At 46.6% G+C, this 72089-nt stretch overlaps 2 protein-coding genes across 3 annotated transcripts; one reads left to right on the forward strand and one right to left on the reverse strand.

Moving 5' to 3' along the window:
• The first annotated feature begins 6122 nt into the window (after positions 1 to 6122).
• LOC142257521 (galectin-related protein-like) lies at positions 6123 to 16576 on the forward strand. Its single transcript, XM_075329665.1, has 4 exons — positions 6123 to 6261; positions 14335 to 14423; positions 14612 to 14786; positions 14863 to 16576. The coding sequence occupies exons 1-4, from the start codon at positions 6247 to 6249 to the stop codon at positions 15004 to 15006; spliced, it is 423 nt and encodes a 140-aa protein (XP_075185780.1). The 5' UTR covers positions 6123 to 6246; the 3' UTR covers positions 15007 to 16576.
• Positions 16577 to 18285: 1709 nt separating this feature from the next.
• Positions 18286 to 58937, reverse strand: MAX (MYC associated factor X). 2 transcript variants are annotated; one of them, XM_075330880.1, is made up of 5 exons: positions 58678 to 58937; positions 54744 to 54770; positions 26739 to 26846; positions 26114 to 26237; positions 18286 to 23389 (listed from the first exon to the last, which is right to left on the reverse strand). In XM_075330880.1, the coding sequence occupies exons 1-5, from the start codon at positions 58711 to 58713 to the stop codon at positions 23202 to 23204; spliced, it is 483 nt and encodes a 160-aa protein (XP_075186995.1). In that variant the 5' UTR covers positions 58714 to 58937; the 3' UTR covers positions 18286 to 23201. The 2 variants fall into 2 exon arrangements, with proteins under 2 accessions (XP_075186995.1, XP_075186996.1); XM_075330881.1 differs by lacking the exon at positions 54744 to 54770 and having other exon boundaries at positions 58678 to 58934.
• Between the last annotated feature and the right edge of the window lie 13152 nt (positions 58938 to 72089).

The raw sequence follows: 72089 nt of genomic DNA on the forward strand, positions 1-72089 counted from the left end.
GTCGAGGGCTTACCTCAGCGTCTACACACGCTCTACCCAGGAGAGAAAGTCCGGTTCATACCTGAAGTGGGGTGCCGCGGCCTCTTTGCGGTCAGCGTCTCCCGTATGCCCACCTCACAAGAAGCAGTTCAGATTCAGAGCCTTGAATCTACAAAGGCCACGACTACAAGGCCGGAGGCCCCCCTGGCACCTCATTACACCGCCACCGCGACAGCCGACGGGCTGCTCGGATCAGGATCCGCAGTGGCTCGAGGGGTTTCCGGACCTGAGGCGGGGTCGCGCAGCCGCTCAAAATGAAAAAGAGGGTAGAAAGGTATTTACAAAAGGGGGGATGATGGATGGATTGGATAGTGTTCGTGACGCCACCCACGGGTCGTGGTAAAAGTGGGATACCACCGCTGCCGCGTTTGGGAGAGAGCGGGCGCCTGGGAGAGATGGGATGGCAGCTGGTGATGTTAACCCCTCCGTGGGCAGGGGAAGTTGGGAGTAAAGGGGCACAACGTACTCACACAGTCCAGAGATGCTGACACTGACACTGGGTAAACCAAAGTCTTGAACGCCCTGCAGCTTTAGTTCGAACACGCTGGGTCCGTGCCCTTTTGGTGTTGCTGGGTGGTCTGAAGCCTTGTCCTTGGCACTTTGTGTAACTTGGTGGATCCCTTTCGCCTAAGACTACTAGGGTCCCGCTGACCTCCGTGGCTAGCAGGGTGAGCTTGCTCTCAGGGTTCACTCTTGGGATTTTCAGGATGATTTTGGGAAGTCCTATCCTTCCGTTGCACTAGTTTCCCTATTTTGTAGCGGGTGGAGAGCGGTTCATGAAGATTCCGTCCTCGTCGGGTGAATTACTGGGCTGCATAAAGCTACTTCACAGCCTAGGGTCCGCGTACCCCGTTGTGCCCTGGCCCCTGCCCGGTTGTAGCACAAGGCCACCGGTGTGCCCTCTGTGGCAGTACTGTGCCCCCTTGCCACTACCCCCTGCGACTGGCGTTCCAGCTCCTTCCAGGCCAGGCCAACATCTGGTACCTGGGAGGGGTACAGGAGCCCAGCTCTGCAGCGTGACCTTTTCCTGTCACGGCTCACTGACACTCTCTGACTACAACTGACACTTGGGGCCCTCCTTCTACCATCCATCCATCTGGGCGGCCCTATTTCCCTCAGGATGCCCAACGGGTGTTTGGTGGGTGTGGTGCAGAGTGTTCCTCAGGATTTGTGTATACCTGTTCGTAGCAACACCAAAGGGACAGGACCCGTAACCAAGGAGGAGCGAGTACCATGCAGAAGGGCAGAATTTTTATTTATTTTTTCTATGTTTTTTATTTTTTAACTATTTTTCTTTTAAGATTTTATTTCTATTATTTTTTATTTTTATTTAATCTATTTTTAATTACAACTACTTATTTCTATTTTTTCCTCTTTATTATTTATTTGTATTTATGTATTGTTATTATTTATTTTGTATTATTTATTTTAACTATTTTTGTCTATTTAGTTTTTATCATTATTTTATTTATTTTTTACTATTTTTTTTACCTTCTAGTTTTACTATTCTTTTTTTATATATTTATTTTATTAATTTTTATTAGTGTATTTTTGTTATTTAATTTTACTTTTTTTCAGGGATTTTTACTATTTTGTTTATTAGTATTAGATATTATTTATGTATTTTTACTGTTTATTTTGCAAGTATTATTTATTTATCTATTTGAATTATTAATTCATTATATATTTGTATAATTTATTTTTACAATTTTTTAAGTTATTTTTAATATTTATTTGTTTATTATTTATTTATGAATTTTTATTATTTATTTTTCCATTTATGTATTTTTTCTTTGTATTATTTATATTTATTTTTCCTATTGAATGTTTTTGTTATTATTAATATTTATTTGTTATTGATGATTTTTATCATTTATTTTTACATTTATGTATGTCATTTTTTTATTTGTTTTATTTATATTTATTGTTATTATTTATTTATTTTTAATTTACACTTTATTTCTAAGTTCCTGTAAAGGTTTTGAACCTGTCGTGGTTTGATTGATTCTATTTGCTGCAGTAGTTCAAAATCACAGTACAGCGTATAGAAAAATCTCATACGAAATGGCCCTTGGATGCAAAAGAGGACCAAGATGGCAGCAACGAAGGCTTTCAAAAGGTCTCCAGGTCACGGAGCATCCAATTGGTCCCCTGTGATTGCAGAAGGGGTCCCCCACCCCTGATGGGTGCCTGAACAGACACATTATGAGTATCGTACCACTTAAAGGGAACAAGCGACGTCCATCAGACCAGACGACACAATATGAGAGGATTAAGGTACTTTTTGTGATTTGCAGAGGGGGTTAGGGGCTTATATACAGGTTGCTAGTGTGGCGCCCTGGACTAGCCAGGTCGTCACAGATAACACACAAACACCCCCATCCCCATTAGACAGTGACACCAGCCAAACACAAAACCCTTGTTGCCTCCCTCCAGTGTCTGATGTCCACACCAGGTGTGGCGGAGCTAAGCGGTTGGCCCCACCCACCGAGGAGTTCACAGGTCTGGAGGCGGGAAAAGTGTCAGAGTAGTTGAGGAGTTTGAAGTGAGAGGAGCAAGCACTTGGGTGTCTGGGTTTGTGGCCCAGGCACTGACAGCAAGGTTGGCAGACGGTGGCGGCCGTCTGCAGGAGTGGTGAAGCAACGCGGAACCGTAGGACCGGGGTCGGGCGTTGGCCCGCCGGTACCGACCGGGGAGCAAAGTGAAGCCAGCACACACAGGCAGGGCCATCGGACCCCGACCAGGCTTGGAGCCGCCGACAATAGTCAAATCTGAGTGTGACCGGAACCCCAGGGGTTTCCTAACAGCCAAAGACCCGATAGAAGGCAACCGCCCACACCGTGAGGGTATACAGCTACCGCCTAAGGCTAGAGACCCAAGGGCCAGCGCCTGCGGGCAAACGGGCTCCTCCGGCATCCATACACCGGGGAGCGGACTACCGTTGGGGATCCATAGTAGTCAAACAAGTACATCAAGGTGCAGTTGTCGCGGGCGGGAGGTGCGCTGCTCGACCGCGCTTGCGGCTCGGGTCCGGCTGCTGCTGCTCGGTGGCTCGAGCGGTGGGCCGGATCCGGGGACTCGAGCGGCGCTCCTCGCCCGTGAGTGAAAGGGGTGGTATGTTGGGGTTTGGGATGTCGGTTTGTGACGCCACCCACGGTGTGTGGTGAGGTTGGGGCACCACCGCTGCTCTGTACGGAGATCCCGGGAGCGATGACAGGGAGCAGCTGGGATGTTTCTCTCCCCTCCGCGGGTAGGGGGATTTTGGTAGTCCCGGGGCCCGGAGTTGTTGACTGTAAGGTGGATTGCGGGGCTTGGCCGGGTGCAGGGTCGCGGGGGCAGCGCAGTGCCAGACGGCACGGTGGTACTTACTCAGCCAGTAACGTACACGGAGTCTCTGGTAAAACAAACGGCTGGATGGACGAGTCCCACAGACGGCTGTGGCGGTCACTCTCGGTAGGTTGGCGGTAACTGTCTCTCCCTGCACTGGTGTTGTGTTCTGGCCCCGATGGCTTCCCACCGGTAACCCGCTCCCCAGCAGTATATTTGCCGGAGGAGCCCCTCTTGCCCGCAAGCACTGGCCCTGGGAACTCTAGCTGTGGCGGTAGCTGTATTTCCCTTCACGGTTGAGCGGTTGCCTTAAGTCGGGTCTTTACTGCTGGGAAACCCCGGAGGTTCCCGTCACTGACGGATTTGACCGGTTTAACGGCGACTCCAAGCTTGGTCGGGGTCCGCAGGCCCTGCCGAATGGTGCTGGCCTCTCTTCGCTCCCTGGTCCGGTACCGGCGGGCCACCGCCTGTCCCCGGTCCTTACGGTTGTGCGTCAATCGGCTTCACCTGCAGACGGTCACCACTGTCTGCCAACCTTGCTGTTTCTGTGCCCGGGCCATGTACCCGGACACGGCCAGTCAGCTCCTCCACTACTAATTCCTCCACTCTCCAAACTCTAAACTGAACTCCTCTCTTTTCCCGCCTCCAGGACTGTGAACTCCTCAGTGGGTGGAGCCAACCGCCTGGCTCCACCCCACCTGGTGTGGACATCAGCCCCTGGAGTGAGGCAACAAGGATTTTGTGTGTGCGGCTGATGTGCCTAACCGGGGTGTGGGGTGTGTTGTTGCAGTACCTGTGACATCATGGCTTGTCCAGGGTGCCACATTCCCCCTTGGTTAAACACAGACCGTCCGCGGGCTGCTCGTCCATCACCGGTTTTATTTTCACAGCTGAAAAAAAGGAGAAAACATGTAAAACACAAGCATCACTTCATAAAACTTCCCATAACGGGAGGCACTGTCTTAAACGTTACGAACATTTTTATTAATGATAACGGCTTCCGCTCTCCCCCGCCCAAACGACCTGGCCCTGATGCTGCCCCTAAGAAAATGGGCAGCACCCCTTGCCCCAGTCCAGAACCAAATTGCCCGAGCGGGTACGGTCTCTTTCAGGGGACCCGCGTCCATGGGGACCCCTGAACCCCCTGGAGGATTGCCACCGGTTACGGTAGTGGCGGGCCTGGGCCATCCATTTCCTCCAGGCCCATCCTCCCAAATCAGCCTCTCCGGAGGCGGTCACGGTAACAAGCCAACATTTTTATTTACATGCCACAAGTTTGTGGTTGCCCTGCAAGTTCTCGGGCTTGTCCGTAAGTAGTTCCTTACGCAACGGTTGCAGAAGGTCCCTACGGGGACTAGTTGCCGGCAACGGCCGATTCAATCACGGTGCTAATCTGGTCACAGTTTGGTTGATTACTTTCTCTTATATTTCGGCTACATTCAACAATATCACAACGTTGCTGGTGGTCCCAACGGGGACAACTTGCAGCGGGGAACCGCTGCCATTACTCCAGGTCCACTCCACCTGGTGGGGGAGGGGGCTGGGTTGGTGTTTGAGGCTCCTGGCCTCCTCTCAGCCTAGCATCCAGGGCAAACCAGCCCCTCTCCCTGCAGTGCCGGGTATAGGTGACAAGGTCGCCGGGGAGTAAGTTGCGGCTTGGGTGATCCTCCGGCAGGTGGTCATTTACGTTCCTCCGGGCTATAAAAACTTCGGCCTCCAGGCCCGGTTCGAAAATGAAGCCGTATCCCCTACGGACGTCGAACCTCCTCACTTGCCCCTCGTACCTCGGGCCGACTCCGACTCATTTCCCCTAAAAAAAGACCTACCCAAAAAATAAGCTCAGAGTAAAAAATTCTATAAGACCCTGGGAAACTCTGTGTACAGTCCCTATGGCACGTTATGTCAAGTGCCCTGTGGGGGCTAGAAAAATACAGTCAAAATAACAAAAAAAAAGTTTAAAAATTCTAAAAATATATATAAAAATTCAAATCACTCCCTTTATCCCCCCCATTAAAAATAAAAAAATATAAAAATATAACAAATGTTAAAAATATACATATTTACTATCACTGAATCCGTAAAGGTCTGATTGATCAAAATATAATATGAATTTACCCGATCGCTAAACAGAAAAAAATGGCAGTACTAAATTTCTTGCTGCCAAAGCAACCCCACAAAAAAATGCAATAAGGGTCTATGAAAATCTAATATCTACCCAAAAAAAGGCAATTTAAAAAAAAAAAACTCAGCTAAAGGCACAAAAAAACAAACCCTATGACCGAAAAATGAGAACATGAAAATAACCACACGTGGAAAAATATTTTTATTTATTTATTTATTTATTTTTCAAAAATTTCTGAATTTGTTAGCTCCCACCTAAATAAAAAAAAAATTGTACATGTTTGGTGTCACTGAAATCACACTGCCCTGGAGGATCACATAACCAGGTCATTTTTACCATATAATAAACGATGAAAAAATAAAACTATAAAACAATGGTGTCATTGAGGCTATTTTCTCACCATTTCACCCCATTTTTTTTTTAGTACATTTTATGGTGACATGTATAGTGACATTGAAAGCTAGAACTCGCCCTGCAAAAAACAAGCCCTCATATGGGTCTGTGGGCGGCAGAATAAAAAAAGTATGGAGGAAAAAACAAAAATGGAAAACTGCCAGTGTCCATTGTGATGGCTTGTGTCTCCATGGTTACGGCTTAGGCCTTGCCTCGTGGCTGCAGTTTGTGGTGGTGACTGTATGGGGCAGATAAGACGCCCGCACACCTCGCATACACATTGTAGTGTTTATTTTTAAAAGTCGAGCCAAAACTTCCCGTCTGACATCAGTAGTGGTCGGCATCGCCATCGCCAGTCACACACCATGACCTGCACCAACGTGAGTATATTGCACCACCATTATGTATATTATTATCGCCGATGGCTTTTTAGATATTGTTTGAGTCAATTTTCAAGATCTCTGCTTGCTGTCAGATTCTTATTTGCACATAGTGGCTCAAAATACTGTATTTCTCGCATCTGATCATCTGCTACAATAGCATCATATGACTACAGTGCGCAACGTACATGCTGTCAGGATTTTTTTTCCTTTTTTTGCGTTTTTGTTTTTTCTTTCCCTTCTTCCAAGAGCCATAATTTTATTATTTTTTTTCGTGATTTTTTTTTGGTGGGACAAGTCGTAATTTTGAAAGATACCATTAATTCAACCACATAATGTATTGGAAAATAGGACAAAAATTCCAACTCTATAATTGTTTTTTGGGGTTTTACTTACCATGGTCATTTTTTGGGAAAACTGACTTGGCATCATCACTCCCCAGGTCATGACAAGTTCATAGACATCAAACATGTATAGTTTTTTTATTTCATTGATGACATTTTTTTTTGAAATTTGTAAAAAAAAAACAACCCCCCCCCGAAATGTCACTTTTGTCGCCATTTTCCGACGGCGGTAACATTCTCACGTTCTAGGATCTGGGGCTCGGTGATGGCTTGTTTTTTTGTGTCCTGATCTGATGTTTTTATTGATATCATTTTTAGGCAGATGTGAGCTTTTGATCGCCTCTTATTGCATTTTATTGCTATGTTGTGACAGCAAAAAAAAACATAATTCAGGCATTTTATTATTTTTTTTCATATCCAATTGGATTAATTTATTTTATATTTTAATAGATTGAGCCTTTCTGAATGCAGCTAACCAAATATATATACAATATATTATATATATATATATATATATATATATATATATATATATATATATAAAATTTCATTTTTTTTTTTATTCATTTTTTTTTAATTGTTTCATTTTCAATGGGGTAAAAGAGAGGCGATTTGAACTTTTGTGGTTGATTTATTTTTTTCATATTTTTAAAAACTTTTTTTTCCACTTTTTATTGTATAGACTAGTCTCCTTAGGTGACTCAGCCGGCACAAAGTTTGTAATGACAGACACAGGGTTTATCTGCTAACCCCCAGCTTGTATGACAACGTATTGGCATCCTGTGATCATGTCAAAGGGCCGCCAATGGAAGTGAGGAATGACGCGCTCCATGCCGGCGCGTGTTAAATCCCGCCATCAGAGATTGACAGTGGGATTTAACTTGTCTGGATCTTAGACCCCCCCACTCATGTTAGAGGCACGTGTCAGCTGATTAGATCAGCCGACGTGCAGGGAAAGACGCAGGCTCAAAGTGTGAGCAAGGTACACGACATATGATGTAACTATATGTTATATGTCTTTGTCGCAGACGGGTGCCGCCTCCGCTGCGGTAACCGGGGCTGATCGAGTGGCGCTCAAATCCGGGATCGTGTCCTGGGTTCGAGTGGTGACCGGACCCGGGGCTCGTGCAACCGCTTGTCCTCGCACAGAGTGAAAAAGGGGTGTATTTACAGGGGAGATTGTCTGTGATGCCACCCGTGGGTTGCGGTGATGGGATGGTGGCACCGCCGCTGCCTCTCGGGGCCGATGACGTGGGGGCAGCAAGGTGGTATCCCCTCCACGGGTAGGGGGAAGGTGTAGTCCCGTGGCCCAGGTGTAGGTAAGGAGCAGGGCTGGGGCGCTGTCGGCAGGTTGGACCGGATGACACAGGCATACTCACAATTAGGAAGAATTCACACCAAGTCTGTATTGTAAACCAAGGCCGGATGCCGGTTGCCTCTGGAGGGGTGTGCTGGTCCCGCACACGGGTTGGCAATGTAGGGGCCCTTCCTCCTGCGCTTGTGTCTTGTGGTGTATGGATTAACCCCGCTTGGAACGGGAGAAATCCTCTCCCCTGCAGATTTGGACGCAGAGGGAGCCGTCGCTCGAGACACTGACCAGTGGGACTTTAATGGGTTCTTGGCGGACACCCTGCCCCCTGCGTTGGGTTGCCGATCTGCTTTATCTGGGCTTCTCTCTTCGGGAACAAGGCCTGGTACCTTGTCCCGCTGGTCAGTTAACAAGGGGCTTGAAGCTTGCCTCGTCCTAGGGTCCAGGTACCCCGCCTGTGCACGGCCTCCGGACCGGATTCTCGTTGTCGGTACCGGCGGGCTACAACCCTGCCCCAGTCCACTCCAGGTCTCCCGTGACCAGATCTCCGTCGCCTGTGGCCCTACAAAGCCGTCTGCCACCTAGTTGGTCCTCCCGTGGTCCAAGGGCTCCAACCCTGACCACACTGCACTTCAGCTCCTGTCACCGACTCCACTCAACTCCAACCTCCAACTCCACTGAAACTCTCACACACTCTCTGACTGTTTCCCACTCACCTCAAGACCCCTAGGTGGGCGTTCCCATCCGCCTGGTCCCACCCACTGGTGTGTCCTGGCTGTCATGGGGTGGTAACTAGGATTTGTGGCTGATGTTCCTACGTGTGGGATGTGTGTTGGTAATTCCCAAGGAAAGGGTGATTCCTGTACCCTTGGCGGGGGGGGGGGGGGGGTACAGTCATCTGTGACTACCTGTTTTTGCCAGGGGGTCACATCTTGAAGCAGTTAGGATTTGCATACAACCGGCCACATTCCAACTAGACGTGTCCGGCCTTGTATTGAGCAAGGCCATGCACTACTAGCATGCACATACTTGTGGTCATGCACTTACTTGCTCCTGGCACCATCACCAGAGAATCCTGAAAGCGTGAACATTGCGCTTTATGAGCATTGATAAACCTGAAGAGCCCATTTAAACCCCCTAAGGACCCATATTGTTTTCATTTATGTGTTTTTTTTACTTTTCCATTGACATAGCCATATCAGGGCTCATATCTTTGAGAGATGAGTTGCATTGTTTTGAATGACACCATTTATTTCACTTTACAATGTATGTGGGGTAAGTTATCCACACCTTTTTTCCTGGTAGGAAAATATAAAGAAAATGTTGTGTCCTTACTGTGCACTGTGTGCTAGAATAAGGATTTTTAAAGTAAATGTGACGCCCTGGACTAGCCAGGGGTCACAGATAGTCCCACGCACAACACCCCCCCCCCCTAAAAAGGGTCACAGCAGCCACCCTTAAAACCTTGAGTCACCCCCCTCAAGTTCTGAGGTTCACACCAGGTGGGGCGGAGCCAGGTGGTTGGCCCCGCCCACCGAGGAGTTCTGATGGCCTGAGGCGGGAAAAACACAACAGACAGTCTGTGGAGAGAGTGGAAGGGAGAGGAAGGAGAGGAGTAGGGAGAGTGAGGAGTGACAGAACTGACAAGGGGTTCGGGTTGGAGCCCGGACACCCCTTTGGCCAGGAGGCAGACGGTGGTGGCCGCCTGCAGGAGACCGGGAAGACGACCGGTGGAACCGTAAGGGACCGGGACAGGGTAGTGGCCCGCCGGAACCGAACCGGGGAACCAACCGGATACCGGAGCACCAGGAAGGGTACTCAGACCCCGACAAGGCTAGTAGCCACTTTTTAGTTTAATTAACTGATTGCGGCTTGGACCTCAGGGGTTCACTCCCACACAAGGCCTGATTGAAGACAACAGCCCCACGATTCGGGATAGAGAGGTACCGCCACAGCTAGAGATCCAAAGGCCCAGCGTCTGCAGGCAAACGGGCTCCCCAGCACACACACCGCTGGGGAGCGAACTACCGTCGCTGAAGCGTAGGCAGTTACATACACAACACAGGTGCAGGAGAAAGGCGGAAACCACCAACCCGGAGTAAGGGGGAACAACGCAGCCGGCCGCGGGCACCGTCTACCATCTTGTTTGGTTTACCAGAGACTCCCGTGCATTTGTCAGAGTGAATACACCAGTGCCCTCGGGCCGCGCGCCGCACCGCACCTGCACTGCCCTGCCCTGCGCCAGCACCATCGCCAAAACCAGCGACTCCCCTCGGGCCCCGGGACCCACACACGCCCCTACCCACAGAGGGGTTAACATCAAAGCTGCGCAACACCGTCCCCGGGAGCCTAGTCAACGGCAGCGGTGGTGTCCATCTAATTCACCACAGCCCCGTGGGTGGCGTCATGAAGTTTAACCCTAAAAGCAAAACACCCACCCAAACCCCCCTATTTTCTCTGGGAGGCGACGGGATTCCCCCTGCCCCCTGGGTCCGTGAGAGGCTTGAGCCACCGCAAAGAGAACCCGACGAGCACAGATCCGAGCGGCTCGGCGGTCGCCGCCGAGCCCCCGAGCCGGCGCAGAGAGAAAAATTCCCGGGCCTCACAACAACACACCAGCCCCATCAGGTCTAATAGATCTAAGCAATGACACAGTTTTGTTGTGTGAAATCTGGCGACAGGAATTCTGGAGGATCGGTGTACTCATAGATATGTCTTTTTACTTGTTGGAGGGATAGGGAGGGCAGGCGGGAGATTTGAGTGCTAGTAGTCCTTATCTGTGACCGGCACGGGGCTGGCACTTTTTTGAGCCCTATGTTTTTTTATGAACTACACTCTTCTAGATTTAGGTTAGGAATTACAAAGTTGAGTTTGCAGCTTCTTAAAAGACTCATGGTTTTTCAAGAACGTGCATTTTCAAAGCTTTTTGGTAATGGACAGACAATTTTCATGGGGAAAGCGCCTGAAAAACTATAAAAAAAAATGTTCAAAAAGTTTGCTGTCCATATAGTCAGGCTTATAAGTCTTTTAACCACTTGAGGTTTCTAAAAACACCAAGTGCTGAAAAGATGTGTCCTAACTATTCTTCTGGTGTTTTTTGCTCGGAAGACACTCCGTTTTTTATAATACGAGCCAATGGGAAAGTGAAAAAGATGACCGAATTTTTTTTTGTAGTATTTTTGCCACTGTTTTTGCTAATCAATGGAGTGAAAACAAAAACAATTGGAAAACGAGCGTAAGATATATGTCACAAAATCCATGGAAAAACCATCCAAAAAGCCGCCATTGGCCAAAACTATGGGAAAAACACTCAGAAAATGACTGAAAACAAAAGACACTTTAGGTAAAAGAAATAAAATAATCCAGTTTCCTGAAGCATGTTCTGCTTAAAAAACATTGCATGCACAAGTTTTTTCAGTCTATTTTTTGGGGAAGAGTGAAGTTCCACTGCAAAATCCATGCCGAAAAATGCAACAAAACACAGGGTATGTGCGCACGCTGCAGTTTTGTTTCTTCAGCAAAAAATTCACCCTCTGGCTGAAAAACGCATCAAAAAACGCATGCCGCATTTTGGTTCATTACAGCTGCGCGCCGCACACTACTGCAGGTGTCGCGGCAGTGAGGTCACGGGTTCACCCGAGTTCATTCTCAGACCTTGTGGCTGCGACTAACCTGAGTGACATCCCGCTGATCACGAGGCTCATTTCAGTCACTCTGGTGATTTGCTGTCACAGCTGGTGTCCTCCACCTGTGACCACAAATGAGGCCACGACTAAAGTGAGCCACAGGTGGAGGACTCACCTGAGTCACCTCACAGCAGGCAGTTATGCTCTATGGCACTCGCTGTGGTCGTCAGTGCTGGAAGCATCGTGGGACCTCATGTGCATTACGTCAGACCTACAGGGGTGTTATTGGGGTTAATAAAATGGTGAGAGGGGGCTTTTTTGTCTTTTATTTCAAATAAAGGATTTTTGGGGTGTTTGTGTTTATTTACTTTCACTTACAGATTAGTGATGAGGGGGTGTCTCATAGACGCCTGCCATCATTAATCTAATACTTGAAACGCGTAGTCCAAGCAGGCTACCACTCCTAATCTTTTTCCTTCACCGCCCAGAAGTGTGGCTCCAATTTTATGGAATTTTTTCAAAATAAAGATTTGCAAATGCAAAAAATTTTTTAATATATATCTGCATCCTCAAATTTTTCCACTGGAGTTATAAAGTTTTTTCATTTGGATTTCCTGCGGCTGGCTCCTGCTCTGGTTTTCTGTGCGGACTATCTTCTGGATTGATACTGGAATCCACACACAGGAGTGTACGGGTAAGCTGGCTTTGAAAACTATTTATTTTTTTGTATAAGCTAATACTTAGCAGCAGCTATGGGCTGCTAGTAACTCCATATTACACTGATTGCCACCGCACCAAAGCAATCAAGAAGAACCTGGTAAAGTCCTGGGACTGTTGCATCTAATGGATGTAGCAATTCCAGGCGGCTGCTAGCTGATATTTTTAGGCTGGGGAGAGCCTAATAACCATAGGTCTACCTAATCTGAGAATACCAGCCCCCAGCCATGGTATCAAAATTGAAAGGAACCGCACGCCATTTTTTAAATTATCGATTTATTTTACTGTATGATATAAACCAGAGTCTGTGATTGGTTGCAGTCAGACAGCTTTCATTCAGCATGGGGGTGCGTCTGACTGCAACCAATCACAGCCACTGATGAGTGGGAGAAGTGTGGCGCCCCTGACCTGGTCAGGCACCACTGAGTACTGCACCCATGCTGGGGACAGTACAATACAGGTAATCCAGAAGGCTGACCGAGGTGTGACTACACAGGCGCATAGTGATCAGGTCTCACACATGTACCTTTGAGAGGACCCCTGGGGATCCCAGGAGGAGGCGAAGCCTCCACCTCCACCCGAGGGGTGGAGGGGGCGAAGCCTCCATCTCCACTCAAGGGGTGTGGTAGAGAGCCTGGTTGCTAGGTGGCGTAGGCAGGCACAAAAGGGAAAAGAGGAAGGAGGAGGAGAAGAGCAGTCTGAAGCAGGGTGTGGAGGAGTGAGGAGCATGGAAGTGGAGCTCAGACAGGAGTAGCAGTGCAGGTTCCACGAGTGAGCCGGTTTAGTGTGCAGCTCAGGGAAAGCAGACGTGAGGAGCAGACCCTGGAGCTGTGGCAGTCTAACAGCGTCCGCGCAGTGACTACCGACGGGGGAGAACGGTCACCTAGTAGTGCTACCCGAAATCCATCTTCAGCTAAAGAGAGAGCAACGGAGTGGGAAGTAAGGAGACTGCTAGGGAGTTACCAGGCCCAAACTGGTAGCAGGTCCCAGTGCAGGGATAGATCCACCTTTCCTTGCCAAACCTGCATGAGGGGGCACTTCATACCCCCAAGACCACACTACAGAGTCCGCAGCCACGTCGCCACAGTTAGGGCCCATAGTTCACAGGAGGCAAGCAGCCGGAGTGTCCTGGTCCAGGCTACAAGCAAACGGGCCAAAACGAAGGGGAGAGAGGCTTCAGCAACTTCCCTGGGTGACCCCCATAGGGACTAAAAGTCGGGGTTACCCCAAAACGTAAAGGGCTAAGGAAGGCGAGTCGGTAGTCACCCTCATCAGTCAGCCTGAAGGACACCTGGTTCCAGCCTGGTTCATCCCAGCTACGCCCGGGTTACTCACTCTGCCACCTTCTGTGAGTAAAACCCCTGAAAGACCTTCTGCTTGTGTGGAGTTATTCTGCGCCTTGTGGTTCTACACATCTACACAGGGCCCTGGGGCTTGCCTTACTCTCAGGAGGCTATTAAAACCGACTGCACCCACCATCAGCCCCAGGCGTCCCTCAATCTGCAGTGGCGGTCCCCACTGACCGCAATTCTGAGAGTGGCGTCACGACAATCCCAGATAGAAGATTTCCTACCTGTGACAGGATCCAACTGCGTGGAGTCCCTGAAGGTAATGCACCGACACAACAGTGGTGGGGCTTCACAGAAGCAGTGAATATGTATGAGCCCAATGAGCGGTCGGGAGGAAGAACGAGAGGCGGTGGAAGCAGTGTGACAGTCGCCCCAGTGATCGGTGAGTATGAAGCGCTTGTTCCTACCCCTTTGTGCCAGATTCTGGTCCCCATGACTTTATATAGGACCAGGATCTGGCCATCGACCCCGAGTCAGCAGGGGATTGATCTGCCAGTCCTCTGAAATTCAGAGACAAAACGCAGAAAAGAAGTGACAAGCAACAATCTGCACCCAAAAAACACAACAAAAAGCGCAGCGTGTGCACAGGGCCTAAAACATATATTTTGCTTCTGTTTATATACAAAGAATTTTTCTTACACTTTTTCTAACTCAAGGAAACAAAGAAATTGTTAAAATTACAACCACTTCATACGAACAAAGCTAATTCCGCTGTAATCAACTTTAAGGGAGAAAAATATGTCGGTGATATCAAAGGAGGGATGAAGCCGGCCATGAAAATCACCATTATGGGGATGGTAGACGTCAGACCTAAGAGGTAAAATAAAAAGTGTTTTTTGGGGGTTTTTTTACGCTAAATCCTGTTTTGGGACAGTAAAATTGGGCACCAGGTGACAAGTAAAGGGGATCCTGTTTGGTAGAATAGAAGTCAATGGGGAATTTGCGCATTTTTCCTGAAGATCTTCCAGATTTTTGGGACATTGATTAACGCGGCCTTGTGTTTAGTTTCACAGTCAGTCTGCTGTGCGGTCCGAACAATTCTGAGGAGGACGTCGCTTTTCTGCTGACTGTGAACTTCCAGGACCGATCCATAGTCCGGAATGCCAAACTTGGAGGAATTTGGGGCCCAGAAGAGAGGAAAATTCCATATTTCCCGTTCACTCCTGGAGACAACTTTAAGGTAAAGGTCCAAATATTGGGATGTGGTGACTATACCCGGCTGCTGAGACGTCACCAGCCTGTTCTTCTCATTGCAGATGGAGATCGTCTGTCAGCACCAACAGATGCAGGTTCTCTTAGACGGACAACGTCTCTGCGACTTCACACATCGTGTGCCACAGCTCAAAGCCGTGACTGGACTAAGGGTGACCGGAGACATTAAACTTACCAAGGTGGCATAACAGAGAGGACATCAGCACAGGCCATGGCTTCAGTCCATTATCTGTCTGGTACTATGGCACTACTTGCTTGCTTCCTGACCACTACTACCCTAGTACAATCCTTCTCCTTGCTTGGTACTAGACCATTATCCACCTAGCATCGTCTTATTAATTCATTGTAAATAGTCCATTACCTGCCTAGTATCAGTCCTCTGTCTGCCTGCTACCATTGTACTACTTGCTTGGTATCAGTCCTCTATCTGCCTGGTACTATTCCAGTCCTTGCTTGGTATCAGTCCTCTATCTACCTTGTAGCATTGTACTACTTGCTTGTTACCAGCCATCTGTCTGCCTGATACAATTCTACTTCTTGCTTGGCATCAATCCTCAATCTGCCTGGTACCATTCTACTACTTACTTGTTACCAGTCCTCTATGTGCCTGATACAATTTCTACTCCTTGCTTGGTATCAGTCCTCTTTCTGCCTGGTACCATCCTACTCCTTGCTTGTTAGCAGTCCTCTATCTGCCTGGTACCATCCTACTCCTTGCTTGTTAGCAGTCCTCTATCTGCCTGTACCATCCTACTCCTTGCTTGTAGAAGTCTTTAATTTGCCTGTACCATCCTACTCCTTGCTTGTAGAAGTCTTTAATTTGCCTGGTACCATTATACTACTTGCTTGGTACCAGTCCTCTATCTGCCTTGTACCATTGTACTACTTGCTTGTTACCATCCTCTATCTGCCTGGTATCATCCTACTCCTTGCTTACCAGTGCTCTATCTGCCTGGTAGCATTCTAGTCATTGTTTGGTATCAGTCCTTTATCGCTTGGTACCATTATACTACTTGCTTGTTACCAGTTCCTTATCTGCCATGGTTGTCCTCTTTGCTTGATATCATCCTACTACTTTCTTGGTACTAGATCACTATCCGCCTTGCACTATTATACTATTTGCTTATAACTAGTCCATTGCCTGCCTGGTACCATTCCACTGCCAGATTGTACTCCTTTCTTGGTGGCAGTTCTTTATCGTCCTGGTACCATTGCACTACTTGCTTGGTATCGCCATAACCAGTCTACCATTTCCTCGCATGTCTCTAACGCCTCATTCAGAAGTTCATTTTTTCTTTTACTATCATCCCCCCAAAAAGTTGGAGACCTTTCCGATATTGATCTGTGACATTGTTGAAAATCACACACTTCAGTGGGTGGATCTGGGAAATCCTCGGCAGCACACCGCTGGCATCCTAGTTTTGCACATCCTTTTTGATCGGAGAAGCTTTTCATAGTTTTGTTTTTTTATTTTTTTGCAAATAAGAGAAACTGTTGAAATATTGATGGTAAAAGCTGACGCTGCGATCAAACCCTGATCCGGCACATTGATAAAAAAAAGTCATTTTTTTCACATCCAAAAAAAAAAAATAATATTGACGTCTTAAATAGTCCTGAATCCAAATTAGTAGAACTGAATGCAATTAACAGATTTGTTGTAGATAAAAGATTATCTGATTCTGTAATCTGCTTTTGTCACCGGTCACAGAGCGCCGTCTTGTACATTAGCTCTCAATATTGTGAAAGCTTTTGATTATTAAGAAGTAAAATGAATAAAAATTTATTTTCCTTTTGACTCAAAACAGAGGAATTCTGAAATGTTTCAAAAGTAAAATTTCAAAAGGAACAGAAAGTCCCCACACATGTAGTGCTGGCAGAATGCTGATGAAGAGGACTGCTGCCTTAAAAAGAGACCGGGTCCATGAAGGAAATGAACTCTGATAACTTACAAAGTTTAATCACATCTACCCTCGGACCTACTCCTGTGACGTCTGCTTCTGTCGCCATATTCCTTCACTGGATGAGACGTTATAACCAGTAGGGCTGGGTGGAGAGACATGGCTTTGGAGGATACCTATAGTGCCACCCAACCTGGCAGTATGGATGAGTGTGCTATTCAATAGGAGTAATTAGCTCCTTACCGTGACCAAAAAACAGCACCACACATTATTATAACTCCCACTGCTGTGAAGTGCCAGTTATAGTTTATACCTGTTCTGGTTCAGCTTTGGTTTTCTCCCCATTGAATTCCAGTTGCCTATCTTTCAGCCTGACGATTCTGTTCCTGATTACCTGACATTGAATCAGTTTTATTGGCAAGAACTCCGTGGACCCAACCCAGGGGTTGATGGGGTTAGAGGGTAAAGGCCGGGGGCACTCCTGACATCTGGTAAACAGTGGCTAGTGTTAAAGGGGTGGCCTAAGACCTGCCTGGTCTACCCGGCGCAAGCTCAGAGCCGTCACTGACCGCTCCGGCAGCTTCATGTCTACAGAGCAGGAACTCCATGGACCCAACCCACGGGTTGATGGGGCTAGAGGGTAAAAGTCGGGGGCAACTTGTGGCATCTGGTAAACAGTGGCTAGTGTTAAAGGGGTGGCTTAAGTCCTGCCTGGTGCCAGCTTAGAGTCATCACTGACCATTCCGGCAGCTTCTTGTCTGCAGAGCAGGCACTCCGTGGACCTAACCCACAGATCGATGGGGTTAGAGGGTAAAGGTCGGAGGAAACTGCTGGCATCTGGTAGACAGTGGCTAGTGTTAAAGGGGTGGATTAAGACCTGCCTGGTCTACCCGGCACCAGCTCAGAGCCATCACTGACCGCTCCGGCAGCTTCATGTCTACAGAGCAGGAACTCAGTGGACCAAACCCAGGGGTTGATGGGGTTAGAGGGTAAAAGTCAGTGGCAACTTGTGGCATCTGGTAAACAGTGGCTAGTGTTAAAGGGGTGGCTTAAGTCCTGCCTGGTCTACCTGGTGCCAGCTTAGAGTCATCACTGACCATTCCGGCAGCTTCATGTCTGCAGAGCAGGCACTCCGTGGACCTAACCCACAGGTTGATAGGGTTAGAGGGTAAAGGTCAGAGGCAACTCCTGGCATCTGGTAGACAGTGGCTAGTGTTAAAGGAGTGGATTAAGACCTACCTGGTCTACCCGGTGGCAGCTGAGTGCCATCACTGACAGCTCCGGCAGCTTCATGTCTACAGAGCAGGAACTCCATGGACCCAACCCACGGTTGATGGGGCTAGAGGGTAAAAGTCGGGGGCAACTTGTGGCATCTGGTAAACACTGGCTAGTGTTAAAGGGGTGTTCTAAGACCTGCCTGGTCTACCCGGCACCAGCTCAGAGCCATCAATGACCACTCCGGCAGCTTCATGTCTGCAGAGCAGCTCTTCGGCGCTGACGGTCCACCGGCAGAGACGACACTGACCACGTAAGAAAGAAAAAAAAAAAAGAAGAACAAGCGAAACCATCTAAGGATAAAATAAGATTTTATTTATAGTTTTATTGTAAAGGTGAACATTAATTTGAGATGGCCAATTGGACTTATATACAATATACCTAGTATTTCAAAGAGGATGGGGTGGGGGAGGGGAACGGGAACAAAACATGAAAAATATCTCATTTTACTGGGCACACTGATTTGTTTTTATAAATGCAAAGAAATAAAAAATAAGAAGAACTGATAATTTACTATTCACCAACATTGAACCATAACAAGGTAAGCTATGTGACAGGCTTGGCCATCCCTGAACCTCTCCGGCAGATATGGTGTCAGTCGCAGAGATTAAGAAAAAAAAAAGTAAAAACTTAAAAAAAAATTAAAAAAAAAATAAAAAACCCCTGCAACGACCGAATGATTGACAACTAGACATATACATAACCTAACGCTGCCCTATAGTGAAGGATAACTAATATATCTCCTGCATGCACACGCAAGGACACACAAACCCAAGACGTCTTCTCAGACGCTCAATGGAAAATAGCTGCCACCAATTTTATATAAATGTGCTATATAATAGCGGAATTAAAGGGGCTGTCCATCAGCAAGCAAAAAAAACTTTATGGAGGGCGGGGAGAGGTAAAATATTAAAAGAAGCCTTATATGGTTTGAAGCGATGACATCACAATGACATCAGCCAGGTAAATAAAGACCGTCGGAGAACACTAGCGAGGCAATGCTGGGTTTAGCAGGCAAATAATGTTTATTTTCTTCTATTGTAAACCCACCCGCAACCTTCAGGTCTGTTTTTTCTTGATCATGGACAACCCCTTTAAATAGTGAAAATGCTTTGAAAGCCAGTAGAAGATCGTTGATTGAGGGCGACAATCGCAGTGCACCTGATTCCACAAGATATTAGATTTATCTATACATAAAAGTCATATTAAATAGTTTTTTTTTTCCCAAAATTGAGATTATATGGGGTATTACTACAGAAACGTAAGGGAACAATTAAAGCCAAGGCCTATCAGCGGTCTCTGGTCACTAAAAATCCATAGGGAACATCAGCTTGTTAAATGGCCACTAGGGTTCCGGATAACCCATCTAAGGCCTAGAAAGAGAAGTCATTACAAACTAGCCCTCCCCACCCCTGACAAATAATCTGGACGATGCAAGGATTACATTGGGTATGATACCCGGAGTGTTATACTATGTAGGTGATCCAGGACTACAGACTACATTGTGGCAATTTAATTTTTTTTCCAGGCCAGGAAGGGAAGGGTTTACTCCTCCATTAAATGGCGGAACTCAAAGAAGTCACAAAGAAAAACACTACAAAAATATAATAAAAAACAAATAAAAAAAGGTAAAAGCTGGGGAAAAAAAATAGAAGGGTAAACTACTAATAGAACAATCCCTTAATGTAAGATTGAAAAATAGGAATACTTCTAACCCAAGAATAAAGGAACGGTGGGCTTGATCGAGGAGACTAGGCTGCCCCCGTCGCGGAGATCAAGCTGACCCCCGTCGCGGAGATCAAGCTGACCCCCGTCGCGGAGATCAAGCTGACCCCCGTCGCGGAGATCAAGCTGACCCCCGTCGCGGTGATCAAGCTGACCCCCGTCGCGGTGATCAAGCTGACCCCCGTCGCGGTGATCAAGCTGACCCCCGTCGCGGAGATCAAGCTGACCCCCGTCGCGGAGATCAAGCTGACCCCCGTCGCAGAGATCAAGCTGACCCCCGTCGCAGAGATCAAGCTGACCCCCGTCGCAGAGATCAAGCTGACCCCCGTCGCAGAGAACAAGCTGACCCTCGTCGCAGAGATCAAGCTGACCCCCGTCGCAGAGATCAAGCTGACCCCCGTCGCAGAGATCAAGCTGACCCCCGTCGCAGAGATCAAGCTGACCCCCGTCGCAGTGATCAAGCTGACCCCCGTCGCAGTGATGGGGCTCCCCCAGACCGTGGAGATGGGGTTGCTCCCGACTGTGGAAATGGGGCTGCCCCCATTGCCGTGATCGAGTTGACCCCATTGCAGAGGAGGCTGCCCCCCTCCCGTCGCTGTGATCGAGCTGACCCGACCACGCAGATGGGTATGTCCCCATCGCCATGATCGAGTTGACCCCATTGCGGAGATGAGGCTGCCCCCATCGCCATGATGGAGTTGACTCCATTGCCGAGATGAGCTGACCCCCTGTCACCGCCATCAAGCTGACCCTGTCGCGACTAGAACATAATAAGCAATCCTGGATACAATGATTGAAGCCATATTCTCAAAGTTGAGCCAATCTTCAACAACATCAGGTGGGAGACGGACTTCTACCCGCACCGCATGGAAACATTAAACAAGACGATGACCTGTCACATAGGACACTTTTCTTTTTGGCAAATACATACATAAACACGCACGCACAATTTGGAAGTTGGTAAAAAATAAAATAAAAATGCAATTAGTGGTAAGATACTGTTAGGTTGATCTTGGAAGGACACATCTGCAGATGTGAGAATGGGTCCTCAGCATCACCATGGATGGTGCCCTCCTGTGGATGTAGCAGTCTTGGTCTTCTTGGTTAGGATTCACATTACGGATCAGAGTGGTCAGAAGAAGTAATGCAACTCCTCATCTCACAAGATGTTGTCACCTTAGTCTCTGTTTAGGGTTCTAATTTCTTATTACTTTCTCTGCTGACTCTGATCCCATCAAGAGACTACGAGAGGACAACAATTGGTAGCCTGAGATTCACACTACTTCCTCTGCCACTCTGATCTGTAATCCAAATGAAAAATTGCAACCCAGAGAAAGCAATCTTGGTTTTCTTGGCAGATAAATATTCGATGAAGAGTTGTCAGAAGAACTAATTGAAACTAAGAATCCCAACCAGAGACAATGAGAAGATAGGAGTCTTGGTCGTCTTGGCAGATCAGGAATCATCTTACTTCCTCTGCCCACTCTGTTCAGTTTTGTGATTCCAAATCAGTCAATACGAAGATTGTTGTCATCCCAGTCTTCAGTTGGGATTCCTTTTTCAACCACATCATTTGACCACTCTGTAATGTGGAGCTTCATAGGCCAAGAAGACGAAGATTGTCGTCATCTCATAGAAACTAAGAACCCAAATTGGAGACTAAGTTTCTAGCACATCTGTTAACCACTCTGTAAAGTGGAGCTTCATCTTCCAAGACAACGAAGAATATTGTCCTCGCAATCATTGGTTGGGATTCTTTTTTTGACCACATCATTTGACCTCTCTGTAATCTGGAGCTTCATCTGTCAAGAAGACCAAGATTGTTGTCATCTCAGTCTCCAGTTGGGGTTCTTCGTTTGTACCACATCTTTTGACCACACTGTAATATGGAGCTTCATCTTCCAAGACGACGAAGATTGTTGTCCTTGCAGTCTTCGGTTGGTATTCTTTTTCAACCACATCATTTGACCACTCTAATCTAGAGCTTCATCTGTCAAGAAGACAGAGATTGTTGTCCTCTCAGTCTCTGGTTGGGATTCTTTGCCTTTATTACTGCCTCTGCCAACTCTGACCTGTCGTTGATTCGAAAATTTACAATCCCGAGTTTGAGAGGACAATAAGCCTGGTCTTCTTCTTAGATGAAGATTCAATGAAACTAAATATCCCAACCGAAGACCATGAAAGAACAACAATCTTGGACTTCTTGGTAGATGAAGATCCACATTACAAACTGGTCAGAGGGTATGGCTGAAATAAAAAATCCCAACTGGAGACTATGAGAGGACAACAAACTAGTTCTTGGTAGATGAAGATCCACATTACAAAGTGGTCAGAGGATGTGATTGAAACTAAAAATGTCAACTGGTGACTGAGAGGACAACAATTTTGGTCTTTTTGATAGATGAAGATCCACATTACAGAGTAGTCAGAGGATGTAATTGAAACTAGAAATCCCAACCAGTGACTATGAGAGGACAACAACCTTGGTCTTCTTTGTAAATGAAGAACCACATTACAGAGTGGTCAGAGCATCAGATTGAAACTAAAAAACTCAGCCGGAGACTATGAGAGGACAACAAACCTGGTCTTCTTGGTAGATGAAGAACTACATTACCAAGTGGCTAGAAGGTATGGCTGAAATAAAAAATCCCAACGGAAGACTATGAGAGGTCAACAAACTTGGCCTTCTTGATAGATGAAGATCCACATTACAAAGTGGTCAGAGGATGAGATTGAAACTAAAAATGCCAACCGGAGACTATGAGAGGACAACAATCTTGGTCTCCTTGGTTGATCAGGATTTACAGAACAGATCAGAGTTGGCAGAGTAAGAACATCGGAAAGAAGAAGCCCAACCGGAGACTATGAGAGGACACCACAAATGCGTTCTCAGTTTGATTAGAGCCATAACTGAAGTAGTTTGACGGGCGTGAAAACTAGTGCAAAAATAAAAGTATACATATATATATATTTTACAGTCTACAATTTATGCAACATTAAAAATTAGCAATTGCTAATTGGTTTTTGAAAGTAGAGAATTTGTGCTAATATTTTTTGCTCGGGAGGTCAATCACAGCACCAAATGCTTGGACTTTTGTTTATGTGGCACAATAACTGCTCAAAAAAAAAATAATGTAAAAATAAAAGATGTTTGGGTGTTTTTCTAATCTGCCATGTTCACCTTGTGATGCCTGTCGTACAAGAGAACCGCGCCGAGTGCAGAATTCTTTAATTGTAAGCGTGGATGGGTTAACGAGGTTTAAATAACATATAGGGTAAACAAAAAAGGGTGCATAGGTGAAAAGAGATGCAGTCCGATTGCTCAATGGTAATGGGAAAAAACAAAAAAGTATGGGGGAGGGGGGACAAATAATAAGATTAGGCAGAAGTCCTTACAGGAGCTGAACAGGGCCTATCTATGGGCTATGGAGGGTCTGAAGTGGAGAAGCTTGGGACAGGTTGCTGGTTTTATTGCTTGGGTTTGCTTAACTCGCTTCCATCCGAATCTTCTTTCTGCTTTGGGGTTCCTCGGGTTCGGACTCGGAGCTCGAGTCGGATCCTCCGTCGAAGGCGGATATGGTGCTGCCATTGGGATTGGTGTAAAGGCTGCTGTCGGAGGAAGAGTAGTTCGACTGAAGCCGAGAATTAGATCTGGTTTTCTCCAGCGCACGGACTGCGGACACAAAGTAGACGCTAAGTTAGGAAATTTCACCGTGAATGTGTAAAGCAAATACTTAAAGACTGTGGCTGTCAAGCAAAAAAAAAAAAAAAAAGAAGAGGTGGTTTAGCAGTAATACATCGGGGCCACATGTATGGAGTGGGCTCAGGAACAGAGCCGGAAACAGCCCCAGCTGTGTTACACAGTCACCACCCGCATGTAACAGTATGGAGTGGGCTCAGGAGCTGAGCCGGAAACAACCCCAGCTGTGTTACACAGTCACCACCTTCTTGTAACAGTATGGAGCGAGCTCAGGAGCTGAGCCGGAAACAAACCCAGCTGTGTTACACAGTCACCATCTGCCTGTAACAGTATGGAGTGAGCTCAGGAGCTGAGCCGGAAACAACCCCAGCTGTGTTACACAGTCACCACCCGCCTGTAACAGTATGGAGTGGGCTCAGGAACTGAGCCGGAAACAACCCCAGCTGTGTTACACAGTCACCACCTTCCTGTAACAGGAGCTGAGCCGGAAACAACCCCAGCTGTGTTACAGTCACCACCCATCTGTAACAGAATGGAGCGAGCTTAGGAGCGGAGCCTGCAACAAACCCAGCTGTGTTACACAGTCACCACCTTCTTGTAACAGTATGGAGTGGGCTCAGGAGCTGAGCCGGAAACAAACCCAGCTGTGTTACACAGTCACCACCCGCCTGTAACAGTATGGAGCGAGCTCAGGAGTGGATCCTGCAACAAACTCATCTGTGTTACACATCTTCCTGTAACAGTATGGAGCGAGCTCAGGAGCAGAGCCGGAAACAAATCCAGCTGTGTTACACCACAAGTGGTTAGTGCAAAAGCATACCATATTTTTCGGACTATAAGACGCACTTTTTTTCCCCCAAATGTTGGGGGAAAGTGGGCTGAATGTGGCTGCTGGGAATGAGAGTGCTGCGGTGAAGCGGGTCATCGGTGGAGCGGGTCATCGGTGGCATGAGCAGGCTGTAGCAGCGCCTGCCGGGACCACGTGTACCCGCTCATTTGATATGCACGCCCATCCTCCCGCCCATCATCTCTCAGCCCTGAAGCCGGCGCTGACAGGTGGGTGGGATGATGGACAGGGGGTGCGCTCACAATTAACAGCCGGCCTGCGTGATCACCCCTGGCAACTACAGCCTTGAGTGATCATGTGCGGCTGTATTCACTGCCCCCGTGTATCATCATCAGCGCGGGGTGCAGTGAATCAGTATAACTCACCGGCCACGATCCCTGCAGCACTGCAATCTCCTCCTGTCTGCCGGCGGCAGCTGTGTAGAGAACGGTGCGCACAGCGATGACGTCATCCCTGTGTTCACCGCTAGTCTCCACGCAAGTCATCTGACAGGCAGACAGGAGGACGAGTGATGCTGCAGGGATCGGTAACCGGCTCCACACAGGTCAGCGGCGCTGCTGCTGGCACAGACGGAGGAGGAGTGATGCTGCAGGGAGTGAGGAAAGGAGAGTATAAACGTTTTTTTTTTGTGTGTCACAGGATACAGGCCATTTAGCAAGATGAGGGTATATAGCAGGACGGATGGGGGTATATAGCAGGACGGATGGGGGTATATAGCAGGACGGATGGGGGTATATAGCAGGATGGATGGGGGTATATAGCAGGACGGATGGGGGTATATAGCAGGACGGATGGGGGTATATAGCAGGACGGATGGGGGTATATAGCAGGACGGATGGGGGTATATAGCAGGACGGATGGGGGTATATAGCAGGACGGATGGGGGTATATAGCAGGACAGATGGGGGTATATAGCAGGACGGATGGGGGTATATAGCAGGACGGATGGGGGTATATAGCAGGACGGATGGGGGTATATAGCAGGACGGATGGGGGTATATAGCAGGACGGATGGGGGTATATAGCAGGACGGATGGGGTATATAGCAGGACGGATGGGGTATATAGCAGGACAGATGGGGGTATATAGCAGGACAGATGGGGGTATATAGCAGGACGGATGGGGGTATATAGCAGGACGGATGGGGGTATATAGCAGGACGGATGGGGGTATATAGCAGGACGGATGGGGGTATATAGCAGGACAGATGGGGGTATATAGCAGGATGGATGGGGAATATAGCAGGATGGATGGGGGTATATAGCAGGATGGATGGGGGTATATAGCAGGATGGATGGGGGTATATAGCAGGATAGCAGTATATAGCAGGATGGCAGTATATAGCAGGATAAGGGCATATACCAGGATGGCGCTATATAGCAGGATGGGGGCTATACCACGATGGCGGTATATTGCAGGATGGGAATATATACCATGATGGCGGTATATAGCAGGATGGGAATATATACCAGGATGGGAATATATACCAGGATGGGGTACATATATACAAGGATAGGGATCATATACAAGGCAGGAGGATCATTATCAGGATGGGGTACCTTGGTAGAAAATTTGGGGACATTACCCCCATAATAGTGTCAGCAGCAGATCCTCGCCCCATAAGTGTGGCATGACCACATTTTTTGCTTAAAATTTTATTTTCCTCCTCTAAAACCAGGGTGCGTCTTATAGTCCGAAAAACACGGTATATAATGAAAAAAAAATGAACACAAATGAGTAGCAAGGTAATGTTACAAAATAAGAAAAAAAAAAAAAAGTAAAATAAAAATATTATAAGATTGCTGAGCCTTGCATGCAGGTGATCACAAGGCTCTGTTATACATTCATACCTTGTTGTTCTAATAGAGCATTTTGTCTCTTTAGGTCGTCGATGTCTTGCTGGTGTGTGTGATTTTTCCTTCTCATATACTGTATATATTCTGTTGCTTTGTCCAGTATTTGAGCCCGTGAAGCCTTAAAGAGAGAAAAAGTAAAATGATTATTCATCATTCATCTTAATACAATGGAAAGTTTGATAACAGAAATTAAGCCCCAGCACCTATAGTGCTGACAGAGCACAAATAAGACATTAACCACCCACTAAAAGTCAGTGGATGGTACATTACAGAACATTTCCCACACATGCGCAAACATCAAATTTCAACTTGTTATGAAGGGTGGAGGCAAGATTATGTGTGTATTACCCCTGATCACAATTTTTATTAATCAGCCATCTTAATTTAATGGAAGGTTTGACACATTGACACAGATAACCCCTTTATGTAAATGAATGCTTGGTGTATGGAGGTCCCAACACCTATAGTGCTGGTAGAATGCTTATTAAGCAAGATAACATGAAGAAAAGTCATATTCCACCTTGCAAGGAATTGTAAAAAGTAATCTATAGAACATGTTCTCTCAACTTTTCTTTCTGAAATAAGATTTGCACAAACTTTGGCCTCATGTCCCACTCACCTTTTCGCCTTGGAGTGAAGGTACGGAGTCTCTTAGGCTGTGAAAGCTGTCCTTGATGTGGTCCCTGCGCTTGCGCTCCAGTGCATTGTGATGAGCTCTTTTGTCTGCCTGTGAACATGATAAAATATAAAAGCATGATTCAGATATTCTGTGCTTCACCAGTCACCTACTGGTATTGGTCATCCCTGTTGCTTTGTATTAAAAACAAAAAAACAAAAAACAAAATCCCAAAAACAAACTATTGTAAAAAAAACAAACAAAAAATGTTTTTAAAGACAAAAAAAATGAAAAATATAAAAGGATTTCTCATTTTTAGAAAATCAATCTACCCCCAGACTGTGCTTAATCACCCTTCCCCGGGAACAGAAAAACACAAATAGGGAGAATGTTTGAGTACAGATTCTTGATAGAGCTTGTAAAAGAGCGTGAACTAGGCAGCTAAAATAGCCCTCTCTCTAGTTTATAAAAGAGCGTGAACTAGGCAGCTAAAATAGCCTTTTCTCTAGTTTATAAAAGAGCGTGAACTAGGCAGCTAAAACAGCCCTTTTTCTAGTTTATAAAAGAGCGTGAACTAGGCAGCAAAATAGCCCTTTCTCTAGTTTATAAAAGAGCGTGAACTAGGCAGCTAAAATAGCCCTTACTCTAGTTTACAAAAGAGCGTGAACTAGGCAGCTAAAATAGCCCTTACTCTAGTTTACAAAAGAGCGTGAACTAGGCAGCTAAAATAGCCCTTACTGTAGTTTATAAAAGAGCGTGAACTAGGCAGCTAAAATAGCCCTTACTCTAGTTTATAAGAGCGTGAACTAGGCAGCTAAAATAGCCCATACTCCAATTTATAAAAAAGCGTGAACTAGGCAGCTAAAATAGCCCTTTCCCTAGTTTATAAAAGAGCGTGAACTAGACAGCTAAAATAGCCCTTACTCTAGTTTATAAAAGAGGGTGAACTAGGCAGCTAAAATAGCCCTTTCAGTAGTTTGTAAAAAAAAGTGAACTAGGCAGCTAAAATAGCCCTTACTCTAGTTTATAAGAACGTGAACTAGGCAGCTAAAATAGCCCTTTCAGTAGTTTGTAAATAAGTGTGAACTAGGCAGCTAAAATAGCCCTTTCTCTAGTTTATAAAAGAGCGTGAACTAGGCAGCTAAAATAGCCCTTTCTCTAGTTTATAAAAAAGCGTGAACTAGGCAGCTAAAATAGCCCTTTCTCTAGTTTATAAAAGAGCGTGAACTAGGCAGCTAAAATAGCCCTTACTCTAGTTTATAAGAACGTGAACTAGGCAGCTAAAATAGCCCTTTCAGTAGTTTGTAAATAAGTGTGAACTAGGCAGCTAAAATAGCCCTTTCTCTAGTTTATAAAAGAGCGTGATCTAGGCAGCTAAAATAGCCCTTTCTCTAGTTTATAAAAAAGCGTGAACTAGGCAGCTAAAATAGCCCTTTCTCTAGTTTATAAAAGAGCGTGAACTAGGCAGCTAAAATAGCCCTTACTCTAGTTTATAAAGGAGGGTGAACTAGGCAGCTAAAATAGCCCTTTCAGTAGTTTGTAAAAAAAGAGTGAACTAGGCAGCTAAAATAGCCCTTTCTCTAGTTTATAAGAACGTGAACTAGGCAGCTAAAATAGCCCTTTCAGTAGTTTGTAAATAAGCGTGAACTAGGCAGCTAAAATAGCCCTTTCTCTAGTTTATAAAAGAGCGTAAACTAGGCAGCTAAAATAGCCCTTTCAGTAGTTTGTAAATAAGCGTGGACTAGGCAGCTAAAATAGCTCTTTCATTGGTTTGTAAAAGAGCGTGAACTAGGCAGCTAAAATAGCCCTTACTCTAGTTTATAAAAGAGCGTGAACTAGGCAGCTAAAATAGCCCTTTCTCTAGTTTATAAAAGAGCGTGAACTAGGCAGCTAAAATAGCCCTTACTCTAGTTTATAAAAGAGCGTAAACTAGGCAGCTAAAATAGCCCTTTCAGTAGTTTGTAAATAAGCGTGGACTAGGCAGCTAAAATAGCTCTTTCATTGGTTTGTAAAAGAGCGTGAACTAGGCAGCTAAAATAGCCCTTTCTCTAGTTTATAAAAGAGCGTGAACTAGGCAGCTAAAATAGCCCTCTCTCTAGTTTATAAAAGAGCGTGAACTAGGCAGCTAAAATAGCCCTTTTTCTAGTTTATAAAAGAGCGTGAACTAGGCAGCAAAAATAACCCTTACTCTAGTTTATAAAAGAGCGTGAACTAGGCAGCTAAAATAGCCCTTTCTCTAGTTTATAAAAGAGCGTGAACTAGGCAGCTAAAATAGCCCTTACGCTAGCTTATAAAAGAGCGTGAACTAGGCAGCTAAAACAGCCCTTTCTCTAGTTTATAAAAGAGCGTGAACTAGGCAGCTAAAATAGCCCTCTCTCTAGTTTATAAAAGAGCGTGAACTAGGCAGCTAAAATAGCCCTTTCTCTAGTTTATAAAAGAGCGTGAACTAGGCAGCTAAAATAGCCCTTACTCTAGTTTATAAAGGAGGGTGAACTAGGCAGCTAAAATAGCCCTTTCAGTAGTTTGTAAAAAAAGAGTGAACTAGGCAGCTAAAATAGCCCTTTCTCTAGTTTATAAGAACGTGAACTAGGCAGCTAAAATAGCCCTTTCAGTAGTTTGTAAATAAGCGTGAACTAGGCAGCTAAAATAGCCCTTTCTCTAGTTTATAAAAGAGCGTAAACTAGGCAGCTAAAATAGCCCTTTCAGTAGTTTGTAAATAAGCGTGGACTAGGCAGCTAAAATAGCTCTTTCATTGGTTTGTAAAAGAGCGTGAACTAGGCAGCTAAAATAGCCCTTACTCTAGTTTATAAAAGAGCGTGAACTAGGCAGCTAAAATAGCCCTTTCTCTAGTTTATAAAAGAGCGTGAACTAGGCAGCTAAAATAGCCCTTACTCTAGTTTATAAAAGAGCGTAAACTAGGCAGCTAAAATAGCCCTTTCAGTAGTTTGTAAATAAGCGTGGACTAGGCAGCTAAAATAGCTCTTTCATTGGTTTGTAAAAGAGCGTGAACTAGGCAGCTAAAATAGCCCTTTCTCTAGTTTATAAAAGAGCGTGAACTAGGCAGCTAAAATAGCCCTCTCTCTAGTTTATAAAAGAGCGTGAACTAGGCAGCTAAAATAGCCCTTTTTCTAGTTTATAAAAGAGCGTGAACTAGGCAGCAAAAATAACCCTTACTCTAGTTTATAAAAGAGCGTGAACTAGGCAGCTAAAATAGCCCTTTCTCTAGTTTATAAAAGAGCGTGAACTAGGCAGCTAAAATAGCCCTTACGCTAGCTTATAAAAGAGCGTGAACTAGGCAGCTAAAACAGCCCTTTCTCTAGTTTATAAAAGAGCGTGAACTAGGCAGCTAAAATAGCCCTCTCTCTAGTTTATAAAAGAGCGTGAACTAGGCAGCTAAAATAGCCCTTTCTCTAGTTTATAAAAGAGCGTGAACTAGGCAGCTAAAATAGCCCTCTCTCTAGTTTATAAAAGAGCGTGAACTAGGCAGCTAAAATAGCCCTTTTTCTAGTTTATAAAAGAGCGTGAACTAGGCAGCAAAAATAACCCTTACTCTAGTTGATAAAAGAGCGTGAACTAGGCAGCTAAAATAGCCCTTTTTCTAGTTTATAAAAGAGCGTGAACTAGGTAGCTAAAATAGCCCTTATGCTAGTTTATAAAAGAGCGTGAACTAGGCAGCTAAAATAGCCCTTAAAATAGCCCTTTCTCTAGTTTATAAAAGGGCGTGAACTAGGCAGCTAAAATAGCCCTCTCTCTAGTTTATAAAAGAGCGTGAACTAGGCAGCTAAAATAGCCCTTACTCTAGTTTAGAAGAGCGTGAACTAGGCAGCTAAAATAGTCCTTTCAGTCATTTATAAAAGAGCGTGAACTAGGCAGCTAAAATAGCCCTTTTAGCAGTTTGTAAAAAAAGTGTGAACTAGGCAGCTAAAGCAGCACATTCAGTGGTTCATTAAAGAGTGTGAACAAGGCAGCTAAATACGCACTTTCAATAGCTCGTAAAAGTGCATTTAGTAGGCAGCTAAAACAGCCCTTTAAGTAGTTTGTAAAAAAGTGTGACCTAGGCAGCTAAAACAGCCCTTTCTCTAGTTTGCAAAAGAGCATGAATTAGGCAGCTAAAACAGCCCTTTCTCTAGTTTATGAGCGTGAACTATGCAGCTAAAACATCCCTTTCTGTAGTTTATAAGTGCGTGAAATAGGCAGCTAAAACAGCCCTTTCTCTAGTTTATGAGCGTGAGCTAGGCAGCTAAAATAGCCCTTTCTGTAGTTTATGAGAGTGAACTAGGCAGCTAAAACAGCCCTTTCTGTAGTTTATGAGCGTGAACTAGGCAGCTAAAACAGCCCTTTCTGTAGTTTATAAGAGCGTGAACTAGGCAGCTAAAATAGTCCTTTGAGTCATTTATAAAAGAGTGTGAACTAGGCAGCTAAAATAGCCCTTTCTCTAGTTTATAAGAGCGTGAACTAGGCAGCTAAAATAGCCCTCTCTCTAGTTTATAAAAGAGCGTGAACTAGGCAGCTAAAATAGCCCTCTCTCTAGTTTATAAAAGAGCATGAACTAGGCAGCTAAAATAGCCCTTTTAGCAGTTTGTAAAAAAGTGTGAACTAGGCAGCTAAAGCAGCACATTCAGTGGTTTGTTAAAGAGTGTGAACAAGGCAGCTAAATACGCACTTTCAATAGCTCGTAAAAGTGCATTTAGTAGGCAGCTAAAACAGCCCTTTAAGTAGTTTGTAAAAAAGTGTGACCTAGGCAGCTAAAACAGCCCTTTCTCTAGTTTGCAAAAGAGCATGAATTAGGCAGCTAAAACAGCCCTTTCTCTAGTTTATGAGCGTGAACTAGGCAGCTAAAACAGCCCTTTCTGTAGTTTATAAGTGCGTGAAATAGGCAGCTAAAACAGCCCTTTCTCTAGTTTATGAGTGTGAACTAGGCAGCTAAAACAGCCCTTTCTGTAGTTTATGAGCGTGAACTAGGCAGCTAAAACAGCCCTTTCTGTAGTTTATGAGCGTGAACTAGGCAGCTAAAGAAGGGAATTTTGTTACTTACCGTAAATTCCTTTTCTTCTAGCTCCAATTGGGAGACCCAGACGATTGGGTGTATAGCTACTGCCTCCGGAGGCCACACAAAGTATTACACTAAAAAGTGTAAGGCCCCTCCCCTTCTGCCTATACACCCCCCGTGGGATCACGGGCTGCTCAGTTTTAGTGCAAAAGCAAGAAGGAGGAAAGCCAAGAACTGGTTAAACAAATTCAATCCGAAGGAACATCGGAGAACTGAAACCATTCAACATGAACAACATGTGTACCCGAACAAACCAAAAATCCCGAAGGAAACAGGGGCGGGTGCTGGGTCTCCCAATTGGAGCTAGAAGAAAAGGAATTTACGGTAAGTAACAAAATTCCCTTCTTCTTCGGCGCTCCATTGGGAGACCCAGACGATTGGGACGTCCAAAAGCAGTCCCTGGGTGGGTAAATTAATACCTCAAGTTTGGACTGTAAAAACAGCCCTTCCCTACATGGAGGCAACCGCCGCCTGCAGGACTCTTCTACTTAGGCTGGCATCCGCCTAAGCGTAGGCATGCACCTGATAACGCTTGGTGAAGGTGTGCAGACTCGCCCAGGTAGCCGCCTGGCACACCTGCTGAGCCGTATCCTGGTGCCGTAATGCCCAGGACGCACCCACGGCTCTGGTAGAATGGGCCTTCAGCCCTGATGGAACCGGAAGCCCAGCAGAACGGTAGGCTTCAAGGATTGGTTCCTTGATCCATCGAGCCAGGGTGGATTTGGCAGCCTGCGACCCCTTGTGCTGACCAGTGACAAGGACAAAGAGTGCATCCGATCGGCGCAGGGGCGCCGTGCGGGAAATGTAGATTCTGAGTGCTCTTCACCAGATCCAACAATGCAAATCCATTTCATATCGATGAAATGGATAAGGACAAAAGGAAGGTAAGGAGATATCCTGATTGTGATGAAAAGGGGATACCACCTTAGGGAGAAACTCCGGAATCGGGCGCAGCACTACCTTGTCTTGGTGAAACACCAGGAAGGGAGCTTTGGATGACCGCGCTGCTAGCTCGGACACTCTCCGAAGAGACGTGACCGCTACCAGAAAGGCCACTTTCTGTGAAAGTCGAGAAAGTGAAACATCCCTCAGAGGCTCGAAGGGCGGCTTCTGGAGAGCAATTAGTACCCTGTTCAGATCCCATGGGTCTAACGGCCTCAGTACGGAGGGACAATGTGACAAACCCCCTGCAGGAACGTGCGTACCTGAGGAAGTCGTGCTAGGCGCTTCTGAAAGAATATAGACAGCGCTGGAACTTGTCCTTTAAGGGAGCCGAGCAACAAACCTGTTTCCCAACCAGATTGCAGGAAGGAGAGAAAAGTAGGCAATGCAAATGGCCAGGGAGACACTCCCTGAGCAGAGCCCTAAGGTAAGAATATCTTCCACGTCCAGTGGTAGATCTTGGCAGACGTCGGCTTCCTAGCCCGTCACATGGTGGCAATGACGTCATGAGATAATCCTGAAGACGCTAGGATCCAGGACTCAATGGCCACCCAGTCAGGTTCAGGGCCGTAGGATTCAGATGGAAAACGGCCCTTGGGACAGTAAGTTTGGCCGGTCTGGTAGTGCCCACGGCTGGCCGACCGTGAGATGCCACAGATCCGGGTACCACGACCTCCTCTGCCAGTCTGGGGCGACGAGGATGGCGCGGCGGCAATCGGAGCTGATCTTGCGTAGCACTCTGGGCAACAGTGCCAGAGGGGGAAACACATAGGGTAGCTGGAACTGCGACCCATCCTGAACTAAGGCGCCTGCCGCCAGAGCTCGTTGATCGTAAGACCACACCATGAAACTCGTGACCTTGGTGTTGTGCCTAGACGCCATTAGGTCGACGTCCGGCCTCCCCCGAAGGCCCCAGATTTCCTGAAACATGTCCGGGTGCAGAGACCGTTCCCCTGCGTCCATACCCTGGCGACTGAGGAAGTCTGCTTCCCAGTTTTCTACGCCCGGGATGTGAACTGCGGATATGGTGGATGCTCTGTCTTCCACCCACATCAGAGTCCGCCGGACTTCTTGGGAGGCTTGCCGACTGCGTATTCTGCCTTGGTGGTTGATGTATGCTACCGCTGTGGAGTTGTCCGACTGAACTCGGATCTGTTTGCATTCCAGCCACTGCTGGAAGGCTTGCAGGGCAAGATACACTGCTTAGATTTCCAGAACATTGATCTGAAGGGTGGACTCCTGCTGAGTCCACGTACCCTGAGCCCTGTGGTGGAGAAAGACTGTTCTCCACCCTGACAGACTCACGTCTGTCGTGACCACCGTCCAGGATGGGGGTAGGAAGGACCTTCCTTTTGACAATGAGGTGGGAAGAAGTCACCACTGAAGAGAGTCCTTGACCGTCTGAGAAAGGGAGACGTTCCTGTCTAGGGACGTCGACTTCCCATCGCTTTGGCGGAGAATGTCCCATTGAAGTGGACGCAGATGAAACTGCGCGAAAGGGACTGCCTCCATTGCTGCTACCATCTTCGCTAGGAAGTGCATGAGGCGTCTTAAGGGGTGTGACTGGCCCTGAAGGAGAGACTGCACCCCCGTCTGTAGTGAACGCTGTTTGTCCAGCGGAAGCTTCACTATCGCTGAGAGAGTATAAAACTCTATGCCAAGATATGTCAGTGATTGGGTCGGTGTCAGATTTAACTTTGAAAAGTTGATGATCCACCCGAAACTCTGGAGAGTCTCCAGCGCAACGTTCAGGCTGCGTTGGCATGCCTCTTGAGAGGGTGCCTTGACAAGTAGATCGTCCAAGTAAGGGATCACAGAGTGACCCTGAGAGTGCAGGACTGCTACCACTGCTGCCATGACCTTGGTGAAAACCCGTGGGGCTGTCGCCAGACCTAAGGGCAGGTCTACGAACTGAAGATGCTCGTCTTCTATAACGAATCGCAGCAAACGCTGGTGCTCTGGAGCAATCGGCACGTGGAGATAAGCATCCTGATGTCTCTTGATGCTAGGAAATCTCCTTGAGACCTTGAGGCAATGACGGAGCGGAGGGATTCCATCCGGAACCGCCTGGTTTACACTGCTTTTTGAGCAGTTTTAGGTCTAGAACGGAACGGAAGAGCCGTCCTTGTTTGGCACCACAACCAGATTGGAGTAAAAACCGTGACCTTGTTCCTGAAGAGGAACAGGGATTATCACTCCTTCTGCCTGCAGAAGAGCATCGGCTTGGTCGAGAGGTGGGGAAGTTCTGAAGAATCGAGCCGGAGGACGAGAACAAAACTCTATCCTGTACACGTGAGACAAAATGTCTCTCACCCACCGGTCTTTGACCTGTGGCAGCTAAATGCCGCCAAAGCGGGAGAGTCTGCCACCGACCGCGGATGCGGAGAGAGAGGGCTGAAAGTCATGAGGAAACCGCCTTGGTAGCGGTTCCTCCGGCTGCCTTCTTTGGGCGTGATTGAGCCCGCCAGGAGTCTGAGCCCCTCTGAGCCTTTTGAGTCCTTTTGGACTAGGAAAATTGGGACCAGCCCGAGCCTGGAAAGGACCGAAACGTCGACTGTCCTTCCTTGGGTTTTGTTTGATCTGGGCTGGTGTAAGGAAGAATCCTTACCCTTGGCCTGTTTAATGATTTCATCCAATCGCTCAGCCAACAGTCTGTCACCAGATAATGGCAAACTGGTTAAGCCCTTTTTGGAAGCAGGAGCTGCCTTCCATTCCCTTAACCCCAAGGGTCTGCGCAAAACCACGGAGTTGGCGTACGCCACCGGCGTACGGCTCGTAGAGTCCAGGACAGCATGAATAGCGTAAGTCGCAATGCATGCGAGGTTAAGGACGCCACCTGCGGCACAGATGTACGTGTGACAGTGTCTATCTGCGCAAGACCAGCTGAAATAGCTTGGAGTGCCCATACGGCTGCGAATGCCGGAGCAAACGACACGCCGATAGCTTCACAGACAGATTTCAACCAGAGGTCCATCTGTCTGTCAATGGCATCTTTAAGTGAAGTCCCATCTTCCACTGCAACTATGGAGGATGGCGCGGCGGAGAAAAGCTTGTCTGGATAAGCGTAGTGTTTCTGGACTGCTCCTCTGAGTCAGAGAGGCCCAAAAAGTACTGAATTTACGCTTGGGATACCTGAAATGGAATTTCTCCTGCTGAAGCTGCCTCCTCCACTGGAGGGGCTGAGGGAGAAATATCCACCAGTGTATTGATGGGCGCTATGAGATCATTCACCATGGCGTCCCATTAGGAGCATCCAGAATGAAAGCGGTCTCAGGATCAGAAACCTGATCAGCTACCTCATCATACAGAGAATCCTCTCGCTGAGACCCTGACCAGTGTGTGAAGTCGAGGGTCTCTCCCAGCGAGCTCGCTTAGGCTGTCTGGGACTGTCGTCCGTGTCAGAGCCTTCAGTCTGGGATGTATGGGACCCCCTTGGAGCACGGATTAGTTCCAACTGAGGGAGACCGGGGAGCCTTGATTCAACAATGCCCATGGTCTGAGTCACCGCCCTGGACTGCAAAGTTGCTAGAATTTTCTTCATAGTCCAAGACATTTTATCAGCAAAAAAACTGCAAACTCTGTCCTCTGGACAGTTTCACAGGTGGCCCTCTCTGGGCCACCACTAGCAGAGACTCTACACATTAGGGGTTAGTGGAACCTGCCGGTAAAACAGCCTCACGTGCGGTACAGACAGCATAGAAAGCCTGTGCCTTGGCCCCCTTGCTCTATGCTGACGACATGCTGTTGTCTCCTCAGAGCTATCTAGGGGTATATCGCCAAGAAGCGACCGTACAGCCACAAGTCTCAGCCGCGCCGCAGCCTCCAGCGCGGCATTTTCCCACAGATAAACTCACTCAGCTAAGCTGCAGTGAGTATAGTCCAAGCGCGCAGCGCTGTTGTCCTCGGCGCACTAACACGCCCAGCAATGCTGGCGTGTGTCTGTGTATGGTCTTGCAAATATAAGTACAAGGATAAAGTACACAAAAAAACACTGTGGCAATAGTGGGGTCAGCACCAAGGTGCTGCTTACCGCCCGCATAAGCGGGTAAGTGGTCGCCAGAATCCCTTTGCTGGGTCTCCCAGAGCCTGTGTCCGTTCTCCAGCTTAGATTGCCTGCAGGAATGGCTGCCGGCGTCCTGTGAAGAGGGGCGGGCCGTGGGCGTGCCCCAGACAAGAGCGGGAAACTGGCGTCCCCCTGTGCCCAGTGAGAGGGCTGGAGTATGTAAATAAGACTCCAGCCCTCGGCGCTGATCATTGTACAGCGTCTCGCCCCTTCCCTGACTGGCAGGGTTGGGGGCGGGAACGAAACGTAACTTGTACGGGGACACAGAGTACCTTAACGTTGCAGGGCCTGTCCCTGACGATACTCCGCTCCATTCCAGCAGGATCTCCGGGTCTGTGGATGGAGCCCGGCCTCAGAGCCTGGAGGCCGGTAAGATCCCACTTCACCAGAGCCCTCAGGGGGATGGGGAAGGAAAGCAGCATGTGGGCTCCAGCCTCCGTACCCGCAATGGGTACCTAAACCTTAACAAACACCGCCGACAAGAGTGGGGTGAGAAGGGAGCATGCTGGGGGCCCTAGTCTGGGCCCTCTTTTCTTCCATCCGACATAGTCAGCAGCTGCTGCTGACTAAAACAGTGGAGCTATGCGTGGATGTCTGACCTCCTTCGCACAAAGCTTGAAAACTGAGCAGCCCGTGATCCCACGGGGGGTGTATAGGCAGAAGGGGAGGGGCCTTACACTTTTTAGTGTAATACTTTGTGTGGCCTCCGGAGGCAGTAGCTATACACCCAATCGTCTGGGTCTCCCAATGGAGCGCCGAAGAAATAGTCCTTTGAGTCATTTATAAAAGAGTGTGAACTAGGAAGCTAAAATAGCCCTTTCTGTAGTTTGCAAAAGAGCATGAATTAGGCAGCTAAAACAGCCCTTTCTGTAGTTTATGAGCGTGAACTAGGCAGTTAAAACAGCCCTTTCTGTAGTTTATAAGAGCGTGAACTAGGCAGCTAAAATAGTCCTTTGAGTCATTTATAAAACAGTGTGAACTAGGCAGCTAAAATAGCCCTTTCTGTAGTTTGCAAAAGAGCATGAATTAGGCAGCTAAAACAGTCCTTTCAGTAGTTTGTAAAAAATGTGAACAAAGTAGCTAAAACAGCACATTCAGTGGTTTGCAACAGGGTGTGAACAAGGCAGCTTAAACAGCCCTTTCTGTAGTTTGTAAAAGAGCATGAATTAGGCAGCTAAAACATCCCTTTCAGTAGATTGTAAAAGTGCAAGGACTAGACAGCTAAAACAGCACTTTCAACATAGGACTTGAGCAATAAGGTGTCACAATAACTTTGGGGTAGCGGGGAATCTGGGCCTCTAAGCTGTCCTTTCAGCCAAGGAACCCTATGCTATCCATATTCTCAGGGATACTCCTAAGGACGGAGATGCCCGAGTCTCCTATCAGGCCCTGCTCCTGACCAGTGCTGATCTGATTCCCCCTCCCCCCACAGAGGGACAGGATAGATGTGTGATGAGACCCAGAGATAAAAGACAGACAAGGGAAAACCAAAACTCTGTCACACAGCACACACACACAAAGGTAAAGACAATAAAAAAAACAAGAGCAGGAAGGAAACTACAAAACAACAGGGGTAAACTCCGCAACCGCACCAGGCTAAGAACACAACTTTCACCAGAGATTCTAGGACACCACACCTCCCAGACCAACATAGGAATTATAGCTGGCATGGGTAGAAGGATTCTACCAGCATAAATAGGAGGGGAGCAGATGTGATAGGTCTCCCCACAACATGTGATTAAGAGAGCAAACAGACTAGCAGAAATTAACTCTTGCTCGCCTGCCTATGAATCAGCACACAGCAGGTTGACACCAGAGTCTGCCTGTGTTGATCTTGGACATCAGAGAAATCATTGGGTGGCGTATCATAATCTGCAATCTGAACAGAGTCCAATGCCGCCATGACAGACGGTGATGTTTGTGCACAATTCTTTGTGACTTCACGCCTCCTGTGTTTTAAATTAAGCTGAGGAGGCGGAGTCTCAGGGAGATCTATGTCCGGCCCATAGATCTTAACAGCTCATTTACATATTAAGAACAAGGTGGATTTCTCTAGAATAAAACATGTGATCGCAGATATTCAGATATTGTTTTATTCAGCTTCTTATGACCTAGATGGCCATATAAACGGCTTAGGAGGGTTAATCCTACTGACAGATTCCCTTTAAGGAATCTTCAACAATAACATTACAAGAAGTGAATGTCTTATACTTCCAAGTTCCCGTTGTTCCATACATCTTTCGAAGACACATGTGAAACCCACAAGGACTTTGTGCCTCAGTCTCGATGCACTTTATGAATAAATCACATTTCAGCAAATATTTCATAGGAATTAACTCTATAGGGTACTTGGCTATTACCGACTCTGTTTAGATACAACGTGCTCCTCTTATGACCACGCAGGGTTAATAATTAAGGACCTCTTATGTTGTAACGGCGCTAAAGCTCTGCAACAGATGTTGATGCGGAAAATGCCTCGGGCTTTGAGGACAGGCGGGAACTGAAATATAGGACGGAGATATCTCAAATGCACAGGAGGAGAAAATACTCGAAGTGAACGTACACATAAGGCAAGATGAAAATATGGCGGCTTTATAGGAGAAGACCTCGATAAGTGACTGTGATGATGACAGCGTGGGGTGGTCGAAGAAGTGACTGTGATGATGACAACGTGGGGTGGTCGAGGACTTTCATAGAGATAGCTTACCCACAGGAGCGGCTGGCCCTGCGATGGAAAGGGCACCCCACCAATGGCCGAGTGTCTCAAGATTATACGGCCGTTGGTCACCACCGGGGGTAAAGTTTTGGCTACATGAGGCCAGCCGAACCACGTGGATATATGTCATCACTGTCAGGTAGGTGGGAGTACAAAAGACGGAGCTTCCACATACTGTTTACTTTGCGACCTGATAGATAACAGCAGACTGATAATTTTGCCAAATGTGCCCCCCCCACACCAATCTCTTACCGATGACTACCTCTAAGGATAAGGACTTCAATATCAAAGTCTAACTTCTAAAAAGGGTTTCTTCAGGTTCTGTGTGACTGCAGACTTGTGAATCCTCACAGGGAGCACTGTCAGGATTCTCCAGTTCAGAAATTTGCATACATGTGGCCACATTCCGACTAGACATGTCTTGAGTAAGGCCATGCACGTCAAGTTGGCATGTGCTCGCATGCATGCAAACCAGAATCTTGCGGTCAAAGAATTACCCACTGTTGGCACTGGAGAATCTTGACACACATATCACACTACACTGTGTGCAGAATTATTAGGCAAATGAGTATTTTGATCACATATTTTTATACATGTCGTCCTACTCCAAGCTGTATAGGCTGAGAGCCAACTACCAATTAAGTAAATCCAGTGATGTGCATCTCTGTAATGAGGAGGGGTGCGGTGTAATGACATCAACACCCTGTATAAGGGGTGCTTAATTAGGCAACTTCCTTTTCTTTGGCAAAATGGGTCAGAAGAGAGATTTGACGGGCTCTGAAAAGTTCAAAATTGTGAGATGTCTTGCAGAGGGATGCAGCAGTCTTGAAATTGCCAAACTTCTTAAGCGTGATTACCGAACAATCAAGCGTTTCATTGCAAATAGCCAACAGGGTCGCAAGAAGCGTGTTGGGCAAAAAAGGTGCAAAATAACTGCCCATGAATTGAGGAAAATCAAGCGTGAAGATGCCAAGATGCCATTTTGCCACTAGTTTGGCCATATTTCAGAGCTGCAACGTTACTGGAGTATCAAAGGTGTGCCATACTCAGGGACATGGCCAAGGTAAGGAAGGCTGAAAAACCACCACCTCTGAACGTCAAGACTGGGCAACGAAATATCTGAAAGAAAGACTGATTTTCAAAGGTTTTCTGGACTGTTGAAATGAGTGTGACTCTTGATGGGCAGATGGATGGGTCAGAGGCTGATCAGTAAAGGGCAGAGAGCTCCACTCCGACTCAGACGCCAGCAAGGTGGAGGTGGGCACTGATATGGGCTGATATCATCAAACATTTTCGGGTTGAGGATGGAGTGAAGCTCAACTCCCAGACCTACTGCCAGTTTCTGGAAGACAACTTCTTCAAGCAGTGGTACAGGAAGAAGTCGCTATCGTTCAAGAAAAACATGATTTTCATGCAGAACAATGCTCCATCACATGCATCCAACTACTCCACAGCGTGGCTGGCCAGAAAAGGCCTAAAAAAATGAAAAAATAATGACATGGCCCCCTTGTTCACCTGATCTGAACCCCATAGAGAACCTATGGTCCCTCATAAAATGTGAGGTCTACAGTGAGGGAAAAGAGTCCACCTCTGGGAGCAGTGTCTGTGGTAGCTGCTGCACGCAATGTTGATGGTAAACAGATCAAGCAATGACAGAATCTATGGATGGTCGGCTGTTGAGTGTCATCATAAAGAAAGGTGGTTATATTGGTCAATTATTTTTTCGGGTTTTGTTTTTGCATGTCAGAAATGTTTATTTCTAAATTGTGCGCAGTTATATTGGTTTACCTGCTGAAAATAAACAAGTGAGATGGGAATATATTTGGTTTTTATCAAGTTGCCTAATAATTCTGCACAGTAATCGCTACCTGCACAAACAGATCCTCCTAAGATAGCCAAATCTAAAAACCCCTCCAACTTCCAAAAATATTAAGCTTTGATATTTATGAGTCTTTTGGGTTGATTGAGAACATAGTTGTTGATCAATAATAAAAAAAATCCGCTAAAATACAACCTGCCTAATAATTCTGCACACGGTGTGCATTCACATAGAGTGACTTAAGACCTACCCCGAAGCCTGGACAACTAGTGTTGAGCGAACCCGAACTGTAAAAGTCCGGATCCGCGCAGTTTCAGCGTCCGATCCGGGTTCGACCTGTATCAGGGAATCCGGCTACACGATCTGGATTCGGGGGTCTTTTTTTTTACTCTCACTCTCACTCTGCGACCATCAACCTCCTCCACGATGCCATGTTTGTATGCCTAGAAAGCCTATCTTCTGAAGTCTACAATAAACAATTGCAGGTTCAAATCCAACGTGAAATACTTTCACCAGTTTGTAGTTTTTTTTATTTAATATTATAGGATCAAAATACCCAGTTTCCATGAAAATGAGACCTCTCTCGAAAATAATCCCTAATTTATTACAGGATTTTTGGAGAATGCTTGAATTTTAAGTCCTGCTCAAAAAAAATAAGCCCTAGTTACAGTCAGGGTCAGTAGGGGGGAGTCAAACTGCGCAATTTCTCCGGGATCCCACTCTCTTAGGGACCCCAACAGTTATATTCCAAGGTTAAGATTGTTTATGGACCTTTGATGACGTCACAGTCATGTAATCAAAGGTCTCTTAATTGCAGGAGTCTAAAAGAAGTGAGCAGGAGACAGGCCGGTATTCAGGACTGGAATTAGGGAGAAGAGAGCAAAGTGGGCAATTTCTCATAAATAAAGACATCCCCTGAAAATAAGCCCTAGCGCATCTTTCAGAGCAAAAAATACCGTATTTTTCAGACTATAAGACACATTTTTTCCCAAATGTTGGGGATGCGTCTTATGGTCTGAATATAGGGCTGCGGCCGGGAATGAGGGTGTTGCGGTGGAGCGGGCCATCGGGGGCACGAGCAGGCTGTAGCAGCCTGCCGTGACCACGTGGACCCGCTCATTACATATGCACGCCCATCCTCCCACCCATCATCCCTCAGCGCTGAAGACGGCACTGACAGGTGGGTGGGATGATGGGCAGGGACGCGCGCATAATTAACAGCCGGACGTGATCACCCCTGGCAACTACAGCCTGGAGTGATCATCTGCGGCTGTATTCACTGCCCCCCGCGCATCATCATCAGCGCGGGGTGCAGTGAATATTATGGTACACTCACCGGCCACTTCCGTGCAGCATCGCTCCTCCCTCTGTGGCGGCAGCAGCGCTGCTGGAGTGTGGAGCCGTCACCGGCCACTTCCGTGCAGCATCGTGATCTCCTCTCGTCTGACGGTCAGCTGATCTGTGTAGAGAGCGGTGAGCACAGCGATGACGTCATCGCTGTGCGCAAAGCTAGTCTCCACACAAGTCAGCTGACCGGCAGAGAGAAGAACATCGCAATGCTGCAGGGAAGTGGCCGGTGACGGCTCCACACTCCAGCAGCGCTGCTGCCGCCACAGAGGGAGGAGCAATGCTGCATGGAGCAAGGAAAGGTGAGTATAAACGTTTTCTGTGTGATACAGGATACATGCCATTTATCAGAATGAGGTTATATAGCAGGATGAGGGTATATAGCAGCATGGGGCCATATATCAGGATGGGAGTATACAGCAGGATAGGGGTATATAGCAGGATGATGGCATATAGCAGCATGGGGGTATATAGCAGCCTGGGGCCATATAGCAGGATGGGGGTATATAGCAGGATGGGGCCATATAGCAGGATGGGGGTATACAGCAGGATGGGGGTATACAGCAGGATGGGGGTATACAGCAGGATGAGGGTATACAGCAGGATGAGGGTATACAGCAGGATGAGGGTATACAGCAGGATGAGGGTATACAGCAGGATGAGGGTATACAGCAGGATGAGGGTATACAGCAGGATGAGGGTATACAGCAGGATGGGGGTATACAGCAGGATGGGGGTATACAGCAGGATGGGGGTATACAGCAGGATGGGGGTATACAGCAGGATGGGGGTATACAGCAGGATGGGGGTATACAGCAGGATGGGGGTATACAGCAGGATGGGGGTATACAGCAGGATGGGGGTATACAGCAGGATGGGGGTATACAGCAGGATGGGGGTATACAGCAGGATGGGGGTATACAGCAGGATGGGGGTATACAGCAGGATGGGGGTATACAGCAGGATGGGGGTATACAGCAGCATGGGGGTATACAGCAGCATGGGGGTATACAGCAGCATGGGGGTATATAGCAGCATGGGGGTATATAGCAGCATGGGGGTATATAGCAGCATGGGGGTATATAGCAGCATGGGGGTATATAGCAGCATGGGGGTATATAGCAGCATGGGGGTATATAGCAGCATGGGGGTATATAGCAGCCTGGGGCCATATAGCAGGATGGGGGTATACAGCAGGATGGGGGTATACAGCAGGATGGGGGTATACAACAGGATGGGGGTATACAGCAGGATGGGGGTATACAGCAGGATGGGGGTATACAGCAGGATGGGGGTATACAGCAGGATGGGGGTATACAGCAGGATGGGGGTATACAGCAGGATGGGGGTATACAGCAGGATGGGGGTATACAGCAGGATGAGGGTATACAGCAGGATGAGGGTACACAGCAGGATGAGGGTACACAGCAGGATGAGGGTACACAGCAGGATGAGGGTACACAGCAGGATGAGGGTACACAGCAGGATGAGGGTACACAGCAGGATGAGGGTATACAGCAAGATGAGGGTATACAGCAAGATGAGGGTATACAGCAGGATGAGGGTATACAGCAGGATGGGGGTATACAGCAGGATGGGGGTATACGGCAGGATGGGGGTATACGGCAGGATGGGGGTATACGGCAGGATGGGGGTATACGGCAGGATGGGGGTATACGGCAGGATGGGGGTATACGGCAGGATGGGGGTATACGGCAGGATGGGGGTATACGGCAGGATGGGGGTATACGGCAGGATGGGGGTATACGGCAGGATGGGGGTATACGGCAGGATGGGGGTATACAGCAGGATGGGGGTATACAGCAGGATGGGGGTATACAGCAGGATGGGGGTATATAGCAGGATGGGGGTATACAGCAGGATGGGGGTATACAGCAGGATGAGGGTATACAGCAGGATGAGGGTATACAGCAGGATGAGGGTATACAGCAGGATGAGGGTATACAGCAGGATGGGGGTATACAGCAGGATGGGGGTATACAGCAGGATGGGGGTATATAACAGGATGGGGGTATATAGCAGGATGGGGGTATATAGCAGGATGGGGGTATATAGCAGGATGGGGGTATATAGCAGGATGGGGGTATATAGCAGGATGGGGGTATATAGCAGGATGGGGGTATATAGCAGGATGGGGGTATATAGCAGGATGGGGGTATATAGCAGGATGGGGGTATATAGCAGGATGGGGGTATATAGCAGGATGGGGGTATATAGCAGGATGGGGGTATATAGCAGCATGGGGGTATATAGCAGCATGGGGGTATATAGCAGCATGGGGGTATATAGCAGCATGGGGGTATATAGCAGCATGGGGGTATATAGCAGCATGGGGGTATATAGCAGCATGGGGGTATATAGCAGCATGGGGGTATATAGCAGCATGGGGGTATATAGCAGCATGGGGGTATATAGCAGCATTCGGGTATATAGCAGGATGGGGGTATATAGCAGGATGGGGGTATATAGCAGGATGGGGGTATATAGCAGGATGGGGGCATATTCCACGATGGCAGTATATAGCAGGATGAGGGCATACACCAGGATGGGGTACCTTAGCGGAGAATTTGAGGACATTACCCCCATAACAGTGTCAGCAGCAGATCCTCGCCCCATAACAGTGTGTCATGACCACATTTTTTGCTTAAAATTTTATTTTCCTCCTCTAAAACAAGGGTGCATCTTATGGTCCGGTGCGTCTTATAGTCCAAAAAATACGGTAATAAAAGACCCTGTCTTATTTTCGGGAAAACACGGTACTCAACCAATGGATTAAAAATAAAATTCAAGGATTTAAATTGGAAAGTTGCTGGTTTTGGCTACTTAACGCTCCCCATAAAAAAATGCAATAAAAAGCGATCAAAAATACTTAGGCCTGTTAAAATGGCACTATTAAAAACTACAGCTCGTGCAAAAAAAACAAACAAACTATTTTTTGTCTAGTAGTAAATATAAAAAAAATACACAATAAGTATTAAGTAATTGTCCACACCTATAGAACAAATTTAATCTGTAATTTGTCCCCACAACGTGGTTAAAAAGAAAACTCAAGAAACAAGAAGAAAAATGAAAGGAATGAAAAAAAATACCACTTCCTTAAGCAAATAAAATATCGACTCTTTAACCTGTCCAAAACTGATTTCACCTGTAACTGGGGATGGAGTATTTGACCCAGTTACAGATGAAATTCAGTCTCCAGGCTACACAGCAAATCTGACAGGATCTGATAGGATCCCGCAGCTCCTTCCTAGTGACTATGTGATCGCTGGGTCCAGAGGAGGAAGAGCAATCAGGGCTTGTCCAGTGCTGTGTATAGAGCGTTTGGGTAGGCAGAGATGGTAATAAACCGTCTCTGCCTGTAGCTGCATAATCTCCATGCAGCTGCTTACTTTATAATCACTGTTAGAACGTCAATGTAGAGTAATAAGTGGACTGCCCGGATGTGAAAAAGTTTATGGTCGGTCTGCAGGCAGTTAAAAATGATAGCAAGCAGCTATAGACAAACAACATTAGCCCTCAGACGACCACCATCGCCGCTCAGACGACCAACTTTCATCAACGTATTAGCAGATAGAACAAATACAGGTGCATCTCAATAAATTAGAATATGATCAAAAAGTTAATTTCAGTAATTCAATACCAAAAGGGAAGCGCATATATTATATAGAGTCATTACACACAGAGGGATCTATTCCTATATATTATATAGAGTCATTACACACAGAGGGATCTATTCCTATATATTATATAGAGTCATTACACACAGAGGGATCTATTTCTATATATTATATAGAGTCATTACACACAGAGGGATCTATTCCTATATATTATATAGTCACTACACACAGAGGGATCTATTCCTATATATTATATAGAGTCATTACACACAGAGGGATCTATTCCTCTATATTATATAGTCATTACACACAGAGGGATCTATTCCTATATATTATATAGAGTCATTACACACAGAGGGATCTATTCCTATATATTATATAGAGTCATTACACACAGAGGGATCTATTCCTATATATTATATAGAGTCATTACACACAGAGGGAGCTATTCCTATATATTATATAGAGTCATTACACACAGAGGGATCTATTCCTATATATTATATAGAGTCATTACACACAGAGGGATCTATTCCTGTATATTATATAGCGTCATTACACACAGAGGGATCTATTCCTATATATTATATAGAGTCATTACACACAGAGGGATCTATTCCTATATATTATATAGAGTCATTACACACAGAGGGATCTATTTCTATATATTATATAGAGTCATTACACACAGAGGGATCTATTCCTATATATTATATAGAGTCATTACACACAGAGGGAGCTATTCCTATATATTATATAACGTCATTACACACAGAGGGATCTATTCCTATATATTATATAGAGTCATTACACACAGAGGGATCTATTCCTATATATTATATAGAGTCATTACACACAATGATCTATTTCAAGTGTTTATTTTTGTTAATGTTGATGATTATGGCTTACAGCCAATGAAAACCCAAAAGTCATCTCAGAAAATTAGACTAATTACCACAAGACACCTGCAAAGTCTTCCTAAGTGTTTAAAATGGTCCCTTAGTCTGGTTCAGTAGGCTAGTACACAATCTTGAGGAAGACTGCTGACCTGACAGATGTCCAGAAGGCAGTCATTTACACACCCCACAAGGAGGGTATGCCACAAAAGGTCATTGCTAAAGAAGCAGGCTGTTCACAATGTGCTGTATCCAAGCATATTAATGTAAAGTTGAGTGGAAGGAAAAAGTGTGGTAGAAAAAGGTGAACAAGCAACCGGGATAACCGCAACCTTGATAGGATGGTTACGAAAAGGCCATTCAAAAATTTGGGGGAGATTCACAAGGAGTGGACGCTGCTGGAGTCATTGCTTCAAAAGCCACCACACACAGACGTATCCAGGACATGGGCTACAAGTGTCGCATTCCTTCTGTCACCACTCATGACCAATACACAACGCCAGAAGCGTCTCACCTGGGCCAAGGAGAAAAGAACTGGACTGTTCTCAGTGTCCAAGGTGTTGTTTTCAGATGAAAGTAAATTTTGCATTTCATTTGGAAATCGCGGTCCCAGAGTCTGGAGGAAGAGTGGAGGCCACAATCCAAGCTGCTGAGGTCTGGTGTGAAGCCTCCACAATCAGTGATGGTTTGGGGAGCCATGTCATCTGCTGGTGTAGCTCCACTGTGCTTTATCAAGACCAAAGTCAGCGCCGCCGTCTACCAGGAAATGTTAGAGCACTTCATGCTTCCCTCTGCCCACAAGCTTTTTGGAGATGGAGATTTAATTTTCCAGCAGGACTTGGTCCCTGTCCACACTGCCAAAAGTACCAATACCTGGTTTACTAACTACAGTATCACTGTGCTTGATTGGCCAGCAAACTCCCCTGACCTAAACCCCATAGAGAATCTATGATAGACACCAGAGCCTACAATGCAGACGAGCTGAAGGCTCCTATCAAAGCAACCTGGGCTTCCATAACACTTCAACAATACCACAGGCTGATTGCCTCCTGCCACATTGCCGCATTGATGCAGTAATTCATGCAAAAGGAGCCGCGACCAAGTATTGAGGCATTTACTGCACAGAGTTTTCAGTAGGCACCAACATTTCTGAGTGTAACATCATTTTTTCAGTTGGTCTTATATAATATTCTAATTTTCTGAGATAATGACTTTTGGGTTTTCATTGGCTGTAATCATCAACATTAACAGAAATAAACACGTGAAATAGATCACACTGTGTGTAATGACTCTATATAATATATAGGAATAGATGCCTCTGTGTGTAATGACTATATATAATATATAGGAATAGATCCCTCTGTGTGTAATGACTCTATATACAGTTAGGTCCAGAAATCTTTGGACAGTGACACAATTTTGGCGAGTTGGGCTCTGCATGCCACCACATTGGATTTGAAATGAAACCTCTACAACAGAATTCAAGTGCAGATTGTAACGTTTAATTTGAAGGTTTGAACAAAAATATCTGATAGAAATTGTAGGAATTGTCACATTTCTTTACAAACACTCCACATTTTAGGAGGTCAAAAGTAATTGGACAAATAAACCAAACCCAAAAAAAAATATTTTATTTTCAATATTTTGTTGCGAATCCTTTGGAGGCAATCACTGCCTTAAGTCTGGAACCCATGGACATCACCAAACGCTGGGTTTCCTCCTTCTTAATGCTTTGCCAGGCCTTTACAGCCGCAGCCTTCAGGTCTTGCTTGTTTGTGGGTCTTTCCGTCTTAAGTCTGGATTTGAGCAAGTGAAATGCATGCTCAATTGGGTTAAGATCTGGTGATTGACTTGGCCATTGCAGAATGTTCCACTTTTTTGCACTCATGAACTCCTGGGTAGCTTTGGCTGTATGCTTGGGGTCATTGTCCATCTGTACTATGAAGCGCCGTCCGATCAACTTTGCGGCATTTGGCTGAATCTGGGCTGAAAGTATATCCCGGTACACTTCAGAATTCATCCGGCTACTCTTGTCTGCTGTTATGTCATCAATAAACACAAGTGACCCAGTGCCATTGAAAGCCATGCATGCCCATGCCATCACGTTGCCTCCACCATGTTTTACAGAGGAGGTGGTGTGCCTTGGATCATGTGCCGTTCCCTTTCTTCTCCAAACTTTTTTCTTCCCATCATTCTGGTACAGGTTGATCTTGGTCTCATCTGTCCATAGAATACTTTTCCAGAACTGAGCTGGCTTCATGAGGTGTTTTTCAGCAAATTTAACTCTGGCCTGTCTATTTTTGGAATTGATGAATGGTTTGCATCTAGATGTGAACCCTTTGTATTTACTTTCATGGAGTCTTCTCTTTACTGTTGACTTAGAGACAGATACACCTACTTCACTGAGAGTGTTCTGGACTTCAGTTGATGTTGTGAACGGGTTCTTCTTCACCAAAGAAAGTATGCGGCGATCATCCACCACTGTTGTCATCCGTGGACGCCCAGGCCTTTTTGAGTTCCCAAGCTCACCAGTCAATTCCTTTTTTCTCAGAATGTACCCGACTGTTGATTTTGCTACTCCAAGCATGTCTGCTATCTCTCTGATGGATTTTTATTTTTTTTCAGCCTCAGGATGTTCTGCTTCACCTCAATTGAGAGTTCCTTAGACCGCATGTTGTCTGGTCACAGCAACAGCTTCCAAATGCAAAACCACACACCTGTAATCAACCCCAGACCTTTTAACTACTTCATTGATTACAGGTTAACGAGGGAGACGCCTTCAGAGTTAATTGCAGCCCTTAGAGTCCCTTGTCCAATTACTTTTGGTCCCTTGAAAAAGAGGAGGCTATGCATTACAGAGCTATGATTCCTAAACCCTTTCTCCGATTTGGATGTGAAAACTCTCATATTGCAGCTGGGAGTGTGCACTTTCAGCCCATATTATATATAGAATTGTATTTCTGAACATGTTTTTGTAAACAGCTAAAATAAAACTTGTGTCACTGTCCAAATATTTCTGGACCTAACTGTAATATATAGGAATAGATCCCTCTGTGTGTAATGACTATATAATATACAGTGCCTACAAGTAGTCTTCAACCCCCTGCAGATTTAGCAGGTTTGATAAGATGCAAATAAGTTAGAGCCTGCAAACTTCAAACAAGAGCAGGATTTATTAACAGATGCATAAATCTTACAAACCAACAAGTTATGTTGCTCAGTTAAATTTTAATAACTTTTCAACATAAAAGTGTGGGTCAATTATTATTCAACCCCTAGGTTTAATATTTTGTGGAATAACCCTTGTTTGCAATTACAGCTAATAATCGTCTTTTATAAGACCTGATCAGGCCGGCACAGGTCTCTGGAGTTATCTTGGCCCACTCCTCCATGCAGATCTTCTCCAAGTTATCTAGGTTCTTTGGGTGTTTCATGGGGACTTTAATCTTGAGCTCCTTCCACAAGTTTTCAATTGGGTTAAGGTCAGGAGACTGACTAGGCCACTGCAACACCTTGATTTTTTCCCTCTTGAACCAGGCCTTGGTTTTCTTGGCTGTGTGCTTTGGGTCGTTGTCTTGTTGGAAGATGAAATGATGACCCATCTTAAGATCCTTGATGGAGGAGCGGAGGTTCTTGGCCAAAATCTCCAGGTAGGCCGTGCTATCCATTTTCCCATGGATGCGGACCAGATGGCCAGGCCCCTTGGCTGAGAAACAGCCCCACAGCATGATGCTGCCACCACCATGCTTGATTGTAGGGATGGTATTCTTGGAGTCATATGCAGTGCCATCCAGTCTCCAAACATCACGTGTGTGGTTGGCACCAAAGATCTCGATCTTGGTCTCATCAGACCAGAGAACCTTGAGCCAGTCTGTCTCAGAGTCCTCCAAGTGATCATGAGCAAACTGTAGACGAGCCTTGACATGACGCTTTGAAAGTAAAGGTACCTTACGGGCTCGTCTGGAACGGAGACCATTGCGGTGGAGTACGTTACTTATGGTATTGACTGAAACCAATGTCCCCACTGCCATGAGATCTTCCCGGATCTCCTTCCTTGTTGTCCTTGGGTTAGCCTTGACTCTTCGGACAAGCCTGGCCTCGGCACGGGTGGAAACTTTCAAAGGCTGTCCAGGCTGTGGAAGGCTAACAGTAGTTCCATAAGCCTTCCACTTCCGGATGATGCTCCCAACAGTGGAGACAGGTAGGCCCAACTCCTTGGAAAGGGTTTTGTACCCCTTGCCAGCCTTGTGACCCTCCACAATCTTGTCTCTGATGGCCTTGGAATGCTCCTCTGTCTTTCCCATGTTGACCAAGTATGAGTGCTGTTCACAAGTTTGGGGAGGGTCTTAATTACTCAGAAAAGGCTGGAAAAAGAGATAATTAATCCAAACATGTGAAGCTCATTGTTCTTTGTGCCTGAAATACTTCTTAATACTTTAGGGGAAACAAACAGAATTCTGGTGGTTTGAGGGGTTGAATAATAAATGACCCTCTGAAAAAACTTTTCACAATTTAAAAAAAAAAAAAAAAGAAGAAATAACATTCTTTTTTGCTGCATTTCACACTTCCAGGCTGATCTACAGTCCAAATGTCACAATGCCAAGTTAATTCCGAATGTGTAAACCTGCTATATCTGCAGGGGGTTGAATACTACTTGTAGGCACTGTATAGGAATAGATCCCTCTGTGTGTAATGACACTATATAATATATAGGAATAGATCCCTCTGTGTGTAATGACTCTATATAATATATAGGAATAGATCCCTCTGTGTGTAATGACTCTATATAATATATAGGAATAGATCCCTCTGTGTGTAATGTCTTTTTTATAATATATAGGAATAGATCCCTCTGTGTGTAATGACTCTATATAATATACAGGAATAGATCCCTCTGTGTGTAATGACTCTATATAATATATAGGAATAGATCCCTCTGTGTGTAATGACTCTATATAATATACAGGAATAGATCCCTCTGTCTGTAATCACTCTATATAATATATAGGAATAGATCCCTCTGTGTGTAATGACTCTATATAATATATAGGAATAGATCCCTCTGTGTGTAATGTCTTTTTTATAATATATAGGAATAGATCCCTCTGTGTGTAATGACTCTATATAATATATAGGAATAGATCCCTCTGTGTGTAATGACTATATAATATATAGGAATAGATCCCTCTGTGTGTAATGACACTATATAATATATAGGAATAGATCCCTCTGTGTGTAATGACTATATAATATATAGGAATAGATCCCTCTGTGTGTAATGACACTATATAATATATAGAAATAGATCCCTCTGTGTGTAATGACTCTATATAATATATAGGAATAGATCCCTCTGTGTGTAATGACTCTATATAATATATAGGAATAGATCCCTCTGTGTGTAATGACTCTATATAATATATAGGAATAGATCCCTCTGTGTGTAATTACTCTATACAATATATAGGAATAGATCCCTCTGTGTGTAATGACTCTATACAATATATAGGAATATATTCCTCTGTGTGTAATGACTATATAATATATAGGAATAGATCCCTGTGTGTAATGACTCTATATAATATATAGGAATAGATCCCTCTGTGTGTAATGACTCTATATAATATATAGGAATAGATCCCTCTGTGTGTAATGACTCTATATAGTATATAGGAATAGATCCCTCTGTGTGTAATGACTATATAATATACAGGAATAGATCCCTCTGTCTGTAATCACTCTATAATATATAGGAATAGATCCCTCTGTGTGTAATGACTCTATACAATACATAGGAATAGATCCCTCTGTGTGTAATGACTATATAATATATAGGAATAGATCCTTCTGTGTGTAATGACTATATAATATATAGGAATAGATCCCTCTGTGTGCAATGACTCTATATAATATATAGAAATAGATCCCTCTGTGTGTAATGACTATATATAATACATAGGAATAGATCCCTCTGTGTGTAATGACTCTATATAATGTATAGGAATAGATCCATCTGTGTCTAATGACTATATAATGTATAGGAATAGATCCCACTGTGTGTAATGACTCTATATAATGTATAGGAATAGATCCTTCTGTGTCTAATGACTATATAATGTATAGGAATAGATCCATCTGTGTCTAATGACTATATAATGTATAGGAATAGATCATCTGTGTGTAATGACTATATAATATATAGGAATAGATCCCTCTGTGTGTAATGACTATATAATATATAGGAATAGATCCCTCTGTGTGTAATGACTATATAATATATAGGAATAGATCCCTCTGTGTGTAATGACTATATAATATATGCTTTTGTATTGAATTACCGAAATAAATTAACTTTTTGACCATATTCTAATTTACTTGAGATGCACTTGTACCCAAAAAATGGTTACATCCCAATGCAGTCCAAATTTTTCTCACTGTCTCAAAGTTTGGACACTTTTTTTCTTAAAAAAAGGTGGATGCCAGAACATGGCAAAAATGGACACAAGTACCCCCCAAAAATTAATCAAAATGGGATGTGTGAATTTTCCGGATGAAAAATCCTCACTCCCTACGGGAACGGAATGGAAGTTCCGGCACCGGGGGGAACAGAACCTCTCTTCCGTGCTGCAGGCATATAAGGGTGTCCTGAGCTTGAACTTCCCAGCAAGTGACCTCAACTTTTATGACCGTGTTTTTATGAGTTTATGCAAAGAAATATTAGGCAAGTTCACGGTCAAAATGGAAAATCCAGAGCGAGAAAAATATTTACACAGATACAGCAGATCTGAAATAGGGATGAAAAAAAACAAGGCGTGCGTTAGTCAACCTCAACATCATTAAGGGACTCGTTAAATCTAGCAGCTTTTCTTCTATCTTCAAGAATAATAATGTTTACAAGCCGTTGCCTCGGTTACCGACCACCGCTGCACTCAACCAGCAATGAGCACAGCGCTTCTCTGGATCACTGCCACTGTTCTCCTCCCATGCTGACAGAGGTAACGTTACCTCTGGCTGCAACACAGGAGGGAGCACAGTTTGGGCCAGAGATGCAACTATACCGCCATGCCGAACTGTTAAGCAATAAGAAGTGCAAGCAGGAAGAACTCTTGTTTACTCTATAAAGCCGAAATCAGTGCTGTATTTTTTAACTAATATTACCGCCATAGCTGCACCTTTAATGAGCCAAACAGACAAGGGGATCAAGTCCCAGAGAAGGCTTGTGCAAATCCAGGCTTAAAAAGGGGCACTGAAAAATTGCTGAATCATGACCGTGTGCAATATGCACACAGTCAGGATTCCTGTCTATTTCCAGCTCACACGGCCAATATGTGCGGTCTTGCGCCAAACTAGTTTCTTATCCGGTTTTCTCCATAGAACATTGAAAGACGCTAGTCAGCAAAGGCCCGCTGCTGGAAATAGACGGGAATCCTGACAGTGTGCACAATATTTTTATTGAACCCGGAAAACCCTTTTAAAGAAAAGCTAAGAGAGAGAGAGCTTATTAGAGAAAGTGGATCAACAGGAAAATACAACGTACCGAGGGGTAAAATCTCGAAGAGTCTTCCTAAAACAAAAAGGAAAAATTACAGATATAAACCTCTGTTTTTGTTTTATTACAGTCAACATATAAAACTATTATTTTAGTATTTTAGGACTGTTCGATGGGGCGGGTTGCTACAATATAAAAGGTATGATTGGCTAATGGCATAATAGTAACACTTAAGCCTCAAATATTCCATTTTTCATGTTTTTTTGCATGTGAGAAAAAATAATTACTATGTGGTTCAACTTTTTTTTTGGTAGAGGATATACAGAAGCGATCAGAGCTCAGCTCCAGTCACTGCTGCTAGAGGCAATGTACCGACTGTACAACACAGCCGACTCCTGTACACAGTGGGCTCAGCTTTGGATTTGTGACCACATCAAAGTTAAATGTGCAAGAAACAAAGTAAACCCAAAAATTATTTTTCAGCCAAAATACAAGTCTTAAAATATATATATTAATTTTTCCCAAAATGGACAACCCCTTTAAAGTCCTATCCATAAGACAGAATAGTGGTCAGGAGACTACATTGAAATCACCCTCACGACCTGTAGAGCTAATAGGGCCGGCCTTAGAGGTGGTCACACAGGGATTCTCACCTATCACCACCAAAAAATTGGCCGCAAGATTTGCTAGACTTATTGATCCACATAAATGTGGCGCCAGCGACTATAGAAGGCACCATTACGACGAGTATGAAGGCTCCCCCACATCACGTCAGGGGACAAAAGAATCGGATTTTTGGAATTTTAAAACTCTATCCTTATTTTTTTAATACAGGGGAGAGCTCTCTGGTTGGGTCCTCTTGGTACAAAGATACAGAACCAGGACAGAAAGGAGAACCTGACCAAACTTAGATACTTCATACACCAGGAGAAAACTGACCAGGTTCAACAAGCTAGGAATGCTCCACCATCGTAGGAGAACCCTAGAGATGAGGCACAAAGCCAAGCAAAGAACCAGACCAGGAGTTCCTCTTTAGAGGTGCCAGATGGGAATGCTCCTAGGTATCTACCATAGCAGGAAAACCTTAGAGACAGGACACCAAGCCAAGCTATGAAACAAACCAGAAGTAACTCTTTGGAGATTCTGATTGGGAATGCCCTAGGTAGCCACCATGGCAGGAAAACCCTAGAGATAGGGCAGCAAAACAGGCAAAGAACGAGGCCAGGAGTCGCTCTTTAGAGGTGCTGGATGGGAATGATCCTAGGTAGCCACCATAGTAGGAAAACTCTATAGAGACAGGGCACCAAGCCTGGAAAAGAAACAGACCGGGAGTCCCGCTTTAGAAGTGGCAGCTGGGAATGTCCCAAAGTGGCCATCATGGCATGAAAACCCTGGAGATGGAGCACCAAACAAGATAAAAAAAACAGACCAAGGAGTCCCTCTTTAGAGGTGCCGGCTCGGAGTGCCCCTAGATAGCCGCAATAACAAGAAATCCCTAGACATGTGGTACCAAGCCAAGAGTCAATCTTTAGCGGCCCAAAACAGAAATAAAAGTGATCCAGCACTATACATGCTTTATTAGTAGTACATAAAAGTATTGGGGAGAGAATACCTAGGTGATGATTAAGAGGTGTATACCTCGAAACGCGTAAACCCATATGGCCGTCCTTCGTATTCTCTCCCCATGATATTTTAATGAACTACTAATAAAGAAAGCATTTTATAGTGCTAGGTCACCTTTTTTTGGATTCCTTGAGGTTTTTGATCCGGAGCACTTACACAGGTGAGTGGCTTTCCCCTTTTTTAATTTCCATGTTAAGAGGTGAAGGATAGGAATGCACCTAGAAAGCCACCATGGCAGGAAAAACCTAGAGACGGGGCACTTAGCCAAGCAAAGAAACAGACCCGAAATCCCTCCTTGGAGGTGCCGGCAGGGAACACGCCTAGGTAGCCACCACGGCAAGAAAACCCTAGAGAGACAGGACACCAGGCAAAGAAACAGACCCGAAGTCCCTCTTTAGAGCTGCTAGCAAGGAATGCCTCTAGGTAGCCACCACGGCAGGAACACCCTAGAGATAGAACACCAGGCAAAGAAAGACCAGGAGTCCCTCTTTAGAGGTGCTAGCAGGGAATGCCTCTAGGTAGCCACCACGGCAGGAAAACACTAAAGACCAGACGCCAAGCAGAGACAAACCACGAGTCCCTCTCCAGAGGTGCTGAATGGGAATACTTTTAGGTGGCCACCATGGCAGGAAAACACTAAAGACAAGATGCCAAGCAGAGACAAACCAGGAGTCCCTCTCCAGAGGTACTGAATGGGAATACTTTTAGGTGGCCACCATGGCAGGAACACCCTAGAGACAGGGCACCAAGCCTGGTAAAAAACCAGACCAGGTGGCCCTCTTTAGAGGTTCTGACTGGGAATGCCCCTAGGTAGCCACCATGGCAGGAAAACACTAGAAGCAGGGCACCAACCCAAGTAAAGAAACAGACCAGGAATCCCTCTCTTAGGTGCTGAATGGGAACACTTCTAGGTGGCCACCATGGCAGGAACACCCTAGAGACAAAACACCAAGCCTGGCAAAGAACCAGACGAGGTGTCCCTCTTTAGAGGTGCTAGATGGGAATGCCACTAGGTAGCCACCATGGCTGGAAAACCCTAGAGACAGGGCACCAAGCCTGGTTAAGAACCAGACCAGGTGGCCTTCTTTAGAGGTTCTGACTAGGAATGTCCCTAGGTAGCCACCAAGGCAGTAGAACCCTAGAGACAAAGCACCAACCCAAGCAAAGAAACAGACCAGGAGTCCCTCTTTACAGTCCCTGCTGAATGGGAATACTTCTAGGTGGCCACCATGGCAGGAAAACGTACAGACAGGGCACCAAGCCTGGCAAAGAACCAGACGAGGTGTTCCTCTTTACAGGTGCTAGATGGGAATACCCCTAGGTAGCCACCATGGCAGGAAAACCCTAGAGACAGGGCACCAAGCAAATAAACAGACCAGGAGTCCCTCCCTGAGGTGCTGAATTAGAATACTTCTAGGTAGCCACCATGGCAGGAACGCCCTACAAACAGGACACCATGCCTGGTAAAGAACCAGACCAGGTGTCCCTCATTAAAGGTGCTAGATGGGAATGCCCCTAGATGGCCACCATGTCAGGAACACCCTAGAGACAGGACACAAAGCCTGGCAAATAACCAGACCAGGTGTCCCTCTTTAGAGGTGTCAGCAGGGAATGCCCCTAGGTAGCCACCACGGCAGGAAAACCCTAGAGATGGGGCACCAACCCAAGCAAAGAAATAGACCAGGAGTCTCTCTCTGAGGTGCGGTCTGGGAATGCCCACGGTTGCACCAAGAAGAGGAAGACGACCAAACCGGACCCCCAAAGTGGCCATCATGAATTCCCCCATTAGTTTTGGGATGGCTGTGCATAACAGAACCAACTATTGTATATGGACACACGTAAAAATACAATAGATGGTCTGTACACATCAACATCACTATAGTATGGGGGTCTTACCAAACCATTTTTGGGGGGAGACCATTGTCATTCCACCATCGTCATGCCCCTTTCCCAAACGCCATAACCATCACTCTACAGAGACTATGATACCATAAAAGGCCATCGCCGATGACATCATCACATTCCTCCCTACGATTATGTCATTATACTACAGATCCAACAGGTCCAACCAGATATTTAAAGGGTGTTCTGACCGATCCGTCCAATCGTGTCAGAACACAGAAACCTTTTACAAATAGAGACTACAACAAGAATTTTTCATCAGAACCCCGGGGATTGCCAATATCAGGATTTAAAGGGGCCCTGTATAACACTCATTCCAAATGTACGGGGCCCGGCGGGGCCCAATCCGGCCACCTTTGTGGCCTTAAAGGGGCACACACCCTAAATTGCGGAAATGAGCGGAGTACAGCCCCCAGCAGAGAACCATCTTTGGACGGGAAGTAGGATGTGCACTCACGTCGCTTTCCACCTCGATGTCATCGTTATCGCTCATGCTTTCATAGGAAGCTTTTGACCCGGAGAGATCAGATGGGGTAAAAGGGAAGATCCGTGGTGGAAAAGCAAAAGAGAAACTAAAAAAAAAAAGAAAACCAAGGCGACCGGGGGACAAAACAGGGAAACCGGAGGCAGGGGGAGCCCCTCACTGTGCCCAGGAAAACAGATCAGCGGAAGCCACACGTGACTTAGACACTGCTAGGGATCATTAGCCAGAACTGTAGCCTCCGACACGGCGCGCAGGGGATGCCGGGAAATGTAGTCCGGTAGACACCTTCTGCTACACAGAAAGAGCCTGCTCAGAACTACATATCCCACAGTGCACTGGGAATGAGAAAGCAGGGATGACGCATGCGCGCGTTTCGCACTGCCTGCTGGGAGTTGTAGTCGAAACTGGTAAGATTTCCCGGAAGACAGCTGGAGACACGTGGAGGCTGCTGGGTGCAGTGTTTTTGGGGCAGTGATCAGGCTCTTGATGTGGGCGCTTATCCTTAAAGTGACACATGCGCAGAAGTGGCGTGATGGCTACTTACAATACTCAAGGTCCTCCCTTTTTTCACCTTTCTGATTTTGATTTTTTTCTTTCCAGGTTGCTTTTTTTCATTATTTTTATCATCATTATTATTTATTTTTTATTATTTTATTATTGTTTTTATTTTTTATCTTCCACCAATAGGAGAAAGTTCATGAAAAAAAAGTAGGCCACCTCCGGAGACTGTCAGCAGTGGCCAGTTTCCTACTTAAAGGGGTTGTCCAAGACTATTTATTGTTTTACTATGGTTGAACCCGGCGCCGTTCTCTGTCGGCACAGGGTCTTCTGTTGATGTCACGTCGACCGCCAATCAATTAATTCACCTATGCATTTTTACTGGAAAACCCCCTTTAAGCTTCTCTGCACTGTCTGAGGGTACTCTGAAACCCTCTACATTTCTTACTACAGACACCACCGGTTGCTTGGTCTTTCTATATGCTTTTATCCAAGGCGAGCTTCTTCATATTGGCAGCCATGTTTACGTAGGAGCACACCATTGGAAGAAAGGAAGAGAATGATGACCGTGGGAGGGTTACCAGAGACAAGACAGAAGTAGTGCTGAGGCTAGCGCCGTAATGTGCCTCAAATCTGCGGGCGAGAGACACTGCTTTGGATTCAACATGACACCAACACAGTTGAATACTGCAGTTGGATGAGCTGGACAAGGAGGTCAGCGTGGAACAGTGGAGCTAGATATGTTGTCAAGCACCTAGTTACGGCTGAGCCTTGTGTGTGGACAGACCCTTTGGAACAGTAGATCTGTGAGTGTGGAGACGTACACTGGAACAGTAGAGCTGTGAGTGTGGAGACGTACACTGGAACAGTAGAGCCGTGTGTGTGGACAGAAACATTGGAACAGTAGAACCATGTCTGTAGACAAGCACGTTGGAACAGTAGAGTCATGTGCGCAGAAAGACACTTTTGGTACAGCAGAGCCATGTATGTGGACAAGAGCTTTGGATCAGTAGAGTAGTGAGTGTGGACAGGTACCTTGGAACAGTAGAGCAGTAAGTGTGGATAGGTAGCTTGGAATAGTAGAGTAGGGAGTGGGGACAGGTAGCTTGGAATAGTAGAGTAGGGAGTGGGGACAGGTAGCTTGGAATAGTAGAGCAGGGAGTGTGGACAGGTAGCTTGGAACAGTAGAGCAGGGAGTGTGGACAGGTAGCTTGGAACAGTAGAGCAGGGAGTGTGGACAGGTAGCTTGGAATAGTAGAGCAGGGAGTGTGGACAGGTAGCTTGGAACAGTAGAGCAGGGAGTGTGGACAGGTAGCTTGGAATAGTAGAGCGGGGAGTGTGGACAGGTAGCTTGGAACAGTAGAGCAGGGAGTGTGGACAGGTAGCTTGGAATAGTAGAGCAGGGAGTGTGGACAGGTAGCTTGGAACAGTAGAGCAGGGAGTGTGGATAGGTAGCTTAGAACAGTAGAGCGGGGAGTGTGGATAGGTAGCTTGGAATAGTAGAGCGGGGAGTGTGGACAGGTAGCTTGGAATAGTAGAGCGGGGAGTGTGGACAGGTAGCTTGGAACAGTAGAGCAGGGAGTGTGGACAGGTAGCTTGGAATAGTAGAGCGGGGAGTGTGGACAGGTAGCTTGGAATAGTAGAGCAGGGAGTGTGGACAGGTAGCTTGGAATAGTAGAGCGGGGAGTGTGGACAGGTAGCTTGGAATAGTAGAGCGGGGAGTGTGGACTGGCAGCTTGGAATAGTAGAGCTGGGAGTGTGGACAGGTAGCTTGGAATAGTAGAGCAGGGAGTGTGGACTGGTAGCTTGGAATAGTAGAGCGGGGAGTGTGGACTGGTAGCTTGGAATAGTAGAGCGGGGAGTGTGGACTGGTAGCTTGGAATAGTAGAGCGGGGAGTGTGGACTGGTAGCTTGGAATAGTAGAGCAGGGAGTGTGGACAGGTAGCTTGGAATAGTAGAGCAGGGAGTGTGGACAGGTAGCTTGGAATAGTAGAGCAGGGAGTGTGGACAGGTAGCTTGGAATAGTAGAGCAGGGAGTGTGGACAGGTAGCTTGGAATAGTAGAGCAGGGAGTGTGGACAGGTAGCTTGGAATAGTAGAGCAGGGAGTGTGGACAGGTAGCTTGGAATAATAGAGCAGGGAGTGTGGACTGGTAGCTTGGAATAGTAGAGCAGGGAGTGTGGACAGGTAGCTTGGAATAGTAGAGCAGGGAGTGTGGACAGGTAGCTTGGAATAGTAGAGCAGGGAGTGTGGACTGGTAGCTTGGAATAGTAGAGCAGGGAGTGTGGACAGGTAGCTTGGAATAGTAGAGCGGGGAGTGTGGACTGGTAGCTTGGAATAGTAGAGCGGGGAGTGTGGACAGGTAGCTTGGAATAGTAGAGCTGGGAGTGTGGACAGGTAGCTTGGAATAGTAGAGCTGGGAGTGTGGACAGGTAGCTTGGAATAGTAGAGCAGGGAGTGTGGACAGGTAGCTTGGAATAGTAGAGCAGGGAGTGTGGACTGGTAGCTTGGAATAGTAGAGCGGGGAGTGTGGACAGGTAGCTTGGAATAGTAGAGCGGGGAGTGTGGACTGGTAGCTTGGAATAGTAGAGCAGGGAGTGTGGACAGGTAGCTTGGAATAGTAGAGCGGGGAGTGTGGACAGGTAGCTTGGAATAGTAGAGCAGGGAGTGTGGACAGGTAGCTTGGAATAGAAGAGCAGGGAGTGTGGACAGGTAGCTTGGAATAGTAGAGCGGGGAGTGTGGACAGGTAGCTTGGAATAGTAGAGCGGGGAGTGTGGACTGGTAGCTTGGAATAGTAGAGCAGGGAGTGTGGACAGGTAGCTTGGAATAGTAGAGCGGGGAGTGTGGACAGGTAGCTTGGAATAGAAGAGCAGGGAGTGTGGACAGGTAGCTTGGAATAGTAGAGCGGGGAGTGTGGACAGGTAGCTTGGAATAGTAGAGCGGGGAGTGTGGACTGGTAGCTTGGAATAGTAGAGCAGGGAGTGTGGACAGGTAGCTTGGAATAGTAGAGCGGGGAGTGTGGACAGGTAGCTTGGAATAGTAGAGCAGGGAGTGTGGACAGGTAGCTTGGAATAGTAGAGCAGGGAGTGTGGACAGGTAGCTTGGAATAGTAGAGCGGGGAGTGTGGACAGGTAGCTTGGAATAGTAGAGCGGGGAGTGTGGACAGGTAGCTTGGAATAGTAGAGCGGGGAGTGTGGACAGGTAGCTTGGAATAATAGAGCGGGGAGTGTGGACAGGTAGCTTGGAATAGTAGAGCGGGGAGTGTGGACAGGTAGCTTGGAATAGTAGAGCGGGGAGTGTGGACAGGTAGCTTGGAATAGTAGAGCGGGGAGTGTGGACAGGTAGCTTGGAATAGTAGAGCGGGGAGTGTGGACAGGTAGCTTGGAACAGTAGAGCGGGGAGTGTGGACAGGTAGCTTGGAACAGTAGAGCGGGGAGTGTGGACAGGTAGCTTGGAACAGTAGAGCGGGGAGTGTGGACAGGTAGCTTGGAACAGTAGAGCGGGGAGTGTGGACAGGTAGCTTGGAATAGTAGAGCGGGGAGTGTGGACAGGTAGCTTGGAACAGTAGAGCAGGGAGTGTGGACAGGTAGCTTGGAATAGTAGAGCGGGGAGTGTGGACAGGTAGCTTGGAACAGTGTGTTGCACTCCCCACTGGACCACAGAGGACTGTGGCAGCGGATCACAGGAACAGACTCAGACAAAGCTTGAGGAAAGGAAAAAGCTTTATTGATCAGAGCGCGACCAGCACCAAATAATGATCCTTGAATTGAGTCCAGGGCACACATGTGATTAGTCCAGTTACCTGTAGGTTTGGCCGAGTAGTAATGCACACCAGGTACGACCAGATCATCAGTGGAAAATGGTTCAAAGTGGAGGTAGATGGAAACACCGAGCCAGGCCATGGTCCAGTAGCAGGAATGATGTAGACGCCAGACAACTCGGTACATACCTCCACAGGCAGTGCTTGAACCAGTTTGCACTGGCCCTTTAAATCACAGGAAGATGTCGCGGGTGTCACCTAAGAAAGATACTGGAAGACCTGTTTAGTGCGTGCATATTTCTGGATGAGCAGGCCACAGGCAGAGAGCTGGAGGAGGATCCAGGACGGATCCAAGTGTGTACCCTGTATGGAAGGAAAGACAGCGGGATGGGCAGACCGTACGTAGCCGCGTGCTGGCCGCCAACCCCCCTGCCCAGTAGGGGTCAGGCCCACGCCTGGAGGCTTAACACAGTAAAGCCATTTGTGTGGACAGGCACTTTCATGCAGCAGTTACGTATGTGTGGACAGGCACTTTGCTGCAGCAGTTACGTATGTGTGGACAGACACTTTGCTGCAGCAGTTACGTATGTGTGGACAGACACTTTGCTGCAGCAGTTACGTATGTGTGGACAGGCACTTTCATGCAGCAGTTACGTATGTGTGGACAGGCACTTTCATGCAGCAGTTACGTATGTGTGGACAGGCACTTTCATGCAGCAGTTACGTATGTGTGGACAGGCACTTTCATGCAGCAGTTACGTATGTGTGGACAGGCACTTTGCTGCAGCAGTTAAGTATGTGTGGACAGGCACTTTGCTGCAGCAGTTCCGTATGTGTGGACAGACACTTTGCTGCAGCAGTTACGTATGTGTGGACAGGCACTTTGCTGCAGTAGTTACGTATGTGTGGACAGACACTTTGCTGCAGCAGTTACGTATGTGTGGACAGACACTTTGCTGCAGCAGTTACGTATGTGTGGACAGGCACTTTGCTGCAGCAGTTCCGTATGTGTGGACAGACACTTTGCTGCAGCAGTTCCGTATGTGTGGACAGACACTTTGCTGCAGTAGTTACGTATGTGTGGACAGGCACTTTTCTGCACCAGTTACGTATGTGTGGACAGGCACTTTGCTGCAGCAGTTACGTATGTGTGGACAGGCACTTTTCTGCACCAGTTACGTATGTGTGGACAGGCACTTTGCTGCAGCAGTTACGTATGTGTGGACAGGCACTTTGCTGCAGCAGTTACGTATGTGTGGACAGGCACTTTGCTGCAGCAGTTCCGTATGTGTGGACAGACACTTTGCTGCAGCAGTTAAGTATGTGTGGACAGGCACTTTTCTGCACCAGTTACGTATGTGTGGACAGGCACTTTGCTGCAGCAGTTACGTATGTGTGGACAGGCACTTTGCTGCAGCAGTTAAGTATGTGTGGACAGACACTTTTCTGCACCAGTTACGTATGTGTGGACAGACACTTTTCTGCACCAGTTACGTATGTGTGGACAGGCACTTTGCTGCAGCAGTTACGTATGTGTGGACAGGCACTTTTCTGCACCAGTTACGTATGTGTGGACAGGCACTTTGCTGCAGCAGTTACGTATGTGTGGACAGGCACTTTGCTGCAGCAGTTACGTATGTGTGGACAGGCACTTTCATGCAGCAGTTACGTATGTGTGGACAGGCACTTTTCTGCAGCAGTTACATATGTGTGGACAGGCACTTTGCTGCAGCAGTTCCGTATGTGTGGACAGGCACTTTGCTGCAGCAGTTAAGTATGTGTGGACAGACACTTTTCTGCACCAGTTACGTATGTGTGGACAGGCACTTTGCTGCAGCAGTTACGTATGTGTGGACAGGCACTTTTCTGCACCAGTTACGTATGTGTGGACAGGCACTTTGCTGCAGCAGTTACGTATGTGTGGACAGGCACTTTGCTGCAGCAGTTACGTATGTGTGGACAGGCACTTTGCTGCAGCAGTTACGTATGTGTGGACAGGCACTTTCATGCAGCAGTTACGTATGTGTGGACAGGCACTTTTCTGCAGCAGTTACATATGTGTGGACAGGCACTTTGCTGCAGCAGTTACGTATGTGTGGACAGGCACTTTGCTGCAGCAGTTACGTATGTGTGGACAGGCACTTTGCTGCAGCAGTTACGTATGTGTGGACATACACTTTGCTGCAGCAGTTACGTATGTGTGGACATACACTTTGCTGCAGCAGTTACGTATGTGTGGACAGGCACTTTGCTGCAGCAGTTACGTATGTGTGGACATACACTTTGCTGCAGCAGTTACGTATGTGTGGACATACACTTTGCTGCAGCAGTTACGTATGTGTGGACATACACTTTCATGCAGCAGTTACGTATGTGTGGACAGGCACTTTGCTGCAGCAGTTCCGTATGTGTGGACAGGCACTTTGCTGCAGCAGTTAAGTATGTGTGGACAGACACTTTTCTGCACCAGTTACGTATGTGTGGACAGGCACTTTGCTGCAGCAGTTACGTATGTGTGGACAGGCACTTTTCTGCAGCAGTTACGTATGTGTGGACAGGCACTTTGCTGCAGCAGTTACGTATGTGTGGACAGGCACTTTGCTGCAGCAGTTACGTATGTGTGGACAGGCACTTTCATGCAGCAGTTACGTATGTGTGGACAGGCACTTTTCTGCAGCAGTTACATATGTGTGGACAGGCACTTTGCTGCAGCAGTTCCGTATGTGTGGACAGGCACTTTGCTGCAGCAGTTAAGTATGTGTGGACAGACACTTTTCTGCACCAGTTACGTATGTGTGGACAGGCACTTTGCTGCAGCAGTTACGTATGTGTGGACAGGCACTTTTCTGCACCAGTTACGTATGTGTGGGCAGGCACTTTGCTGCAGCAGTTACGTATGTGTGGACAGGCACTTTGCTGCAGCAGTTACGTATGTGTGGACAGGCACTTTGCTGCAGCAGTTACGTATGTGTGGACAGGCACTTTGCTGCAGCAGTTACGTATGTGTGGACAGGCACTTTCATGCAGCAGTTACGTATGTGTGGACAGGCACTTTTCTGCAGCAGTTACATATGTGTGGACAGGCACTTTGCTGCAGCAGTTACGTATGTGTGGACAGGCACTTTGCTGCAGCAGTTACGTATGTGTGGACAGGCACTTTGCTGCAGCAGTTACGTATGTGTGGACATACACTTTGCTGCAGCAGTTACGTATGTGTGGACATACACTTTGCTGCAGCAGTTACGTATGTGTGGACAGGCACTTTGCTGCAGCAGTTACGTATGTGTGGACATACACTTTGCTGCAGCAGTTACGTATGTGTGGACAGGCACTTTGCTGCAGCAGTTACGTATGTGTGGACAGGCACTTTCATGCAGCAGTTACGTATGTGTGGACAGGCACTTTGCTGCAGCAGTTACGTATGTGTGGACATACACTTTGCTGCAGCAGTTACGTATGTGTGGACAGGCACTTTGCTGCAGCAGTTACGTATGTGTGGACAGGCACTTTCATGCAGCAGTTACGTATGTGTGGACAGGCACTTTGCTGCAGCAGTTCCGTATGTGTGGACAGACACTTTGCTGCAGCAGTTACGTATGTGTGGACAGGCACTTTGCTGCAGTAGTTACGTATGTGTGGACAGACACTTTGCTGCAGCAGTTACGTATGTGTGGACAGACACTTTGCTGCAGCAGTTACGTATGTGTGGACAGGCACTTTGCTGCAGCAGTTCCGTATGTGTGGACAGACACTTTGCTGCAGCAGTTCCGTATGTGTGGACAGACACTTTGCTGCAGTAGTTACGTATGTGTGGACAGGCACTTTGCTGCAGCAGTTACGTATGTGTGGACAGGCACTTTTCTGCACCAGTTACGTATGTGTGGACAGGCACTTTGCTGCAGCAGTTACGTATGTGTGGACAGGCACTTTTCTGCACCAGTTACGTATGTGTGGACAGGCACTTTGCTGCAGCAGTTACGTATGTGTGGACAGGCACTTTGCTGCAGCAGTTACGTATGTGTGGACAGGCACTTTGCTGCAGCAGTTCCGTATGTGTGGACAGACACTTTGCTGCAGCAGTTAAGTATGTGTGGACAGGCACTTTTCTGCACCAGTTACGTATGTGTGGACAGGCACTTTGCTGCAGCAGTTACGTATGTGTGGACAGGCACTTTTCTGCACCAGTTACGTATGTGTGGACAGGCACTTTGCTGCAGCAGTTACGTATGTGTGGACAGGCACTTTGCTGCAGCAGTTACGTATGTGTGGACAGGCACTTTGCTGCAGCAGTTCCGTATGTGTGGACAGGCACTTTGCTGCAGCAGTTAAGTATGTGTGGACAGACACTTTTCTGCACCAGTTACGTATGTGTGGACAGGCACTTTGCTGCAGCAGTTACGTATGTGTGGACAGGCACTTTTCTGCAGCAGTTACGTATGTGTGGACAGGCACTTTGCTGCAGCAGTTACGTATGTGTGGACAGGCACTTTGCTGCAGCAGTTACGTATGTGTGGACAGGCACTTTCATGCAGCAGTTACGTATGTGTGGACAGGCACTTTTCTGCAGCAGTTACATATGTGTGGACAGGCACTTTGCTGCAGCAGTTCCGTATGTGTGGACAGGCACTTTGCTGCAGCAGTTAAGTATGTGTGGACAGACACTTTTCTGCACCAGTTACGTATGTGTGGACAGGCACTTTGCTGCAGCAGTTACGTATGTGTGGACAGGCACTTTTCTGCACCAGTTACGTATGTGTGGGCAGGCACTTTGCTGCAGCAGTTACGTATGTGTGGACAGGCACTTTGCTGCAGCAGTTACGTATGTGTGGACATGCACTTTGCTGCAGCAGTTACGTATGTGTGGACAGGCACTTTCATGCAGCAGTTACGTATGTGTGGACAGGCACTTTTCTGCAGCAGTTACATATGTGTGGACAGGCACTTTGCTGCAGCAGTTACGTATGTGTGGACAGGCACTTTGCTGCAGCAGTTACGTATGTGTGGACAGGCACTTTGCTGCAGCAGTTACGTATGTGTGGACATACACTTTGCTGCAGCAGTTACGTATGTGTGGACATACACTTTGCTGCAGCAGTTACGTATGTGTGGACAGGCACTTTGCTGCAGCAGTTACGTATGTGTGGACATACACTTTGCTGCAGCAGTTACGTATGTGTGGACAGGCACTTTGCTGCAGCAGTTACGTATGTGTGGACAGGCACTTTCATGCAGCAGTTACGTATGTGTGGACAGGCACTTTGCTGCAGCAGTTACGTATGTGTGGACATACACTTTGCTGCAGCAGTTACGTATGTGTGGACATACACTTTGCTGCAGCAGTTACGTATGTGTGGACATACACTTTGCTGCAGCAGTTACGTATGTGTGGACAGGCACTTTCATGCAGCAGTTACGTATGTGTGGACAGGCACTTTTCTGCAGCAGTTACGTATGTGTGGACAGGCACTTTGCTGCAGCAGTTACGTATGTGTGGACAGGCACTTTGCTGCAGCAGTTACGTATGTGTGGACAGGCACTTTCATGCAGCAGTTACATATGTGTGGACAGACACTTTGCTGCAGCAGTTAAGTATGTGTGGACAGACACTTTGCTGCAGCAGTTACGTATGTGTGGACATACACTTTGCTGCAGCAGTTACGTATGTGTGGACATACACTTTGCTGCAGCAGTTACGTATGTGTGGACAGACACTTTCATGCAGCAGTTACGTATGTGTGGACAGGCACTTTTCTGCAGCAGTTACGTATGTGTGGACAGGCACTTTGCTGCAGCAGTTACGTATGTGTGGACAGGCACTTTGCTGCAGCAGTTACGTATGTGTGGACAGGCACTTTCATGCAGCAGTTACGTATGTGTGGACAGGCACTTTCATGCAGCAGTTACGTATGTGTGGACAGGCACTTTGCTGCAGCAGTTACGTATGTGTGGACAGACACTTTGCTGCAACAGTAACATATGTGTGGACAGGCACTTTGCTGCAGCAGTTACGTATGTGTGGACAGGCACTTTCATGCAGCAGTTACGTATGTGTGGACAGGCACTTTTCTGCAGCAGTTACATATGTGTGGACAGGCACTTTGCTGCAGCAGTTACGTATGTGTGGACAGGCACTTTCATGCAGCATTTACGTATGTGTGGACAGGCACTTTGCTGCAGCAGTTACGTATGTGTGGACATACACTTTGCTGCAGCAGTTACGTATGTGTGGACAGGCACTTTGCTGCAGCAGTTACGTATGTGTGGACATACACTTTGCTGCAGCAGTTACGTATGTGTGGACATACACTTTGCTGCAGCAGTTACGTATGTGTGGACAGGCACTTTCATGCAGCAGTTACGTATGTGTGGACAGGCACTTTTCTGCAGCAGTTACGTATGTGTGGACAGGCACTTTGCTGCAGCAGTTACGTATGTGTGGACAGGCACTTTGCTGCAGCAGTTACGTATGTGTGGACAGGCACTTTCATGCAGCAGTTACATATGTGTGGACAGACACTTTGCTGCAGCAGTTAAGTATGTGTGGACAGACACTTTGCTGCAGCAGTTACGTATGTGTGGACAGGCACTTTCATGCAGCAGTTACATATGTGTGGACAGACACTTTGCTGCAGCAGTTAAGTATGTGTGGACAGGCACTTTTCTGCACCAGTTACGTATTTGTGGACAGGCACTTTGCTGCAGCAGTTACGTATGTGTGGACAGGCACTTTGCTGCAGCAGTTACGTATGTGTGGACAGGCACTTTGCTGCAGCAGTTACGTATGTGTGGACAGACACTTTGCTGCAGCAGTTACGTATGTGTGGACAGGCACTTTGCTGCAGCAGTTACGTATGTGTGGACAGGCACTTTCATGCAGCAGTTACGTATGTGTGGACAGACACTTTGCTGCAGCAGTTACGTATGTGTGGACAGGCACTTTGCTGCAGCAGTTACGTATGTGTGGACAGACACTTTCATGCAGCAGTTACGTATGTGTGGACAGACACTTTGCTGCAGCAGTTACGTATGTGTGGACAGGCACTTTCATGCAGCAGTTACGTATGTGTGGACAGGCACTTTGCTGCAGCAGTTACGTATGTGTGGACAGGCACTTTCATGCAGCAGTTACGTATGTGTGGACAGACACTTTGCTGCAGCAGTTACGTATGTGTGGACAGGCACTTTGCTGCAGCAGTTACGTATGTGTGGACAGACACTTTGCTGCAGCAGTTACGTATGTGTGGACAGGCACTTTCATGCAGCAGTTACGTATGTGTGGACAGGCACTTTGCTGCAGCAGTTACGTATGTGTGGACAGGCACTTTCATGCAGCAGTTACGTATGTGTGGACAGACACTTTGCTGCAGCAGTTACGTATGTGTGGACAGGCACTTTGCTGCAGCAGTTACGTATGTGTGGACAGGCACTTTGCTGCAGCAGTTACGTATGTGTGGACAGGCACTTTGCTGCAGCAGTTACGTATGTGTGGACAGGCACTTTGCTGCAGCAGTTACGTATGTGTGGACAGACACTTTCATGCAGCAGTTACGTATGTGTGGTCAGGCACTTTCATGCAGCAGTTACGTATGTGTGGACAGGCACTTTGCTGCAGCAGTTACGTATGTGTGGACAGGCACTTTGCTGCAGCAGTTACGTATGTGTGGACAGGCACTTTGCTGCAGCAGTTACGTATGTGTGGACAGGCACTTTCATGCAGCAGTTACGTATGTGTGGACAGACACTTTGCTGCAGCAGTTACATATGTGTGGACAGGCACTTTGCTGCAGCAGTTACGTATGTGTGGACAGGCACTTTGCTGCAGCAGTTACGTATGTGTGGACAGGCACTTTGCTGCAGCAGTTACGTATGTGTGGACATACACTTTGCTGCAGCAGTTACGTATGTGTGGACAGGCACTTTGCTGCAGCAGTTACGTATGTGTGGACAGGCACTTTGCTGCAGCAGTTACGTATGTGTGGACAGGCACTTTGCTGCAGCAGTTACGTATGTGTGGACAGGCACTTTCATGCAGCAGTTACATATGTGTGGACAGACACTTTGCTGCAGCAGTTAAGTATGTGTGGACAGGCACTTTTCTGCACCAGTTACGTATTTGTGGACAGGCACTTTGCTGCAGCAGTTACGTATGTGTGGACAGGCACTTTGCTGCAGCAGTTACGTATGTGTGGACAGGCACTTTTCTGCAGCAGTTACGTATGTGTGGACAGACACTTTGCTGCAGCAGCTACGTATGTGTGGACAGGCACTTTGCTGCAGCAGTTACGTATGTGTGGACAGGCACTTTTCTGCAGCAGTTACGTATGTGTGGACAGACACTTTGCTGCAGCAGTTACGTATGTGTGGACAGGCACTTTGCTGCAGCAGTTACGTATGTGTGGACAGGCACTTTCATGCAGCAGTTACGTATGTGTGGACAGGCACTTTCATGCAGCAGTTACGTATGTGTGGACAGGCACTTTCATGCAGCAGTTACGTATGTGTGGACAGGCACTTTGCTGCAGCAGTTACGTATGTGTGGACAGGCACTTTCATGCAGCAGTTACGTATGTGTGGACAGGCACTTTGCTGCAGTAGTTACGTATGTGTGGACAGGCACTTTGCTGCAGCAGTTACGTATGTGTGGACAGGCACTTTGCTGCAGCAGTTACGTATGTGTGGACAGGCACTTTGCTGCAGCAGTTACGTATGTGTGGACAGGCACTTTGAAACGTAGAGCAGAATGTGTGGACAGGCACTTTGGAATGGTAGAACCGAGTGTGGACAGGTGGTTTGAAAGAGAAGAGCCTTGTAAGTAGAAAGGCACTTTGTTACAGCTGAGCCAAGTGTAGTCTTCTGGCTGCAGCAGTCATACCCTTTCTACAACCTATTACTGTTGCAGGCAGTTACCGAGCTCAGCCGTGATGCCAAGATGGACCACATGAGATTCTTGATCCTAGTGACTGGCTGCAGTGGTCACATTCATGATGAAAGAGGAAGCTCGGAGATTGGTGGGGAACCCAACAATGGTTTGAGAGGAGCGGTGGTGGATTGGTAAGAAGTATAGATTATTTTGGGGGATTTGTTTTGAAAAATGGTGGATAATTCATTCCGCTATATCATTCAAGGT

This window comes from Anomaloglossus baeobatrachus, chromosome 12, assembly GCF_048569485.1.
Source record: "Anomaloglossus baeobatrachus isolate aAnoBae1 chromosome 12, aAnoBae1.hap1, whole genome shotgun sequence".
Taxonomy (NCBI): Eukaryota; Metazoa; Chordata; class Amphibia; order Anura; family Aromobatidae; genus Anomaloglossus; species Anomaloglossus baeobatrachus.

Coding starts and splice junctions, on each gene's coding strand:
- LOC142257521 (XM_075329665.1), top strand. Junction 14,424..14,611: donor GTAGACGTCAGACCTAAGAG/GTAAAATAAAAA, acceptor CCTTGTGTTTAG/TTTCACAGTCAGTCTGCTGT. Junction 14,787..14,862: donor CTCCTGGAGACAACTTTAAG/GTAAAGGTCCAA, acceptor TTCTCATTGCAG/ATGGAGATCGTCTGTCAGCA.
- MAX (XM_075330880.1), bottom strand. CDS start 58,713: ATGAGCGATAACGATGACATCGAGGTGGAAAGCGAC. Junction 54,771..58,677: donor ACATCGAGGTGGAAAGCGAC/GTGAGTGCACAT, acceptor TTTTTGTTTTAG/GAAGACTCTTCGAGATTTTA. Junction 26,847..54,743: donor CTTCGAGATTTTACCCCTCG/GTACGTTGTATT, acceptor TCATGTTCACAG/GCAGACAAAAGAGCTCATCA.